The sequence below is a fragment of the Anomaloglossus baeobatrachus genome, chromosome 7, assembly GCF_048569485.1.
Source record: "Anomaloglossus baeobatrachus isolate aAnoBae1 chromosome 7, aAnoBae1.hap1, whole genome shotgun sequence".
Lineage (NCBI taxonomy): Eukaryota > Metazoa > Chordata > Amphibia > Anura > Aromobatidae > Anomaloglossus > Anomaloglossus baeobatrachus.
The window spans coordinates 164114647-164186735 of NC_134359.1; positions in this window are offsets into that span (position 1 = coordinate 164114647).

Here is a 72089-nt window from a genome sequence, read left to right on the forward strand (position 1 = left end):
TCGAGTTCGGTTACGCGAATCGTTCGACGAACCACTCGAACCCCATAGGAAACAATGGCAGGCAATCACAAACACATGAAAACACCCTCAAAGGTGTCCAAAAGGTGACAAACAACTCACAAGACAACACAAACACATGGGAAAGTGACAAGAACAAATTTTCATGCGAATAAAAAACAGCTTGACGAGAAAAAAAGAGGACGAGACACAGATATAGGCATGGCATGCCCTTCTAAAATCATACAAAACCCCGCAAGGGGACTCCAAGCGGAGTCTCCCTTTTTTCCAAAAATTGGGCCACACAGACACCCCTTCAGTGGCAGCACTTGTGCCCCAGTTGTGCACTTCCCAGGTAGATTTGTATCAAGCACATTCAAAAAACAGCCATCCTTAACTGTCCCCAGGATGGCACCGGGGTAGGAAGCAAAGACCTTGCTGATCCATGATTTGTTCATCTTGGATCATTTTTAGTAACACTGCAAGCAAGGGTTACTCCAAGTGGAGTCTCCCTTTTTTCCAAAAATTGTATCACACAGACACCCCTTCAGTGGCAGCACTTGTGCCCCAGTTGTAAACTTGACAGGTACATTTGCATCAAGCACATTCCAAATCCACAAGCCTTTACTCTCCACAGGATGACACAGGGGTAATAAAGTCCTTGCGGATCCATGACTTGTTCATTTTGATGAATGTTAGTCTGTCCACATTGTCACTGGACAGACGCGTGCGCTTATCTGTCAGCACACACCCAGCAGCATTGAAGACACGTTCTGAGAAAACGCTGGCAGCTGGACACGACAAGATCTCCAAGGCGTAAGTGGAGAGCTCAGGCCATTTTTCAAGATTTGAAGTCCAAAATGAGCAAGGCTCCAGTAGCAAAGTCATGGCATCGATGTTCATTTGGAGATACTCCTGTATCATCCTTTCCAGCCGTTGACTATGTGTCAGACTTCTTGTCTCTTGTGGCCTTGCAAAGGCTGGTCTAAAAAAATTATGGAACGATTCAATAAAATTGCTGTTACCAGCACCAGATACGGTGCTGCTGGTACAGTTAGACTGTTGATGATGAGACAGTCCCATGTTTGTCAAGTTACAACTGGGAGATTCACTCCGTGCACCACGGGGGTTTGGTGGAAAAGCCGAGCTAAGATCAAGTAACAGCTTCTGCTGATACTCCTGCATACGTCCGTCCCTTTCTATGGCTGGAATTATTTCACAAAATTTGGACTTGTACCGGGGATCTAATAGTGTGGCAACCCAGTAGTCATCATCGCTTCTAATTTTGACAATCCGAGGGTCATGTTGTAGGTAGTGCAGCAAGAAGACGCTCATGTGTCTTGCGCATCCATGCGGACCAAGTCCACGCTGTGTTTGCGGCATAGAGGTGCTAACCCTGCTTTCTTCCTCTGACATCTCCCCCCAACCTCTTTCAACTGAAATGTGACCAAGGTCTCCCTCATCTGCTGAGTCTTCCATGTCCATGGACAGTTCGTCCTCCATTTCTTCATGTTCTCCTGCACCTTCCTCCACATTTTGCCTGCTACCATGCTCCCTTGTTGATCCCTCTCCCCCACCGTCCCATGCCTGCCGCCTTGGTCATGATGAACGTCTGGACCTGGTAGATGTTGGTATCCCTCGTGCATATGAATCCTCCTGTACTTCCTCCCCTTCCTGTTGGCCCACTCCCTGACTCCGAATAGTGTTTAGCGTGTGCTCCAGCATGTTAATGACTGGAATTGTCATGCTGATAATGGCATTGTCAGCGCTAAACATATTCGTCGCCATGTCGAAACTTTGCAGAAGGGTGCATAGGTCATTGATCTGAGACCACTCTATCAGGGTGATCTGCCCCACCTCTGCATCTCGTTGGCCCAGGCTATACGTCATAACAGGCGATGAACCGGCAGGCCGGAAGACGTCTGCAGCGATGCAAGTCGCTCAGCTGCGGCGCTTGAACGACGGAAGTGAGCAGACAGTTTTCGTGCCCTGGTCAGAAGGATATCTAGGCCGGGATAGTGTGTTAAAAATTGCTGGACAACAAGGTTCAACACGTGAGCCATACAAGGCACGTGTGTCACCTTGCTCAGGCGAAGGGCCGCACCCAGGTTTGCAGCATTGTCGCACACGGCCTTACCTGGCTGCAGGTTGAGTGGAGACAACCATTTACCAAACTCGGTCTCCGGAGCTGCCCACAACTCAGCCGCTGTGTGACTCTTAGTTCCAAGACATTTCAAGCTAAAGACCGCCTGTAACCATTGTGCTCTGCTGCCAGCATAGTAATGAGGTGTGCGTGATTCCTTGTGCGCAGTGGAAGACCCAGATGAGGTTGAGGAGGCAAAAGCGTTGGAGGAACTAAGACAGAAGTCTCGAAAATCCGCTGTGTCCACCAGGCGGAAAGGCAGCATTTTGGTAGCCAAGATCTTACAGAGGCATAAAGTCAACCTCTTAGCTTTGTCGTGGGTCGGAGGAAATGACCTTTTATTTATCCACATCTGATGGAAAGAGATCTGGCTGCTGTGTGGAGACGGTGGTGAGTAGTGTGTCCCTTGAAAAATGCAGGTCTGTGAGGAAAGTGCAGGCGGAGACATGATGTTGCCTTCATCCAAAGTTGGTGCTATCGATGTCTGGGAGAGCTGTATACCCGCACTTGTTTCCCTTTTTAAACCAACTGACGACCTGCCAAGCAAACTGCCTGTTGTTTTTAAAGAGGTGGAAGGTCTGCGTGGAAGAACAGCTGTGCCAGCTGTCCCCACAGTCATAGAAGATGAATAGCGCGCGGATGCACTGGAAGGGGCAGGCGGTGGTTGGCCCGCTACGCTAGGCCGCATTGCAGCACAGTGAGCTTCCCACTGGGACTTATGATAGCTATTCATGTGATGATTCATGGAAGAAGTTGTCAAACTGCTGAGGTTTTTGCCTCTAGTTACAGATTCCCGACAAATTTTACAGATCACATGATTTGGGCGATCCTTTGCAAGGTCAAAAAAGGACCAGGCTAGGCAAGGCTTAGAGGACATGCCACCTGCTGAGCCACCCCGACTGGTGCTCAGAGGCAGAGTGGTGGCTGAGGATGCAGTTGTAGACGTGCTACCAGTACTCCTCCTCTGTCCAGGAAGGCGGAAGGTACCTTCGTCGTCAGTTGCATCCTCCTCCACTGCCTCTGTTGACCTCGAGTGCCTGACTGTGGGTTGACAGTAAGTGGGATCTAGAACTTCATCATCAAGCGTTGTGTTTGCACTTCCCTCGCCCTCAGACCTAGCCTCTTCCTGCCCTGACCGAATATTTAAGTTGTCATCACAATCTGGTATCTGTGTCTCATTGTCATCAGTATGCTCCTCATTGTCTCCACCAACACGTGTAACAGTTTGTGAATGAGGGTCTACATTATTCTCAGAAACTTGGTCATCAGGGCCTGAATCTGAGTCACAAAGCTTCTGGGCATCACTGTAGACCATTTCCTGGTCTGTACTCACGGTAGCTTGGGAGCAGACCTCTGATTCCCAGCCTATAGTGTGAGTGAACAGCTCTGCAGACTCAGCCATCTCTGTTACACCATACTCTGCAGGGCGGGTGGAGACTTTAGAGCTGGTAGATAGCAAGTGCGATTGGGATGACAACTCAGAGGACTGTTGTTTTTTGGATTTTGAAGTTGAGGTGGAGGAGAGGACACTTGTTGTAGCACTTGAGATTCATTCAAGCATGTGCTTTTTTTGTGCATCATTTACCTTTGTTCTAGTTTTTTTGTTCCGTAAAAAAGGGAGCACATCGGATTGTCCCCGGAAGGTAGTAGACATCTTACTTTTGCTGGAAGATGGCCTATCTTCAGCAGATGTTAATGTCGCTTTACCACCTTCCCCACGGACACAAACTTTTTTTCCTTTTACAACATGCCTGTTCCCCTTTCCAACAGCATCTGTCCTTTTGCAACTCATTTTGTTAGCGACAAGATTGTCCCCTTAAAATGTGGTAGCAAAAATTGAGAGGTGGTGTAGATTGCAGAGGTGGTCTAGCTTTATTGACAGCTGAAGAAACAACACTGACTATCCCTGACAATGCATCTATGGCCCTACAACTGGCAGCACTCTTTGCTATTAAAATAGCTTTGCAAAAAAAGGCAGCAGGGTACAATGCAGAGGTGGTGGGACTTGCTTGGCACAAGTGGGACACTAATGGAGTACAGCAGCCACTTTTTGGATGGCACTAACTGGCAGCACTCTTTGCTATTAAAATAGCTTTGCAAAAAAAGGCAGCAGGGTACAATGCAGAGGTGGTGGGACTTGCTTGGCACAAGTGGGACACTAATGGAGTTCAGCAGCCACTTTTTGGATGGCACTAACTGGCAGCACTCTTTGCTATTAAAATAGCTTTGCAAAAATGGGCAGGAGGGTACAGTGGCCGGGTTGTGGGTCAGTGTAGAGGAAAGGAAGCCTTACTTTCTATGCCTCCTAATGGTGAAATGCAGCAAGGAATTCCCTGAGCTTAGGTACACAGACGCTTTTATCTGAAGCTGTATACAGCGTTTCCACGGACCTGACTGTCACCTATGGCTCTGAGCCCGAGAAAATGAGCCCTCAAAAGGGCTGAAATAAACTTCTGTCCCTATTCTGTAAAGCGCTGTGTGTATAGCGTACACAGCCAGAGCGGCGCCAGGAGCTGCGTGAGTGGTGACTGTCACCTACATGCAGAAAGCAGATAATGGCGCCGTGAGAGAAAATGCCCGTATTTATAATGCAAGGACATGTGACATGGACAGCCTATGACACATGCCCTTGCTTGTCTGGCAAAAACACCACTTACCTGTGTCTGGGATTGGCTGACATGCTGGCCCGCCCCACTACACGCACGCTTAGGGAAGAAAAAAAAAATAAAAAATGGAGATCGGCATTCTCTCAGCAACACAGATGTAAACCCCGTCCCCCCCGCACACTATACGCTAAAATTAGATAGTATTGTGAATCACAGAGTGACTCACACTATTACAGTGAAAAGCCAGCTAGTAATTAGCTAGGCTTTTGGCTGATAGAACCGTTCTCAAACATAACTCGAGCTGCTGAACTTTTAGCAAAAAGCTCGAGTTCTAGTTCGATCTAGAACACCCCCCAAAATCACTCGAACATGAAATTGGCGAACCTCGAGCCACGCTCAACTCTAGTCAGGACCAGGTTAGGGTGGCAGGATGGGTTCTGCGGAAGAGACAGAATTAAAGGAGGCAAGGCACAAAGGGACCTGAACACCTAGCTATGGGAACAAATTGATCAGGCACCGCCCACATGGATAGGAAGTCCTAATATACCCTGTACCTGTAATTGACATATCCTGTTTCCCTGCACTATTCTAAGTCCTGTTGTGTATAAATATGTGACGCTTCAGATTTTGTGTTATACCATGCCTGATGAAGAGACCTGAGTAGTCTCGAAAGCTTGCAATTACTACCATCTTTTCAGTTAGCCATTAAAAGGTATCAACCACTGAGGACTCTCTGTTTTTTTAAACAATTTTTTTATCTCTACTGGCTAACACGGTGCAAAGATATATTTTACTTGTATCAGGAAGGATGAGACATCTTGAAAAATGAGATTCTCAAAGCGCAATCGTTAACAATCCCTAAAAGAGGGAAGACTAAGAAACATTTAAGGAAATCAGGATTGCAGGATGGATGAACACAGAACTTAAACACATAATAAAAAGGTAAGAGAGAAATGTTTATTAAATGGAAAGAGGGAGGCATATCTAAAGAAGAATATAACACCGTCTGCAAAACCTGCAGGGAACACATCAAATTAGCCAAAGCTGATAATGAAATAAGGCTTGCAAGAGATGTCAAAAGCAATAAAAAAGGATTTTTGAGTTATGTCAAAAATAAAAGAAAAGTCAAAGATGTTATAGGAATTTTACAGGATGAAAATAGTGAAGTTATAAAAAACGATGTTGAGAAGGCCGAACTTTTAAATTGTTATTTTGCATCTGTTTTCTCTGAAAAAGTAAATGTAAAATCAACTGATCTTCCCCATTCTATTGTAGGATTAGAAGAATCCAGGCCATCAATAAACAAAGTGATAGTGAGGGAATACTTAGCTAACATTAATGAATTCAAGTCCCCAGGTCCAGATGAATTACACCCCAGAGTACTGAAGGAGATAGCAGAGGAAATATTAGAACCACTCTTCATAATTTTTGAAAATTCTCGGAGAACAGGAGAAATTCCAGAAGACTGGAGAAGAGGAAATGTTGTCCCTATCTTCAAAAAGGGGAAGAAGGTTGACCAAGGGAACTACAGGCCTGTGAGCCTGACTTCTATACCAGGAAAGATCTTTGAACAAATTATTAAACATTTATGCAAGTACCTGGGTGAGAATGAAGTGATTAACTAGATCCAGCATGGGTTTGTAACTAATAAGTCATGTCAGACTAACTTCTATGACAAAATCACTGTCTGGGTGGATCAGGGAAATGCAGTTGATATAGAATATCTTAACTTCAGCAAAGCATTTGACAAAGTATCTCATACAATCCTTATTGAAAAAATGAGCAAGTGTGGAATGGACAAGGCAACTGTTAGATGGATTCGTAACTGGCTTAGTGATCGAAGTCAAAGAGTGGTCATAAATGGCTGCACATCCAGTTGGAAGACTGTCTCAAGCGGGGTACCACAGGGCTCTGTCTTGGGCCCCGTGTTGTTCAACATCTTTATCAATGATTTAGATGAAGAAATTAAGGGTAAACTGATTAAATTTGCTAATGACACAAAGCTAGGAGGAATAGCTAATACTAGAGAAGAGAGAGAGAGTATTCAACAACATTTAAACAAGCTGGAACAGTGGGCAGCAACTAATAGAATGGTTTTAACAGGGAGAAATGCAAAGTCATACATCTTGGCAAGAATAATGAAAAGAGCTTATACAGCATGGGAGAAATAGAGCTATCCAACAGCATGTGGGAAAAAGACTTAGGTATACTAATAGGTCACAGACTGAACATGAGTCAACAGTTTGAGGCAGCAGCAAAAAAAGCAAACATTATTCTAGGATGTATTAACAGAAGCATACAGTCTAGATCACGTGAAGTAATTATCCCCCCTTTACTCTTCTTTGGTCAGACCTCATCTGGAATATCGTGCCCCGTTCTGGGCACCACATTTAAAAAAGACATCAACAAACTGGAGCAAGTTCAGAGAAGAGTGACCAGAATGGTAACTGGTCTGCAAACCTTGTCCTATGAGGAACGGATACGGGATTTAGGATTGTTTAGCTTCCAAAAGAGAAGACTGAGAGGAGACCTAATAGCTGTCTACAAATATCTTAAAGGCTGTCACACTGTAGAGGGATCAAGGAAAGACTAGAAGCAATGGGATGAAATTGATGAGGAGGAGACACAGATTAGATATTTGAAAAAACATTTTGATACTGAGGGTGATAAACGAGTGGAACAGGCTGCCACAAGAGGTTGTGAGTTCTTCTTCAATGGAAGTCTTTAAAAAGAGGTTGGATGGACATCTGTCTGGGATAATTTAGTGAATCCTGCTTTGAGCAGGGGGTTGGACTAGATGACCCAGGTCCATTTCAACTCTAATATTCTATGATTCTATGTGTGACAAGAAAAAATTAAAGAATATCTAATAACTATACAAAAAATGCATATGTTTACTCATTAATGAATGAAAGTGCTCTTGCTTCCTCAAAAGCAAGGAATTAAGGGTAAACTGATTAAATTTGCTAATGACACAAAGCTAGGAGGAATAGCTAATACTAGAGAAGAGAGAGAGAGTATTCAACAACATTTAAACAAGCTGGAACAGTGGGCAGCAACTAATAGAATGGTTTTAACAGGGAGAAATGCAAAGTCATACATCTTGGCAAGAATAATGAAAAGAGCTTATACAGCATGGGAGAAATAGAGCTATCCAACAGCATGTGGGAAAAAGACTTAGGTATACTAATAGGTCACAGACTGAACATGAGTCAACAGTTTGAGGCAGCAGCAAAAAAGGCAAACACCATTCTAGGATGTATTAACAGAAGCATACAGTCTAGATCACGTGAAGTAATTATCCCCCCTTTACTCTTCTTTGGTCAGACCTCATCTGGAATATTGTGCCCAGTTCTGGGCACCAAATTTAAAAAAGACATCAACAAACTGGAGCAAGTTCAGAGAAGAGTGACCAGAATGGTAACTGGTCTGCAAACCTTGTCCTATGAGGAACGGATACGGGATTTAGGATTGTTTAGCTTCCAAAAGAGAAGACTGAGAGGAGACCTAATAGCTGTCTACAAATATCTTAAAGGCTGTCACACTGTAGAGGGATCAAGGAAAGACTAGAAGCAATGGGATGAAATTGATGAGGAGGAGACACAGATTAGATATTTGAAAAAACTTTTTGATACTGAGGGTGATAAACGAGTGCAACAGGCTGCCACAAGAGGTTGTGAGTTCTTCTTCAATGGAAGTCTTTAAAAAGAGGTTGGATGGACATCTGTCTGGGATAATTTAGTGAATCCTGCTTTGAGCAGGGGGTTGGACTAGATGACCCAGGTCCAATTCAACTCTAATATTCTATGATTCTATGTGTGACAATAAAAAATTAAAGAATATCTAATAACTATACAAAAAATGCATATGTTTACTCATTAATGAATGAAAGTGCTCTTGCTTTCTCAAAAGCAAATCTTTTCCTGAGGCTGTGGGAGAGAGAAATTTTCTTACCGATTCAGTAATAGAGATTGAAAAGTTGCTCCGTTGGATAAGGTTTATAGATGACCTTTTTATCATATAGCAGGGCATCGATGACAAGCTCAAAGTGTTTGTCAGATCTGAATCAGAATTTTTTTAACATTTAAATGAAATGTCTCTATGATCAGGTAAGCATGGATTTCCTGGAACTCAAAATTTACAAGGATACAAATGATGCACTTCAGACTAAGATTTTAAGAAAAGCAACTGCAGTGAATTCTCTTTTTTATGTACAGTCCTCACACCCTCAGCCTCTTATTTAGAATATCCCGGTAGGGCAATTCTTAAGACAAAAAATAAATTGCTCCGAGGATGCAAGAACAAAGGTTCTTTAAGAACAAGCAACAGATCTCTCTAACACATTCCAGGAATGGGGTTACAATACAACAATCATTAACAGTACAAGACAGACTGGTATAGGAGGAGAGAGGACCCTGCCCGTGAGGGCTCACAGTCTACAGGGAATGGGTGATGGTACAATAGGTGAGGACAGAGATGGTTGCACAGTGGTCTACTGGACTGAGGGCTATTGTAGGTTGTAGGCTTATTGGAAGAGGTGGGTCTTGAGGTTCCTCTTGAAGCTTTCCACGGTAGTGGAGAGTCTGATGTGCTGAGGTAGAGCGTTCCAGAGTATGGGGGATGCACGGGAGAAATCTTGTACGCGATTGTGAGAAGAGGAGATAAGAGAGGAGCAGAGAAGGAGATCTTGTGAGGATCTGAGGTTGCGTGCAGGTAGGTACCGGGAGACTAGGTCACAGATGTAGGGAGGAGACAGGTTGTGCATGGCTTTGTATGTCATGGTTAATGTTTTGAACTGGAGTCGTTGGGCGATGGGGAGCCAGTGAAGGGATTGGCAGAGTGGTGAGGCTGGGGAGTAGCGAGGGGAGAGGTGGATTTAGCGGGCCGCAGAGTTTAGGATAGATTGTAGGGGTGCAAGAGTGTTGGAAGGGAGGCCAGAGAGCAGGAGGTTGCAGTAGTCGAGGCGGGAGATGATGAGGGCATGCACTAATGTTTTTGCTGATTCTTGGTTAAGGAAAGCACGGATCCGGGAGATATATATATATATTGTGATAACACGCTCGGGCTTTTCCCTTCCAGCTAAACCATACAGACATCAAGCACTGCTCCAACTCACAAGTGTCTCCTACACAGACAGGCTTACTGTGTTGCCCAGATGGAGACCCTCCCCCAACTTCTCAGACTCATTTTACATCAGTGCTTCACCTCCCATTAATCCATTAGCAGCCAGGTGATCCTGACCAGGCTAAGTCACATAGGACCGATACTGGGGTAAGATATACCTGCCCTCATTCACTAATCCCACATGAGTCTCACATAATATATATATATATATATATATATATATTCATCAAAGAGATACTGCCTAATAAATCTTCAATAACTTACAGATATGCAGAGAATATTAGGGACTAGTATGGAGTTATCCTTGTGGAAATGATTCCCACAACTTTTTTGGCTCAAAGGTTCCCAAATGGGGCTTCTTTCCTTGTGGCAAATGTACTGCCTATCCAAATATTCTGAGGCCAGCTAAATTGTATGTAGTACAAACATACCTCTATCTATTTTGCATATAATGTCTGCATAAATTAGTCCTGTTGATAAAATGTATGCAGTACCAACATACCATAATTAACCTTGGCTGCTACTGATATGAGGGTTCCAACCGAGCGCTCATGTGTGCCTCATTCTGTGCCTCTCATGACAATGTATCCTTCAGTGTCCAGGAGACACTTCCCCTCCTCTGTGGTAGTGTGTCCGGGTGCATCACTCGTGAGGGGCTTTCTGTCATGTCCACCCTGGAGTCAGCCTCTGCGACTTCTGTTCCGATCACCAGGCGACGCCGTGTTCCCACCATAGATAGTGATGGGAGAGGAGTTGGTGCCAGTGGTTCTGCTGGGAGCAGGCTCCGCTCGACCACTAGGCTGGGTTTCCCTGGGACCTGCAGTACCACTGGCTGACTATAGGTGGCGTGTGTCTTCCAGCTGAAGATTACCATCATTCAGCTGCAGCCAATGGGAAGACACCACACCCTTCTTATTCCCCCTCCTGTCATGTGACCACTGCCAGAGATAGTTCTGTACTCCTGGCTCATGTGCTGTTTGTATTTTGAGTCCTGTGCGCTGACCTTTGCTTGTATTTTGACTACCCTCCTACCTGTCATTTTTGTACCTTGCTGCCAGTTCCGGAATTGACCTTTGCTTTGTCTCCTCACTATGCCCTTGCCTGCCGATTCTGTTCCTGTATTGCATTTCCTGTTTTTTGACCCTGCCTGACCACCACGGACTACAGTCTACCACAGGTAGTGATCTCTGAGGCTCTGTGTAATTCCAAATCCCTGTATCGGGGTTAAAGGGTTGCAGCATTCTCGGGGTCCTGCTTTTTGAGCGGCTTTTCTCTAGACTCCCCTTACAGCCAGTCTGAGTCTGTAGCTCTATGCAGGCGTTACAGTTTCCTCCTGTTCACTGGATGTTACACCTTCCAGAGGTATTGTGGTGACATGAGCACCGCATTTGGCCGCTGAATAGCTGTTCTGTATTTTAAAGTTTTGACGGTGTCCACTCAAACCACACCCCTTATGAGGAAGCTGAATGGTGAAACGCACGTCAGGGGATCCCCCTGGTAATTATCATTGTTTATTGAATTTGTTTGCTGCTATTTACTTGATTTTGTATCCTTGAAACTGGCTATGTAGTCCTAACTCATGGCTTAAATCAGGCTAAGGATTGTATTAATATAACTGTGGTATCTATTCCACATGGAATGGCATGCAACACTGCTGCCACCTATTGATTGCATTTGGGAAGTGACTTACTTTTGGTATACAATTATATCCATACATAGTTTTCTCTTCATACAGTAGCTTCAAGTTTGGTGTTTCTTATTGATTATATACAGGATCTTTGCAGCTATTTATAAATTATTTACTATTTTCAGCTTATATTTCATGTATTACATCTCATTACTAATGGGTTCTTTCTGTGGTATCTCCCATCTATTGTCTGTTTTTACCACTGTGTACAATAAACATTATTTTTAGTGATCATTTTCTTAGGAGTCTTCTGTATGTAGGCTATGGTTTAATAAACTAGTCTATAAAAATGTGAGCATATATTTCCATTGATAAAAAAAGTAGACATGTCTTTCTATTTGCAATTACTGGTAAGACATTTTTTAATGCTCTTCTTTATAGCTATTTTGACTTATACAATAGTAGTCTAATGCAATGGATAGCATATTGCTATATAGCGGTCATATGCCATTACAGCTAAAAGAATACATTCATTTTCTCCCAGAACCAGTGAAATGTACATTTGAGTAACACATTCTGCCATAGAGATGTTTTTCTTGGAAGATAAAAAGTCTCTCAGCATTCGCGGTATAGATGATGATGAATAGAAGATGTCTAGAAAAGATAGGTTGGCAAGAAAAAAGTACATAGGGTTGTGAAGGCTGCTATCTGTAATAGTTACAAGAATAATAAGAATGTTCCCTACAAGTATGTTAGAAAAGTAATGAGAAAAATAATAAAAAGGATAATTTGCAACATTGCATTGTCAGTGAGTCCAAGAAAAATTAATTATGTGACCACAGAACCATTATTCCAAGCCATCCTATGAAATGAAATCATTATAATTGTTATGAAGGAAAAAAGTCCAGCGCAGTCCTCAGAGTGTAGGTTAAAAATTGTCACATTTATTTAGTAAATCCATTAAAAATGAGTGGTATACAGAGCGGTCAGCTGGAAAGGTATAAGGGACATTAGATGGACCCCACAGAACTACGCATTTCGACACATAGTCTTAATCATGTTCTGAAGAGGAAAGAATGTCGGTTTCCTATAAGGTGTAACTCCCCCACCTTAATTGCATGCACATGTCAACATTTGGAAATCTATCCCAATAGATGGTCACATTAGTAAGTGCATGCAATGTGGTTTTCAGAAAAGATGAGATTTAGATAAAGAACAGAAGTAGTGAAGAGTGGGTGGAGGTGGGGAGAGGGGGGGGAGGGAAGAAAGACAGCGAAAAGAAGATAAAGGGGGTGATAGATTAAAACAACGAATGCTGTTAAAATATATCTGTGAGGAAAGAGTTAACCTTTTTCACTGACTTAGAAAATAATAGAAATTCATTCTCCCTGGCAAGACCGAACCAGACTTATTTGCGTAATAAACTGTGAGACCAATGTCAAGGACGCAGAATGTTTTGACTTAGAGACGACTGAAAAACATCTTGTTATTGGAGTATAAGTCATTATATTAATTTCTCTTGCTGGGAATATGTAATTCACGCCTTTAATGAATATGTATGTTGCATAGATACGCCCTAATCAACTTTGTATAACTTTGTAATGTAAACAATATCAATACACTTTCTATTCGGAGCCGCATATCTCCAGTCTTATGTGTATAACAGCGTCCGCTTGTTTTCATTGAGACGGAGTAGCAGAGGGGGGTCACCGGTACCCTCTCTGCATTCGGACATCGCTGGCAACAGCTGTGACTGTTAGGTCAACCTAACATTATCTGGCGTCCGAAAAGCAGGGACCCGTGTTTCTAATCCCAGGACGCAGTGGACTGTCTTGCCATTCAGAGGAGGAGTGGACCAGACGTGGGGACCAGAAACACCTGGCCAGGTAAGAGTTGAACCTTATTCTTCTCTTTATGCTCCCCACATCTGATCTCCCCTCTCCTCAACACGCAAGAGTTACACTGTGAGTAGATACTGGGTTATTGGCGGGTTTCTACTGAACTCTGAGAGAGCCTTGCCAGCTGATGTTTTCTGTGCCTTGTTTGGTTGTTTGCTTGTTTGTTTCTCTGTGTTTCTCTGCCTCTCCGTGTGTCGCGTGTCTGCTCTCCTGCACTTTACTTCTGTGCTTTTGTCCTTGTTGGTTGACATAGATCCCATACATCAGTGAGTGTTGAAAGGGAATAGTGTACCTGCTCTGTCCAATGGATGTGATATTCACTGCCCTAGTGTTAGTGGGAATAGCCCTGTTTGCCATTGCTATCAGATATAGAGTGTACCTCTGGTACAAGAAGGGTAACCCAGCACCATTCAACATTCTCAGCCCCCTCTGAAGTTAGGACACCACCTTTCAGTAGGAATACAGATCAAGAATCAGTCTTTGGGTACTTCCAGGAAAGGTGGTTCTAGACCTCACCTTAGCTGGGAATACAAAAGGAGTTAGTCTCTGAGTATCTCCAGGATAGGTAGGTTTAGTCCAAAGGACGTTCAAGGGTCTAAAAGCTGAAGAAGATAGAAGAAGAAGAATGGGGCAAGGAATATCAAAATACAGAAGAGCTGGATGCACCCTGCAACATCTCATTACGTGTTATCATGGCAAAAGAACAGCCAGTCAGTCCAAGGAAGTTTTTAAGACATTTGGATTGAAGGGGAAGGATCAATTGGACCCCAACAAATGGGACACAATAACAGCTACTAGAGCAGGAGTGATAGCAGATAAATCATTGACTGAACTAGTCAGAACTCTTTCTGACATGGCAAAAACAGCCCACGATCAAGGTTGGATATATCATGAAGAATCAGACACATGGGAAGAAGCTGGGAAGAAGGCTAATAAGGATCAACAGCAGCCTCCTCTGTACCTGTCAGCTACTCCTGGAACAACTCCAAAAATAGCAGGATCTCCGGAATGGACCTGCACAAACTGTAGCCAACAAAATCCGGACTGGAGTGAAACATGCCTAGCCTGTGGAGCCCCACAGCACAAGCTACAAGCCACAGCACCAGTGCCTCTTTATCCCGTAGTGGAAAGAAGAGTCCTGATAAGACCACCTGTTAATTCACAAAACCCAGATGCTCCCAGAGATGCAGTTCCTCGTACGTATGAAGACTACGTACCCTGGACTCCAGCCGAGCAGATTGCTTTCCTGCAAAATGCTCCAGACCCGACTAGAAACCCAGTCAGTTTTTCACGTTACCTGAACCAAATACAGGTCTCCTACAGAAGCACTTGGTTGGACATGGAAGGTTTGTGTAGAGTTAAAATGTCTCCCGAACTGTATGCCAAACTCACTGCCCACCTGACAGGACATGTTCCGGACAATACCCGTAATGTGGAATCGGGCCAAGATTTCATGATAAGACTCAATCTCTTCTGCGCCCAGGAGCAAAGAACTAAGGACACAATGGGACCAGTGCATCAAGGTCCTGTGGAGAATGTCAGCTCATTTTACTACAGATTGATGCAGTCATTCGCAGATGAAGGGCTGGACTTACAAGCGGGTGCAATACGACACCTGATGGTAAGGTCCTTCATGGATGGAATACATGCACCTCTGGCAGAAAGATTGAAAGCGTGCTGCCCAGAATGGAGAAACATGGAAGACATAGATCTTCTAGTCAACAAAGCAAGTGGCTTAGAAACCAACGCAAAGGATAAAAGGAGCAACAAGAAAGTTGTCATAGCAGCAGTGGATGGTCAGCCAGAAGGTACAAGAAGGAAGGCACCGACCTGATACTATTGTGGGAGTCAGAGGACATGTGGTCAGAGACTGTAGAAAGAAGAAGAGGGACACTCAAAACCAACCCGAGAGTCAGGAGGAGAAGACTGCCTGACTTGCGGTAGCACGGGATAGGGATGCCAGAGGTCCATTTATACACGTCCCCCTTCACATTGGCAACAAGGAAATAAGAGCTTTGGTGGACTCAGGAGCCTCACGCTCCTGAACCCCAGGAACCTAGTGCCTGAAGGATCCATCTCATCTGAAGCTACTGTAGTATCCGGATTTGATGGACAAGCCCAGATAATCCCAATAACACATCCACTGAAGGTGAAACTGGGACCACACATGTTCGTGTCTAAATTCTTAGTGTCCCCCCCTGGGTGGAGATGCCCTAGTGGGAGAAGATCTACTATCAAGACTACAAGCTCAGATTGTCTACAATGAAGATGGATCTGCTATCCTGCAAATTCCAGAAGATATCCCAGAAGAAATCCTGTGCACTCTCCAGATGATAGAAGATCAACCAGAATCTGATGTTACACGTAAAGTAAACACGGATCCAATACTTCTACAAGTTCCTGCAAAACTCTGGTCCACATCAAAAACTGACCTCGGCACACTACCCGTGCCCACAGTAAAAGTTTCAGTCAAGCCTGGAATTACGCCACCGCAGCTGAGACAATCCCCCCTCCCGCTACCTCTCGCAGTACATCTACCAGTACGTGGATGATTTACTACTGTGCTGCCCTAGTGAAGAGGAATGCTTACCTTTCTGGCAGAAGTAGGAAGCAAAGCAAGCAGAGATAAATGCAGACGGTGGATTCCCAATGCGTCACTACTCATGCAACCGCTGTATGATTGCACAAAGAATGTTCCTTTCTCCCTTACAGAAGAAGCTCGACAAAACTTTCAAAAGCTCAAGGAACTAGTGATTGATGCACCTGCTCTGGCACTACCAAACTATGATCTCACCTTTCATCTGTTCGTAGCAGAGCTTCAAGGATTTGCCGTAGGAGTACTCACCCAGAAGATGGACAAACATCACATAATCGGGTACTACTCCTCTCAACTTGACAACGTCACAAAAGCAGCACCAACCTGTGTCCGTGCTGTTACAGCAGTTTCAAACATACTGCAGAAAGCATCTGAAATCTCACTCGATTTCCCGACTACCATCCTTACCAGCCATGACATTTATGCTGTTCTCAATCAAGTGCAGTTGAAACACCTCTCCATGGCAAGACAAGTCAGACTCCCGTGCACGCTGTTGCTACCCCCAAACATCTCATTTGCTCGAGTTACAAGTCTAAACCTTGATGATCTGCTGATCTTTACAAGTTTAGAAGGGGGGACAGAAGAGAGGACAGAAGAGAGTGACAAACGTACCAGCGCACCATTTGATCATGATTGTCAGGAACTCATTGAACACGAGGCAAAGCCCCTGCACAATATTCAGGCAACACCGCTTACAAATCCAGACTTTGAACTTTTTGTGGATGGTAGCAGATACGCTGATGAAGCAGGCAAGTTCCACACCGGATTTGCAGTAGTGACTCTATATGCAGTCTTAGCCAAACAACCGCTACCTCCACGCATATCTTCTCAAGAAGCAGAACGTCTTGCCCTCATCTGGGCAATTGAGTTTCTGGAAGAACGAACAGCAAACATCTACACGGACTCAGCCTATGCACACGGCATTGTGCACGATTTTGGCACTATCTGGCAGACTAGAGGATTCCTCACAGCAACAGGAAATCCCATCAGGCATGGAGCCTCAGTGAAGAAACTAATGGAAGTAGCCTTGATACCAAAACAGCTAGCAATCATAAAGGTTGCTGCCCACACCAAGGCTCAAACATCCGAGGCAAGGGGAAATCGCTTGGCCGATCAAACAGCAAGACAAGCCGCCTTACTCCCTTTGAAGGAGATGGAAACAGTGTCAACGACGGAGGAAGAAATGCAGAACCTCTTTGAGACACAAGAAAACGCCTCTGAGGAAGAAAAGGCCGGATGGCGGGCCAAGGGGGCAGAAAAGGTGGAGGGGATTTGGCGCCTAAACGGACTTCCCGTCCTGCCACGCAGTTGGTTCCCTGCTATTTTCCAAGTACTCCACTATCCCACACACGGTAGCACAAACTTAATCATGAACCAGATGCAACCATATTGGGTAGCCCCCAGCTTCAGACAATACGCCTCCCAGAGAATAAAAGCTTGTCACATCTGTCAACAACATAATCCAGGCCAGCTAACTAAAACCCCGCAAAGACACATGCCAAAGACGTTTGCCCCATTTCAAAGAGTTCAAATAGACTATATACAGTTGCCAAAACATGGCATCTACGAGTTTGTACTTGTCTGTGTAGACCTCTTCTCAGGATGGCCAGAGGCCTATCATGTAAGCTCAGCCACGGCCCGAATTACAGCAAAAAAATTGGCCTGTGAGCTGGTGCCTCGGTTTGGACTCCCTGAAGTCATAGAGTCAGACTGAGGTACTCATTTCGCTGGACAACTTTTCCAGAACACCTGTGCCCTGTTAGGCATTCAGTCAGCCTTACACACGCCTTACCACCCACAGTCATCAGGGAAAGTGGAAAGGTTAAATGGAACTCTAAAGCTCAAACTAGCCAAGGCAGTGGAGCAGACTGGTAGACCATGGACAGAATGTCTTCCCATAGCTCTTTACTCTATGAGGACTACCCCGCAGGGAAAGCACAGGCTCTCACCCTTTGAAATACTTTTTGGTAGTGCACCCAGATTAGGATGCTACTTCCCACAGGAGTTACACCTGCAATGTGATAGCCTAACGTCTTATGTTGTTTCCCTGCAGAAGAGACTAACTGAAACCCACCAAAGGGTCTACTCTTCTCTACCTGATCCTGATGCCGTTCCAGGAACCCACTCCCTAAAGCCTGGTGACCGGGTTTACCTAAAGAAGCACGCGAGAAAGACCCTTGAGCCATGATTCGAAGGGCCTTTGACTGTCCAGCTGACCACTCCAACCTCCGTCAAACTTGAGGGGAGATCGACATGGGTCCATGCCAGCCACTGCAAGAAGGCCTAATACTGCTGATAAGTATTTCTATGTGTACTTCCTTTTTGGGGCCTTCTACACCACGGCAGAATTCATTTGAGACCCATCATGAAGTGTTAGCTGAAAAACTTGAGATCACAGACTGCTGGATATGTACACACGCACCTGTGACAACCTCTTCCATGCCATACTTAGCCATACCAGTCCCAATAAACAAAGTGTTTCAATGGGGAGGCTGTTACAACAGACTATCAGTGTTCCAAGTGTTACTCTGTTTACTAGTTACTTATGTAGTGTTCAAGTTGCTAATGGCTTTGTTTTCCCGCTGCTTGAAACAATGTAGATACAATGATTATTCAGCACCTGTATGAAATCACTAATATGCCTTTTTTCTCTTCTCTACTCTTTCCTCTAGAAATCACCTTGGCGTATCATGATGAGACTCCTATTGAGAGGCATGCAGGCAGTCCTGGGTGACGGATGTGAGACGACACTCCCTGAGCAAACCCGCGGCTCAGAAAGTATCTGGAGGCTAGCCTGCTTTCTCTATAGTCCACAGCTTCTCGATGGCCCCCTGTTCATCAATCACGCCAATAGGGGGGATTGTGAGGAAAGAGTTAACCTTTTTCACTGACTTAGAAAATAATAGAAATTCATTCTCCCTGGCAAGACCGAACCAGACTTATTTGCGTAATAAACTGTGAGACCAACGTCAAGGACGCAGAATGTTTTGACTTAGAGACGACTGAAAAACATCTTGTTATTGGAGTATAAGTCATTATATTAATTTCTCTTGCTGGGAATATGAAATTCACGCCTTTAATGAATATGTATGTTGCATAGTTACGCCCTAATCAACTTTGTATAACTTTGTAATGTAAACAATATCAATACACTTTCTATTTGGAGCCTCATATCTCCAGTCTTATGTGTATAACAGCGTCCGCTTGTTTTCATTGAGACGGAGTAGCAGAGGGGGGGTCACCAGTATCCTCTCTGCATTCGGACATCGCTGGCAACAGCTGTGACTGTTAGGTCAACCTAACATATCATATGTAGATATATACTTGTGGAACTGGCAGATGCATGTAATAAAATTTGAAATTCACTACTCTAAAGATCTCTTCCATATGAGTATTCTGTATAGATAATATATTTATCATAAATCCATATTAAATGCAACTGCAAGTCTGATCCTCATCCGCATGTTAAATATTAGTCAGAAAAAAGTTATGTCTAATAAATGATTACCTTTTGTCATACACATTATAAATTGTACCATATATAGTAGGTATTATCTGTAATGGACGTATAGAACAGGGCAAAGAACACGGTATAGCCATAAATATTAATTTATTATCTTTTTGCTATTTTTATTTTCTATTTTATAGTGGAATTTAATAAGCTTGATATATCAATTTTGTATATTCCATAAGTTATGTGAATCTAGAGCAATATATTGATATAGCATTTTTATTTATTTCATAGGTAGTAAGATCTATTTTTAGTACATTTATTTTATCAAATCCAAAAAAGATATAAGGTATACAGAACGGTCAGATGGAAATATATAAAGGAAGTTGCAAGCACCCCACAAAAGTTGTTTTATAGGTACTTATATTTAAATAGGACCATATTAAACTGTATACGCAGTTATAATATAAATTATAATAAGAATTTTTTATTCCATTGAAACTTTGTCTATGTATTTATACTTTTGTATTAATCAAATGTAAATGGAATGGTGTAATGTTTTTTGTAAATAATTTTCCGTTCCCAATTGAAATAATGTATTGTATTGTATGTATAATAATGTATTATATATTAAATATTCTATATTAGCAAAGATTTCAATGTATTCAAATTATTTCAGTCATTTTTTATTTTTTATTTTTTATTAGAAGGGATTTTTATTGTGGTATATGTATTATGTTGTTTTTTGAAAAGTCGCACATTAGTCATCATTTTTTGTTTTTTAGTATGTCAATCAATATTTATATTCTCACCATTATTATCTTTCATCATACAAATCTATCATGTTACTTAATATTGAGACAAAGTGAGTGGAGGAGAGTCGTTAATTTTTTTTTTCTAAAGGAGATTAATAATGTAGAATGAGATCTTGTCGAATTCATCCCATATGGTATTCTGGTCTCTAGGGTGAGGATCCAGTACGTTTCCCTGTTGAGGAGTTTCCTCCTATGTTCCCCACCCCGGATAGGTCTGAAAACTTTCTTAATAGCTGTAAATTTAAAGTTGCGGAGATCTCCTCCATGCACTGTCTGGAAGTGTCGGGAAGCCGCTGACACAGAGACGGCTTGTGGGTTAGTCGCATCTAGTAAGTGACGTCTTATTCTAGTTTTTAATGGTCCTACTGTTCATCCTGTGTATTGGAGGTTGCAGGTATCACATAGGATAAGATATACGACATGATTCGCATTACAGTTAATAAATTGGTTAATAGTATGTTCTTTAGAGTTTTTGATTGATTTAAATGTGCGACTTTTCTGTACATAATTGCAGGCTTTACATTTTGTTTCTCCACATTTGTAAAACCCCTTAAGATTCAGCCAATTATTATTTTGTGATATTTTATTTTCTATACTAGTAAAAAGGCTGGGGGACAAAAGATTGCCTAATGTAGGAGCTTTCTTTGCTATATATCCTACTCCATTTTTTATTATATTTTTCAATTTATGATCTTCATTGAGAATGGGTAGATATTTTCTTATGATATTAGTAATCAAGGGGAACTGGTTACTATAATTTGTTACAAAAGTAATATTATTGAAGTGTTTATTATTAACATTATTTTTATTTTTGTCTTTAAATAACAAATCATTTCTATTCATTTTTGCCACAATGTTCCTTGCCCTGTTCAATATCCAATTCTGATATCCTCTACTTGCCAACCTGTCACAAACTTTTTTCTCCTCCAATCATTATGGTCTGTACAGTTTCTCTTTACACGAATCAGTTCTCCAACGGGTATGTTTAATTTTGTATGAAATGTATGGCAGGAGTTAGCCGTCAGTATAGAGTTACACGCTGTAGGCTTCCTGTATGGGGTCACAGTCAGGTGGTTAGTATTGCTCACAGACATAGTTATGTCCAGAAAGTTGATCTTAGATATATGTGTTTCTGTAGTGAATTTCAAGTTAAACTCATTTGAGTTGACATAACTTGAAAAGTCTGTGATTTCTTCTGGTGTACCAACCCAAATCAGCAGCATATCATCCATGTATCTACCATACCAAAGGATGCTGCTGCTGAATGGGTTGGCATCACCATACAGAAACTGTTCCTCCTACCTCGCCATGACTATATTAGCCAGGGAGGGGGAGAAAAGAGCCCCCATACTGACGCCCCTACATTGTAAATAATATTGGCCATCAAATGTAAAATAATTGTGCTGTAAGAGAAACTGCACAGCCATCAAAATGAAATACTTGAGTTCAGTCTCATAGCTGCTAAATCTATCAAGGTGCTGTGATAAAGATCTTAATGCTATATTATGTGGTATTGAGGGATACAGAGAAATTACGTCACATGAGAGCCATCGATAGTTTTTTTGCCAATGGAATTTGTCTAGTGCCTTGACAATCTCCTTCATGTCTTTAATGAAACCTGGAATATTGTTAACTAGTGGTTGTAGAAATTGGTCCACCCAACCTCCTAGTTTTTCCCCCAAAACCCTATGCCCGAGACAATGGGTCTAAGGGGGGGAGGAATAATGTTTTTATGTATTTTGGGTAGTGAATGGTAAATTGGTATCACAGGAAATGAGACAATTAGATTGTCTTTTGTTTTACTGTCGATGGCTCCCATACAAACGCCCGCTTCTAAAATTTTTAGCATTAGATTATTGTAATGGTCAGTAGGATCATTTTGTAATTCCATGTAAGTGTCTGCATCTTGTAGATCTAAAAGAGTTCATTTCCTATACAGGCCAGAGTCGAGCAGGACAATTGCCCTTCCTTTATCTGCTTGTCTGATCACTATATTTGTATTATGAATTAATTCAGACAATGCAATTCTTTCACATTTTGTGAGATTATCTCTATGGGGGGAGAGTGTCCTGCTCAGCTTCGTTAATTCATGGACTATCAATTCTTGAAAAGTGTCCATTATCATTGGTCGTGATTGCACTGGATAGTATGTATGGTTAGGCAGCTGAATTCTTGATCTAATGTCCTCAGAGTTAAAGTCCTGATTCTGGTCCGACTGGAGTAAGCGGAGATCCATGATGGCTCTTTGTTCATGGAAGAGTGGAAAGTCATTTCCAGTATGTGGAATATCCGATGGTACAATATTCTGTGGGACATTTTCTGTATCTTGATAAAAATGTCGTTTTAGCGTTATATTTCTGGCAAATTTATTGAGTTCTAAGATGGTATGAAAGACATCAAAATTAGTATTAGGTGAGAATCCCAGACCTTTGCTTAGTAGTGAGATCTGGTTCTCTGAAAGGACATAAGCAGATAAATTCCAAACCGGTACATTTTCTGGCTCTAATTGTAATTTCGGGCTCCTTTTATGTTTTCTGCCTGCCTGTCTTTGTCGTTTTTTGAAGATCCATGTTTGTTATAGGTAAAATTGGAATTTTTGTTCTTATTTTTATTCTTATAAGATTTTGATCTTGTTATAACAAAAGGGGCATCATTTGAAGAGGCAGAAGTGTCCATAGTACCTTCAGAAGTTGAAGCATATGAAGTAGTTTGATCATTATCCATATGATGAAAACTCACCCTGTTGAAACTGGGATAACGTTTTCTTCACATAATGGAACGGGGTCTATTATTATAACTGTAAATCTCATTTTTAGAGTAGTCCTCAGTATCTCGTGCAAATTTTTTCTTTTTAATGTCCATGATGTTGGATTCCAGTTTATTTAATTTGGCTTGTATTTTTATATGTGCCAATTTAAATTCATCTGGGTGTTTCATTTTAATCAGAGAATCTTTGATATTGGTGATATTGCTTTTAATTTGCACCAATTCTATCTCTTCCTGTTTCACTATTAATTCCATTAATTTTAGCGAGCAGTCACTCAGTATGTTGTTCCATGTAGTATTAAATTCATCGTTATATTTAGACGTAGGGAATTTTTTAATTCGGAGTCCTCTATGAATCATCCTTTTTTTTATATAGGACTTTAGAGATGTAGAGTGCCACCAGATTTTTAATTCTTTTATCATATTCTGTTCCATATCAATTAAATATTCCTCGAAGGTATCTTTTCATAGGTGGCATTTGTGCAGAGCCATTAAATATTTGAGCTACTTTATTCATTCTAGATGAGTAATCATCTGTATTAAACATGTGGTTGGGATCAGAGACCGACATGTTGGGGTGAATTCAATGTCCAGTAATTGTATAAAATTATGGAGCGTTGTCCCCTTGGGAGCAAGAAGCCTGTATAGCCCAAAGAAAGAAAAGGAAGTTCAACTCACCAAGTTGCTGTGATCTGCTGTCTGTCTGGACCCGCGCACGGAAGGTTAGGCTGCCAGATTCACGATCAGAAGGAAAAAAGTCCAGCGCAGTCCTCAGAGTGTAGGTTAAAAATTGTCACATTTATTTAGTAAATCCATTAAAACTGAGTGGTATACAGAGCGGTCAGCTGGACAGGTATAAGGAACATTAGATGGACCCCACAGAACTACGCGTTTCGACACATAGTCTTAATCATGTTCTGAAGAGGCACACACCCACTTTAATTACATGCACATGTCAACATTTGGAAATCTATCCCAATAGATGGTCACATTAGTAAGTGCATGCAATGCGGTTTTCAGAAAAGATGAGATTTAGATAAAAAACAGAAGTAGTGAAGAGTGGGGAGAGGAGGGGAGGGAAGAAAGACAGCGAAAAGAAGATAAAGGGGGTGATAAATTAAAATAACGAATGCTGTTAAAATATATCATATATAGATATATACTTGTGGAACTGGCAGATGCATATAATAAAATTTGAAATTCACTACTCTAAAGATCTCTTCCATATGAGTATTCTGTATAGATAATATATTTATCATAAATCCATATTAAATGCAACTGCAAGTCTGATCCTCATCCGCTTGTTAAATTTTAGTCAGAAAAAAGTTATGTCTAATAAATGATTACCTTTTGTCATACACATTATAAATTGTACCATATATAGTAGGTATTATCTGTAATGGACGTATAGAACAGGGCAAAGAACACGGTATAGCCATAAATATTAATTTATTATCTTTTTGCTATTTTTATTTTCATTTATAGTGGAATTTAATAAGCTTGATATATCAATTTTGTATATTCCATAAGTTATGTGAATCTAGAGCAATATATTGATATAGCATTTTTATTTATCTCATAGGTAGTAAGATCTAATTTTAGTACATTTATTTTATCAAATTCAAAAAATATATAAGGTATACAGAACGGTCAGATGGAAATATATAAAGGAAGTTGCAAGCACCCCACAAAAGTTGTTTCATAGGTACTTATATTTAAATAGGACCATATTAAACTGTATACGCAGTTATAATATAAATTATAATAAGAATTTTTTATTCCATTGAAACTTTGTCTATGTATTTATACTTTAGTATTAATCAAATGTAAATGGAATGGTGTAATGTTTTTTGTGAATAATTTTCAGTTCCCAATTGAAAGCATATGTATAATAATGTATTATATATTAAATATTCTATATTGGCAAAGATTTCAATGTATTCAAATTATTTCAGTCATTTTTTATTTTTTATTTTTTATTAGAAGGGATTTTTATTGTGGTATATGTATTATGTTGTTTTTTGAAAAGTCGCACATTAGTCATCATTTTTTGTTTTTTAGTATGTCAATATTTATATTCTCACCATTATTATCTTTCATCATACGAATCTATCATGTTACTTAATATTGAGACAAAGTGAGTGGAGGAGAGTCGTTAAAATTTTTTTTCAAAAGGAGATTAATAATGTAGAATGAGATCTTGTCGATAATTCATCCCATATGGTATTCTGGTCTCTAGGGTGAGGATCCAGTACGTTTCCCTGTTGAGGAGATTCCTCCTATGATCCCCACCCCACATAGGTCTGAAAACCTTCTCAATAGCTGTAAATTTAAAGTTGCGGAGATCTCCTCCATGCACTGTCTGGAAGTGTCGGGAAGCCGCTGACACAGAGACGGCTTGTGGGTTAGTCTGTTATTGTTTTTCTACTTTGACATCACTCTAGATCAGAGGTTCCCAACTCCAGTCCTCAAGGCACACCAACAGTGCATGTTTTCAGGATTTCTTTAGCATTGCATGGGTGTTGGATTCAGCACCTTTGCAGGTGATTAAATTATCACCTGTGCAATACTAAGGAAATCCTAAAAACGTGCACTGTTGGTGTGCCTTGAGCACTGGATTTGGGAACTTCTGCTCTAGATTACAGATACATAACACAGCAGACATGAGCAAAATAGAATAATATAGGCACCGTACAATTGTAAAACCATCAATTATTAAAATGAGTATATCCCCAATTGCGGCAACTTGTCACGTCATCTCCCTTAGATTAGTGACAGGCTCGGGTTCGAAGTCTCTGTTATACCATCTGAGACTATACATATTAAATGTGTTTTTTTACTTTTGGCATGCACGGGTTAATGTCAGTTCTCTTGCTAGCAGCAAGCTCATTACCTCGACTCAGGTATATATACTCCCAACCTGGATAAATACCCTCTGCTCCCAACAGAAGATGCCAGTTATTCAGAATTCATTCTGGAGCTTGGTCTTGAGCTTGAAGGAAGTGTTTGCTGCTGCTGTCATCTGGTATGGACGTTATTCCATTGTAACCTTATCCTTACCTTATTTACCTTATTTACCTCCTGTGCACCTTCTTGTAGTCCCCCTGGTGTTTATTGTTGTCCCCTTTGTCTGTGTTGTTTGTCGGTGAGGTTTTGTGACTACTGTCCCTGCCTGTCCCTTGGGTGGTGGGTGTGAAGGGTGTTACATCAGGAGAGAAGATAGGGACATACTTATGGCTCAGACCTCACTACCATTGAGTGTACCTCTGGGTGAGAGTCAGCTCAGGTTGCTACATAGTCTGAGGGCCAGCTAGGGGTCCCTATTCAGTTTCATCCCAGTCACCAATGTGACACAACTAAAATATATTAAAATAATGAGAATTTACATAGAAACACATTAAATCAATTACAAACTATGGAATATCTACAAAATGAGCAATCATAATGGCCTTTCATCATTTGAGTATAATGTACCAATAAAAGAAAATAAAACTCATGTCACTTAGGATTTGTCAAAGAACCTTAAAGGGAATCTTCACCTTTTAACACTAGAAGTCCCAGAGAGGGGTCATTTAACATTTCTTCCTTTGGAACCCAGAGACGGGTTGAATGACTTGAAGGATTTTAGCTAACATCCTATAATCACCGTCTTTTGTGCTGTAATTAAAGCCATTACTGTCGCACCACAGGAGGTTGTTGTTTTCCATTGAGTTTAGCCATTTAGTTTCTAGTTGGTTCTATTCAGTTTATCATCAGTCATTTGACCCTCTTTCGGGACTTCAGGGGGGAGCTCGAAATTTCTGGGACTTCTATTGTTAAAGCCATACCATTTTTAGATCCAAAATTCTGATCTGATTAATTTCCTAATGTATATTTTTAGAGGTTGGGCCTCTTTTTTCTTGCTGATGAGCTGCAAATCTCCTGAATACACCTAGACTTTAAGTGACTGCTCAGATGGTAGCTCAAAAATGACATGTAACTCTATCAACAGGGGATGATCACTAGAGATGAGCGAGCCTCTAAAGGCTCGAGTTCGGTTCGGTTCGTCGAACGGAGGCTGCGTTCGAGTTCGGCTCGATGAACCGTTCGACGAACCTCTCGAACCCCATTGAAAAGAATGGGAGGCAAACACAAACACATAAAAACACATTATAAATGTACACATACAGTTAATAAACATTGCCATAACACAGGTCCCCGCAATGCGTCCTGCAGTCTGTCTCCCGCCGCTTTTCTTTCCGATAATCGCTGTGTCCTTCCGGTAACCAGCACTGATGATAGGACCTATCGTGATGTCAAAATAGTATGTGACCAGTCACGTGTCTATTATCTCATTGACTACAAACTGGTCATATGGCTAGACGTCATGCTAGGTCCTGTCAGTGCATCTCTCCGGTATGCGGTGATCGTTTGTGTATCTCCGTGTACCGGCGAGATGCTCTGGCACACGGTCTGCTTCCCCTTTCTGCTTCTCCGTTCCGTTATTCACCGGCTGCCACAGCCGGTCAATTCGGAGATCACCGTTGCTATAGAAACGCGAATGTCAACGGTGACATCACTGCTTACAGCCTGCAGCTTCTACTACTCACTGGGTGATATATAACCTACATATAGCCTCTGCCTAAATGGAAATAGTGCACGGCAAAGCTGTGGAGAGATAAGGCGCAATAGGGTCTTACACGGTATGACAAGGATGGTGAATGTCAAAAGGAACACTCACCTGGTGAGGTTGTGTCAGTCACAACCCCTTTGAAAGCATGTAGATAATGTGGAAGGCAGCAGTCCCGCAGCAGGGAGTAGTTTAAATCAGCAGGAGAAAAGCAGGATTAGAATACCGCGCCAAACCACAAGAGTCCAGGTGAAGATAGTAAAACTCTTTTCTTTATTTTCACAGGTCAAATAATTTATTCCAAATAAAGGATTTTTTGCTGTGTGTTTCTTTACTTTCACTTTCAGTTTAATCATGGAAGGTATCTCGGGGAGACGCCTGCCATGATTAACTCATTATTACCTCGATTGCCACCGCACCAGGGCAATTCGGGATGAGCTGGGTGGCGTCCGGGGACTGTCGCATCTAATGGATGTGGCAATTCCGGGCGGCTGCTGGGTGATATTGTTAGGGTGGTGGGCTCCCCATAATGTGGCGCTCCCCTTCCTGACAATACCAGCCGTGTGGCTTTATCCTGGCTGGTATCAAATATGGGGGAACCGCATATTTTTTTTTTTATTATTAATTATTTATTTTACTGCACGATATCATTTAAAATTAAAAATAAAAAAGTAAATTAATTAAATTTTTTACCACAACCGGGACTAGAACTCATGAAGTTATGCTTCTTAGGCGAGCACTCTATCCACTGAACTACTGCCTCTAATGATAAACATAGGCAGATTTGGTAATCTTGACGTCTGCATTGCAGAGTGAAGTCTCTGGTGACAGCGCAATTCACTTAATTGCTACGTGGAGGGGACACAGCACGATCGTGTTCTACGGTGCTGCTGCATCTTCATCTAGCAGAGCTGACAGTGTCGTGTGGATTATGTCGGACCTGGATGTGTATTTGGGGATTAATAAACTGGTAAAAGAGGGTGTTTTTTTTGTCTTTTATTCCAAATAAAGGATTTTTCGCTGTGTGTGTTTCTTTACTTTCACTTTCAGGTTGATCATGGAAGGTATCTCGGGGAGACGCCTGGCATGATTAACCTCTTATTACCCCGATTGCCACCGTACCAGGGCAATTTGGGATGAGCTGGGTGGAGTCCCGGGACTGTCACATCTAATGGATGTGGCAATTCCGGGCAGCTGCTGGGTGATATTGTTAGGGTGGTGGGTTCCCCATAATGTGGCGCTCCCCATCCTCACAATACCAACCTCCAGCCGTGTGGTTTTATCCTGGCTGGTATCAAATATGGGGGGAACCGCAGCCGGCGGCTGTGATTGGTTGCAGTGAGACAGCTGTAACTCATCGTGGGGGCGTGTCTGACTGCAACCAATTATGGGCACCGGTGGGCTGGGAAAGCACGGAATAACTGATTGAATAATGAAGCAGCAGCCATTTTCGAAAGAGGAAAAGACATAACAGATTTCTGACAGCCGTGCAGCGAGACGCCTGTGATTGGTGAGTAGGAAAGAGAGAGGGATTGTGCTGGGGACGCAGGACGCATGCAGATAGCAACGTGTGCACATAGCCTTACTGTGAAAAGCCACGTTTTTGTTGATCAAACCGTTCTCGAACCTAACTCGAACTGTCGAGCTTTTAGCAAAAAGCTCGAGTTCGAGTTTGAGCTCGAACACCCCCCAAAATCACTCGAGCATGAAATTGGCGAACCTCGAACATCGCTCATCTCTAATGATCACCCACTATTTGTTGTCCTCACTTCATGCTACTTTTTAGCTCAACTCTATTTTGGCAGAGATATCATCTGTGACTACAACATAGCCAAACTGGAGAAAAGTAAGTTGGCAGATGATGAGTCACATACGTGTACAGTTGAAACCAGAGGTTTACATACACTATTATTTAATTTGACAAATGCCGGCATAATGAGAGAGAAAGAATGTTTTAAGGCATTTGTATTACTTTCTGCAAAATCAAATGTTTACATACATTTCATTAGTATTTGGTACCATCACCCTTAAACTGTATGATTTGGGTCAAACATTTTGAATATCCTTCCACAAGATCCTCACAATAGTTGGTTGGAATTTGGGCCCATTCCTCTTTACAGAACTGGTGTAACTGAGCCATGTTTGTAGGTCGACTTGCTCGCACCTGCCCTTTCAGCTTTGCCCATAAATTTTCAATAGGATTGAGATCAGGGTTTTATGATGGCCACTCCTAAACATTGACTTTGTTATCCTTGAGCCACTTTGTAGCCAGTTTGGCAGTATGCATTGGGTTATTGTCCATTTGGAAGACCCACTTCCGCCTAAGCATTTTGTTCCTGGCTGATGTCTTGAGATGTTGCTTCAGTATTGCCACATAATCTTCTTTCATCATGATGCAAGCTATTTTGTGAAGTGCACCAGTCCCTCCTTCAGCAATACAACCCCACAATATGATGCACCCACCCCCATGTTTCACAGTTGGGATGGTGTTCTTAGGCTTCCTCCTTTTTCCTCCAAGCACAACGATCGTCATTATGACCAAACAGTTCAGTTTTAGATTTTTCAGGCCACAGGATATGTCTCCAAAATTAAGGTCTTTGTTCTTATGTGCATTTGCAAACATTAATCTTCCTTTTTTATGTCTCTTTTGGAGTAATAGCATCTTCCTGGGAGTGGTCTTTCAGCCCATGTTAATGAAGTATTCATTTCACTGTGGATAATAAAACAATCTTTCCAGCTTCAGCAAGCATCTTCATAAGGGCTTTCACTTTTATTCTTGGGTTGATATGTCGGGGCCTGCAAGGATGGCACGGTCACCGGGCCGGTGGTATTCGGGGTCAGGCTGTGAGTGGCCCGACCCGGCTTCCGTGACCTCAGCGGGTTTCAATAAAAGGAAAGTCCCAAAGTCAGTCTGGTGTTACAAGGTGGGGTAGGAAGGGGGGTGACGGGGTTCCTGGGGAGCACGCTATTGGTCACAGCAGCCACTGCGGTCTCGGCCTCCTCTGCCGCCGCTCTCTCCCAGGCAATGGTATGGGACGGGAACGGGGGATGCTAGCAGCGCCACCCGTGGTATGCGGCCAGGTGTTCAGCCGCCACTGCACAGTCTCTCTCCGGGGCAGATGTTACAGGCAGCCATATGGAATCGCTCCCCACGGGTGGAGCAGTGGAGCCTCGGGAGGTTTATGAGACCGAGGGCAACAGTCCTCAGAGACACCAGGGGCACAGGGCAGCGGCATTACTCACACCAGTCACAGAGTGCGGGTTCCAGTTTCTCTTTATTTAAAGTCCATTCCACATTGCACCCGGGTGCTGGTCCTCGCCACATGTAGCTGTGAAGCCCCACAAGTGCAGTGTCGGTGCATTACCTTCAGGGACTCCACTCAGCTGGATCTTGTCACAGGTAGGAGATCTTCTTTTAGAATTGTCGTGACGCCACTCTCAGAATTGCGGTCAGTGGGGACCGCCACTGCAGATTAAGGGATGCCTGGGGCTGATGGTGGGTGCAGTCAGTTGTGATAGCCTCCTGAGAGTGAGGCAAGCCCCAGGGCCCTGTGTAGGTGTGTAGAACCACAAGGCGCAGAATAACTCCACACAAGCAGAATGTCTTTCAGGGGTTTTACTCACTGATGATGGCAGGGTGAGTAACCCGGGCGTAGCTGGGATGAACCAGGCTGGAACCAGGTATCCTTCAGGCTGACTGATGAGGGTGACTACCGACTCGCCTTCCTTAGCCCTTCTGTGGTTTGTGGTAACCCCGACTTTTAGTCCCTATGGGGGTCACCCAGGGAAGTAGCTGCTCCCCTCGTTTGTTTGCCGTTTGCTTGTCGCCTGGACCAGATCACTCCAGCTGCTTGCCTCCTGTGAACTATGGGCCCTAACTGTGGCTACGTGGCTGCGGCTTTTGGGGTGTTGTGGCGTGGGCTTTGAGGGCCCCACACCGGCAGGTTTAGCAAGGAAAGGTGGATCTATCCCCGCACCGGGATCTGCCGCCCGTTTGGGCCTGGTACTCCCTGACAGTCTCCGTACTTTCCACTACGCGGCTCTCTCTCCAGCTGTGTGTGGTGTTCGGGCAGCATTACCAGGTGACCGTTCTCCCCCGTCGGTAGTCACTGCGCGGACGCTGTTAGACTGCAACAGCTCCAGGGGTCTGCTCCTGACGTCTGCTCTCCCTGGACTCTGCACTAAACCGGCTCACTTGAGGGACCTGCACTGCTGCTCCTCTCTGAGCTCCACTTCATGCTCCTCACTCCTCCCCACTCTGCTTCAGACTCTACTTCTCCTCCTCCTTCCTCTTTTCCCTTTTGTGCCTGCCTACGCCACCTAGCAACCAGGCTCTCCACCACACCCCTTGAGTGGAGATGGAGGCTTCGCCCCCTCCACTCCTCAAGTGGAGGTGAAGGCTTTGCCCCCTCCTGGGATCCCCAGGGGTCCTCTCAAAGGTACATGTGTGAGACCTGATCACTATGCGCCTGTGTAGTCACACCTCGGTCAGCCTTCTGGATTACCTGTATTGTACTGTCCCCAGCATGGGTGCAGTACTCAGTGGTGCCTGACCAGGTCAGGGGCGCCACATTCCCCCTTAGTTATCACCAGCACGTCCTCGGGCTGCAAGACAACATTTTAAAATGCATAAAACATTAAAACATGGTAAAACTTTTAAAACCACCAGGTACCATACATCACCACCCTCCACCCACAAGTCCGTTAACCCACCCAAACCCTCTCACGTTGGCCGCGCCTTCAGCCACTTCTGGCAGGATGTAGAGGCGGCTTTCATGGTCTGGTGGTTTCAGGGTATACCTGGCCTGGTGGAGCCGCGCCTTCAGCCTCTTCTGGCAGGATGTAGAGGCGGCCTCCACAGTTGGTGCTGACCAGGTACCCTCTTTGTGGTGGAGAGCCAGGCCCCATAAACAGACGTGCTCCCTGGTTGCAGGCGAGCCAAGGCCCCATAAACGGACGTGCTCCCTGGTTGCAGGCGAGCCAAGCCCCTAAACAGGCTGGCTCTGGTGGTGGTACCTCTGGGGTAACTATTTACACTGCGAGAGTTTGTGGCTATAGCCAGTTCATAGCCTTAAGGTTTATGGGTTTCTCACATTAGTTCATGTGGGCACATGCTTAAACTTATAAACGTTGCAAACTGGTCAAAACTGTAACTTGCTGTACTTTACTTTACTTTATGCAGATTCCTCCTCACCAGGGCTTGGGCCTGTAGGGCTGCGGCACCTGTTGCTTTCTTCATTTCTCTCATCATCGGAGGTAGTCTCATCAGTGGGTTCTTTGTCTTTTCTTTCCTCTTCTGTATCTGTTTCTTTTTCTTGTGGTATGGAGACAGCTGGGTTTCTATAGGAATCTCTGGTACATGGCGTAACATCCAACGCATACCATCCTCTTTCTCCTTGATGCATTGTGAATTCCACTGTATCTCCCATCTGTAAGTTCCTTCCCGGATGTCCTCTGGGCAAATGGGCTCTAACATCCCTTCTATTCACGAATATGCCTTCTTTCATACCAGGAGCTACTATGAAGCCATATCCACTCTTCAAGCTGAAATCTTCTACTACACCACGACAAAGTGGACCTCTGACCTGGGATTTGGCCCTTCTCAGGAACCGTTTCTCTTCCAAGTCTCTGGCCATGACTTCGTCTTTCTGCTCTGGAGACTGCGGTGCAGGGGAAAACTTTGTTCTGCTACGGCGCCGTGTCCTACGGGCTGGATTCTGCTGGGCTGTTATTTCACTGCCTGCAGGCCCCCAGGTGAGGTTTCTGGACAAATCTTCCTCTTCATCCCAGCGGGAATACGGCAGCATCTCTGGCTCTGGGCCTGGATCCACTGCTGATGGCTCCGGGGTCAGCTTCTCAGCTTCCTGGCCTCCTCTCCCCCTTAGTTCTTCTGGGCACTCCTGTTGTGGCAGCGCCGGGGATGGGTGGTTATCAGCAGGCCCGGGCGGGGGACTCTTTGGCGTGGTTGCTGCAGTAGTCGCCTTGGGGGTGTGCGGAGGGAGCAGATACCGATCCACCATCTCCTGTGGGAACTGGGCCTCCAGATCAGCCTTCAGCTTCCAGTATGCGGGGTCCTCTCCTATCAGGGACTTCCTAGCAGGGACTTCCTTAGACTGGGGAGCGGTGTCTGCTCTGGCCTTGCGGGCCGGGGTAAACAGTGGTACATTCTTGTCTTGGCGGGCCGTGCCTGACATGGCGGCGGCCTGGTCTTGACGGGCCGCGCCCGACATGGCGGCGGCCTGGTCTTGGCGGGCCGCGCCCGACATGGCGGCGGCCTGGTCTTGGCGGGCCGCGCCCGACATGGCGGCGGCCTGGTCTTGGCGGGCCGCGCCCTGCATGGCGGCGGCCTGGATCAGCGTCGCTGTGTCAATCGGGGTCGCAGCTGGAGTCTTAGCGGGCATCGCTACTGTGGCCGGTTCTTGGCGGGCCGGGCAGGGCATCGCTGCGGCGGCCTGAATTGGCGTCGCAGCTGCGATGGGATCTGTGCAGGCTGGGCTGGGCGTCGCTGCAGCGATCTGGGCTTGGTGGGCCGCACCTGGCGTGGCTGCGGCCTGATTCAGCACCTCACTTGCGGAGTGGACGAGGGTCGCGGTGGCAGCCGGATCTTTGCGGGCCAGGCAGGACATCGCTGCGGCGGCCTGGGCTTGGCGGGCCGCACCTGGCGTGGCTGCGGCCTGGCTCAGCGTCGCCGCGCCGGGCGCCTCTTCAGGGACCGCGGGCGTGGCAGCAGGGGTCGGGGCACTCGCGCTGGCGGGGGCAACACTGGACTCACCCATCGGTGGCACCATCGGGGTCTGAGTCGTCGCCGCTCGGTCTGGCACTCGTCGCGTGGCTCTCCCCTCGTAGGCCTGAACCGCTGCAGCCATCTCCAGCAGCTCCATGCGTTCCTCTCTGATCTGCTCTACGACCCGGGTCTCCAGTCGGTCGCAGAACTGGGCAAGTTCCCGATACCACCAGGCAGCGGAGCCTGGCTCTGGGTTTCTGCGTTCAGACGCCATGTCCTCTGCGCCTTCTTCTGCACGATTTCCCAGCAGCGGACTCGTCGCTGCCTCCAGTAGCAGGCTCTTCAGTTTCTGCTCTGCCTCTTCCAGCAGCAGGCTTCTGGCTCCCTTTCTGTCCCGACGTCTCTGAACGCCTCCGCTCTCTTCACTTGCGAGGTCAGGACTCTGCAGGGGATCTCTGGGTAGCCACACCTCTTCGTGGGCGGTAACTTCTCCCAGCGGGGGCTGCTGTTGTTTTTCAGCGCGCTTTTCATGGTGGCAATATGGCGGCGCTTCCAATTTTCCAAGCGGACCGCCCAGGCACATGGTCACCTGTCTGAACAGGTCTAGTCCTTATCCTGTTCGTGACGCCAGATGTGAAGCCCCACAAGTGCAGTGTCGGTGCATTACCTTCAGGGACTCCACTCAGCTGGATCTTGTCACAGGTAGGAGATCTTCTTTTAGAATTGTCGTGACGCCACTCTCAGAATTGCGGTCAGTGGGGACCGCCACTGCAGATTAAGGGATGCCTGGGGCTGATGGTGGGTGCAGTCAGTTGTGATAGCCTCCTGAGAGTGAGGCAAGCCCCAGGGCCCTGTGTAGGTGTGTAGAACCACAAGGCGCAGAATAACTCCACACAAGCAGAATGTCTTTCAGGGGTTTTACTCACTGATGATGGCAGGGTGAGTAACCCGGGCGTAGCTGGGATGAACCAGGCTGGAACCAGGTATCCTTCAGGCTGACTGATGAGGGTGACTACCGACTCGCCTTCCTTAGCCCTTCTGTGGTTTGTGGTAACCCCGACTTTTAGTCCCTATGGGGGTCACCCAGGGAAGTAGCTGCTCCCCTCGTTTGTTTGCCGTTTGCTTGTCGCCTGGACCAGATCACTCCAGCTGCTTGCCTCCTGTGAACTATGGGCCCTAACTGTGGCTACGTGGCTGCGGCTTTTGGGGTGTTGTGGCGTGGGCTTTGAGGGCCCCACACCGGCAGGTTTAGCAAGGAAAGGTGGATCTATCCCCGCACCGGGATCTGCCGCCCGTTTGGGCCTGGTACTCCCTGACAGTCTCCGTACTTTCCACTACGCGGCTCTCTCTCCAGCTGTGTGTGGTGTTCGGGCAGCACTACCAGGTGACCGTTCTCCCCCGTCGGTAGTCACTGCGCGGACGCTGTTAGACTGCAACAGCTCCAGGGGTCTGCTCCTGACGTCTGCTCTCCCTGGACTCTGCACTAAACCGGCTCACTTGAGGGACCTGCACTGCTGCTCCTCTCTGAGCTCCACTTCATGCTCCTCACTCCTCCCCACTCTGCTTCAGACTCTACTTCTCCTCCTCCTTCCTCTTTTCCCTTTTGTGCCTGCCTACGCCACCTAGCAACCAGGCTCTCCACCACACCCCTTGAGTGGAGATGGAGGCTTCGCCCCCTCCACTCCTCAAGTGGAGGTGAAGGCTTTGCCCCCTCCTGGGATCCCCAGGGGTCCTCTCAAAGGTACATGTGTGAGACCTGATCACTATGCGCCTGTGTAGTCACACCTCGGTCAGCCTTCTGGATTACCTGTATTGTACTGTCCCCAGCATGGGTGCAGTACTCAGTGGTGCCTGACCAGGTCAGGGGCGCCACATAGCCTCTGGTCGATCCCGGGCAGGTAGGAGGAAGGGGTCCGGTGAGGTGATCTGGGGCTCCCTCTCTTTCGGTGCATTAATGCTATCCCCGTGGCATGGAGCATCTTGGGAACCCACTGCCATTCTGTCTCTCTCATCCCGGTAGCGCATTACACCACCCGCCACCGGGTACAACATTCTCCAAAGTCCTCAGCTCCATTCCCTTCCTCAGATGTTATCAGCTCTGGTCTCGAGGCATCTCCACTGCAGGAGCTCTCAGCCCCAGGTCTGTGCTCTCCCATAGCCTGTCTCGTTCTGCCTAAACTTTCTGTCTGCTCTGCACTTCACTCCTCATTTCAGGCCCCCCTCCCATCAGGTTGTTATGGGGACCTGCACACCTGCTCGTTAAGGAGACAGGATGAGTCTTGCAGACACAAACTACTGCTGCAAAATCTTCTAACTCCTTCCTGCCAGTGTGTGTGTGTGGGGACTGTTCTCCTCCTGCCCTTGAAACATGGGGTAACATTTAATACCCTGTAACGACCCGGTTGCAGGGGCGTTACACCCATGTCTAACCAAAGCATATTCATCTCTGGTACACAGAACCCGTCTCTTTCCTGAGCGGTATGATGGCTGGACATTCCCATCTTGTTTGTACTTGCATATTATTGTTTATACAGATGAATAAGGCACCTTCAGGCACCTTTAGGTATCTGGAAATTACACCCAAGGATAAACCAGACTTACATAGCTACATAGTTACATAGTTACTAAAGTTGAAAAAAGACCTAGGTCCATCTAGTTCAACCTTCCTCCACCAGTTCTACATTTGGTCACAAAGTCATTTAAAACCAACAATGTTTTGTGTACTGAGGAAATCATCCAGCCCTTTTTTGAAAGCTGTTATAGTATCTGCCATTACTACCTCTTGTGATAGGGCATTCCACAGTCTGACTGCTCTAACTGTAAAGAACCCTTTCCTATTTAGCTGTCGGAATCGCTTTTCTTCCACTCGCAGTGAATGCCATCTGGTCCTTAGTATTGTCTTCGGAAGAAATAAGTCATGTGCCAGTCCTTTATATTGACCACACATGTATTTATACATATAAATGAGATCTCCTCTGAGACATCTTTTTTCTAAGCTAAACATATCTAACTTTTTCAACCTGTCATCATATGGGAGGCCTTCCATTCCTTGTAGTAGTCTAGTTGCCTGCCTTTGAACTGACTCTAACTTCTGAATGTCATTTTTAAACTTGAGACTTGAGATCTTATATGATTTCTTTTGACTTTTCCATGATGCTACACATGAAGCAGGGTGTTTCATGTGTGTATTAAAATTCATCCACAGGAAAAAGCTTCCAAAGACATGACATCAACATATGGGCTGTCCCATACTGTTTAACCCCTGCGGGCAGTAAAGTTACGTCCTATTTTTATGTGACTTAATGACCAGGGACGTAACTTTACTGCCTAAAATTCATTTGATTGTTGTGGCCATAGCAACGACTTTCAAATGATGTCCCCTGCTATTTCTTACAGCAGGAGACCTTTGCTTGACTCCAGGGGGGGTGGAATCGCCACCCTCCATCGACGATCATTGTGATTGGCTGTTCAAATCTGAACCGCCAACCACATTGTTCACACTGGTTTCGGCTATAACAATGCCTGAACCAGTGTGATACTGTGAAATCCTGCTATGAGGTGCCGCAGCAGCTGCAGCACATCATAGCTGTAGTTCAAACATGGCGCCCCCCAGCCCCTGCAGAACCGATTGGAGCGATCGTGCTATGACGCGCAATCACTCCAATCAGCGTGCAGTGGGGCGGTCTGATCTGGAGGTGACCGCCCTCCCCAGGCCTGTGTTGGTCTGGGAAGCCCACTGTCACGCTCCCCGGTGCCCGTGCCACGCTCCCCGGTGCCCGTGCCACACTCCCCGGTTCTCCTGCCACGCTCCCCGGCTTCCCTGCCATGCTCCCCGGTTCCTCTGCCACGCTCCCCCGCTCCCGGACCTCGCTTCCCCCGCTCCCGTGCCACGCTCCCCGGTCCCCCGCTCCTCAGCCTCCATGCTCCCTCACCTGCGTCTTCCAGGCAACCCGGTCCCCGGTCCCGGCGCCCGTCTGCTGTCCTGAGCCTGCCCGGCACTCCTGCCTCCTGCACACCGCATCCTGCTCTGGCTTCTGGCACCCGGGCCTCGCGCATGTGTATTAGGGCGCGCGCGCAGTCATTGACCTTTTCTTAAAGGGCCAGTGTCCTCCAACAGGATATTGAAGATGCAGGTACAGGGTATATAGAGGGTTCCTTTCCAAGTGGGCAGGGCCTGTTCTTCGTGTTTGCTAAGCTAGGAGTCAGGTCTCCCTGTGCCTTGTACCATACTTACCTATCTCTCTTGTAGAGTCGCTCCTGTCTCGCCAATGGGTCCTGACGATTCCAGAACCCCGAACGGTGACTGTCCGCCATCTCGTCAGTCCCTACCATCTTCGATCCCTGGATCCGTGTGGTGACCGACCTCCTCGCTCCGCTGGTTCCGGATTCTGCCTGACATCATCTCGGCCTCCGAACCTGAGCTCCGTCACCCGGATTACCTTCAGAGACTCCGTGGTCCCAGGGACTTCTTCACTCCACTCCTCTGAACGGACTGTCCTGCTACCTGTAGTGCTCCGGCTACCGGGCACCTTGCCCTCGGTGAGGTGTTCAGCCAAGTGGATCCATCTCCTAGGTCTACCCGTCCTCCTGGTCCTAACAGTAAGAACAGGCCATGGATCTCGCCGAAGCACTAGCGGCCCAGCTGGGCAACTTGCAGCAGGAACTTGGACGACAGCGCGAGACTCAGTCCCGCATGCTGGCCTTCATGTCCTCGGTGGATACCCGCCTGAACACGCTGCAAGCAACTGCCACGTCCCTGGCATCTCAGGCTTCAACAGCACAGTCCACGGCTGCAGTTCCCATGGCGGCTTCCTCGGAAGCCTCTAAACTCTGCTTGGCCTCTCCACACCGATATGCCGGAGATCCTAAGACCTGCAGAGGTTTCTTGAATCAGTGCTCCCTCCACTTTAAGCTGCTTCCACACCTGTTTGCCTCCGACCAAGCCAAGGTGGCGTTTGTGATGTCCCATCTAGAGGGTGAGGCACTGGCCTGGATGAACTCCTTGTGGGAGAGGGAGGACCCTGTAACTACTAACATCCAGGAATTCCTGCAGGCATTTAGATCCACCTTTGACGAACCCGGACGTGCCGCCGCGGCCGCCTCATCACTCCTCAGGCTACGTCAGGGGACCTTGATGGTGGGCCAATATGCCATCCGCTTTCGCACCTTGGCCTCAGAATTGGGGTGGAACAATGAGGCCCTCACCGCCGTATTCTGGGAAGGACTCTCCAGTCGTATTAAGGACAAGCTGGCAGGCCGCGATGTTCCTTCCACCCTGGATGCCCTGATCGCACTAGCCACCCGCGTTGACCTCCGTTTTCAGGAACGATCCAAAGAGGTGTCCCGCGAGAGACGTCCGATACGGCATTCCTCTCCTCTGCAGAAGCCCGTCGTACCTCAGTCGGCATCGTCTGGTGTCTCTGTCCACGAACCCATGCAGATTGATCGTTTGCGGCAGTCCGAACAACGCCGAGCAGAACGGCTCGCCAAGGGCCTCTGCTTCTACTGCGGAGAGGGCACACACCTGCTACATTCCTGTCCAGAGAGGCCGGGAAACTCCAAAGCCTAGGGTTGGTAGGAGAGGCCACCCTAGGTGCTGGGACTCTCTCAGACCCGGTTACGTGGACTGTTCAAGTGACAGCGGGAGAGACGCGGTTCACGGCTGAGGCGTACCTCGATTCCGGGGCAGCAGGCCATTTCATCCAGCAGGCCACGGTGGACAAGTACCAGGTACCGGTTACTCCACTCGACAAACCCGTCATGATTGCCTCTGTAGATGGGAGACCCCTCTCTGACACCATCTCGTGGATCACCAAACCAGTAGAACTGCGTATCGGTGCCCTGCACACCGAGAACATCACTCTCTACGTCCTCCCACACATGTCTCATCAAATCCTGCTGGGACTCCCCTGGTTACGGACACACGAACCGTCGGTCAGCTGGCGTACTGGTGAAATTACCCGATGGGGCTCCTCTTGCCACGAGAACTGCCTGAAGTCCATACAGCCCATCCGACGGCCTCCGGTCCCGGAGTCCCTACCAGGTCTGCCTTCGGCCTATTGGTCCTTCGCGGACGTCTTTGATAAAAAGGAGTCAGAGGTACTGCCGCCACATCGTCCTTACGACTGTGCCATCGACCTACTCCCGGGAACCACACCACCTCGAGGACGAATATATCCTTTGTCCCCTGCTGAAACAAGGGCCATGTCTGCCTACATCACTGAGAACTTGGCAAGGGGATTCATCCGGAGATCCTCCTCTCCTGCTGGAGCAGGCTTCTTCTTCGTTAAGAAGAAAGAGGGCGACCTGCGCCCCTGCATTGACTACCGGGGATTGAATCAAATCACCGTAAAGAATAAATACCCCCTGCCGCTCATCCCCGAATTGTTTGATCGGCTTAGAGGAGCTCGTTTGTTTACCAAGTTTGATCTTCGTGGTGCCTACAACCTGGTCCGCATCCGCTCTGGGGACGAATGGAAGACCGCATTTAACACTCGCGATGGGCACTACGAGTATTGTGTGATGCCCTTCGGCCTGTGTAACGCACCGGCTGTTTTTCAAGAACTAGTGAACGACGTGTTCCGGGACCTTCTCTACGTCTGTGTGGTGGTATATTTGGATGACATCCTGGTCTTCTCTCCGGACCTCCAAACCCACAGAGAGAACGTGCAGCTGGTACTACAAAGGCTCAGAGAGAATCGCCTGTACGCCAAGTACGAGAAGTGTGTCTTCGAGCAGTCTTCTCTTCCCTTCCTGGGTTACGTGATCTCCGATACCGGCCTGCAGATGGATCCGGAGAAGGTCTCTTCCATTCTCAACTGGTCCCCGCCTTCCGGACTGAAGGCAATTCAACGTTTTCTTGGCTTTGCAAACTATTACCGTCAGTTCATCCCTCACTTCTCTGCCCTGACTGCGCCTCTCTCTGCCTTGAACAAGAAGGGGGCTAATCCGAAGGACTGGTCACCTGCTACCAACGCCGTGTTTGGCTCCCTGAAGCGGGCATTTGCTTCCTCTCCTGTGCTCCACCGTCCTGAGTTAAACCGACAGTTCACCTTGGAGGTGGATGCCTCCTTCTCTGGGGCCGGGGCAGTGCTCATGCAGAAATCCGCCACCGGGAAGATGGTCACTTGCGGTTTCTTCTCCAAGAGCTTCTCAGCGCCTGAACGCAACTACACCATCGGTGACCGTGAGCTATTATCAGTCAAACTGGCTCTGGAGGAATGGTGCTACCTTCTGGAGGGAGCAGTGTACCCCGTGATCATTTACACGGACAACAAGAATCTGGAATACCTGCGGTCTGCTCAGCGACTGAACCCACGACAAGCCAGGTGGTCCTTGTTCTTTGCCAGGTTCGATTTTCAGCTCCATTTTCGGCCTGCGGATAAGAATGTGCGAGCAGATGCCTTGTCCAGGTCATTCGTGCCCATGGAACAGGAGGAGGAGACATCCCAGCCCATCATCTGCCCAAGTAAAATCATTCCGGTGGCTCCTGTCACTCTGGCCCAGATACCGCCCGGGAAGACCTATGTCTCTGAACCTGACAGACAAAAAGTGTTGCACTGGGGCCATGCCTCGAAAATAGCCGGCCATGCTGGTCAGAAGAGAACATGGAGTACAATTGTACGTCACTATTGGTGGCCATCCCTTCGCACGGACGTCGCGTCCTTTGTCTCAGCCTGCTCCTCTTGTGCCCGGAACAAGACGCCCAAACACCTGCCATATGGTCGCCTTCTGCCGCTGCCAATCCCCTCCGTTCCGTGGCAACACATTGCAATGGACTTTATTACAGACTTGCCCTTGTCCTCCGGACACACAGTCATATGGGTCGTGGTGGACCGTTTCTCCAAAATGGCTCACTTCGTCCCTATGGCTGGACTGCCCTCTGCCCAGGAACTCGCTGATGCCTACATACAGCACATCTTCCGGTTGCATGGCTTTCCCTCGCACATTGTGTCCGACAGAGGAACTCAGTTTACCTCCCGCTTCTGGAGGGCTCTCTGCAAACATCTGGGAGTGGCTCTGGACTTTTCTTCAGCCTACCATCCTCAGTCGAATGGCCAAGTGGAACGAGTCAATCAGATCCTGACCTCCTTCTTACGTCACTACATTAACGCCCATCACGACGACTGGTCCACGCTCCTTCCTTGGGCTGAATTCTCCCATAACCATCACGTCAGTGAGTCCTCCTCCAGCTCTCCCTTCCATGTAGTTTACGGACTTCAGCCTTCCGTCCCGTTACCTGTATCTTCTTCCTCGGATGTCCCTGCTGCTGATACCGTAGTCCGTGACTTTTCAACAATTTGGGACTCTGTCAAGACGTCCCTTGGACGTGCTTCCCTGCGGATGAAGAGACACGCTGACAAGAGGCGTCTGGATCCCCCGTGTTTCTCTCCAGGAGATCTGGTCTGGCTTACTTCCAAATATGTCCGATTGAAGCTACCATCATACAAGCTGGGTCCTTGCTACATCGGGCCGTTTAAAGTCATCGGCAAAATAAATGAGGTCTCCTACAAGCTGCAGCTCCCGGCCACGATGAGGATACCCAACTCCTTCCACGTCTCCCTGCTCAAGCCGGTTGTCCTTGGCCCCTTCTCCGCTGCTGCTAGTTCTGCTCCTCCTCCTATTGCTGATGATGACGTCTATTTGGTAAGGGATATCGTGGCCATGAAGACCGTGCGGGGCCGACAGTTCTTCCTGGTGGACTGGGCTGGGTATGGTCCTGAGGATAGGTCCTGGGAACCCCGGGAGAATGTGGGTACTCCTCTGATACGTGCCTTCCTGTCCCGGTTGCGTGGAGGGGGACGTGGGGGAGGGGGTACTGTCACGCTCCCCGGTGCCCGTGCCACGCTCCCCGGTGCCCGTGCCACGCTCCCCGGTTCTCCTGCCACGCTCCCCGGCTCCCCTGCCACGCTCCCCGGTTCCTCGCTTCCCCGCTCCCGTGCCATGCTCCCCGGTTTCCCGCTCCTCAGCCTCCATGCTCCCTCACCTGCGTCCTCCAGGCAACCCGGTCCCCGGTCCCGGCGCCTGTCTGCTGTCCTTAGCAGGCCCGGCACTCCTGCCTCCTGCACACCGCATCCTGCTCTGGCTTCTGGCACCCGGGCCTCACGCATGCGCATTAGGGCGCGCGCGCGGTCATTGACCTTTTCTTAAAGGGCCAGCGTCCTCCAACAGGATATTGAAGATGCAGGTACAGGGTATATAGAGGGTTCCTTTCCAAGTGGGCGGGGCGGGGTGTTTGCTAAGCTAGGAGTCAGGTCTCCCTGTGCCTTGTACCATACTTACCTATCTCTGTTGTAGAGTCGCTCCTGTCTCGCCAACCGGTCCTGACGATTCCAGAACCCCGAACGGTGACTGTCCGCCATCTCGTCAGTCCCTACCATCTCCGATCCCTGGAACCGTGTGGTGACCAACCTCCTCGCTCCGCTGGTTCCGGATTCTGCCTGACATCATCTCGGCCTCCGAACCTGAGCTCCGTCACCCGGACTACCTTCAGAGACTCCGTGGTCCCAGGGACTTCTTCACTCCACTCCTCTGAACGGACTGTCCTGCTACATGTAGTGCTCCGGCTACCGGGCACCTTGCCCTCGGTGAGGTGTTCAGCCCAGTGGATCAACCTCCTGGGTCTACCCGTCCTCCTGGTCCTAACACCCTCCCTCAGCATGTCTGTGGCGTGCACTGGCTGGTCCTTGCAGTACCACAACAATGTTGCTGCTGCTGCCGCACGATCGCCGCTGAGTTTTGCGCGCTTCACCTGATGGTCCCTTCGCACTCCCGTGATGACCCCCTGTGCGCTCCCTTGATGGATCCCTGCGTACTCCCATGATGGCCCCCTGCGTGTTCCCGTGATGGCCCCTACGCACTCCCGTGACGGCCCCTGCGTGCTCCCATGATGGCCATGCCCCCTGCTGATGTGCCCCCCACTGCGATCTGCCCCATGCCGAGATCTGCCCCCTGCTGCGATCTGCCCCCTGCCATGATCTGCCCTCTGCCGATGTGCCCCCCTGCTGCGATTTGTCTCCTGCTGCTATCTGCCCCCTGCCACGATCTTCCCCCTGCCACAATCTGCCCCCTGCCACGATCTGCCCCCTGCCAATGTGCCCCCCTGCCATGATCTGCCCCCTGCCGTGATCTAACCCCTGCCGCGATCTGCCCCCCTGCCGCAATGTGCCCCCCTGCCAATTTGCCCCCTGCCGCGATCTGCCCCCTGCCGCGATCTGCCCCCTGCCACGATCTGCCCCCCACTGTGATCTCTATTCTGCTCCCCTTCTGCCTCTGCTTCTCCGGTCTCCCCCTCCCCCTCTCCATCTGCTCTCCCTCCGACGTCTCCTACCTGCCTCCACCAGGTCTTCACTGGCCCGATCACATCTGCCTCCATCGCTGTGTCCTTCCTGTGTCCTTCCTGGGTCTTCTGATGAGCGTTCCATCTTCATACCTGCTGCTCTCCTGTAAGAAGCTGTCCACTTTCTGCCTTGTATTCCTCCTGCAGTTCCTCTTGGCAGTAATCCTCCTGCAAATCTTCTGGGTACTGTAAGTATATATATTTTTTTTTTTAATCCCCTGTCCATTTTTACACCGCATCCGTCCGTGCGTCCCGCCGAGCGCTGATCAGTGATGCAGATAACGTATCTGCATCCGTGGTCAATTATCGGCGGGATTTTTTTTTTTTCTTGTCGGTAGATTGCGTCGTCTTTTTGCACTTTTGCAGTTTTTTAACTTATCCCCGGTCACTTTTTGTATCTCATCCGACCGTGCGTCCTGCAGCAGCCGATCAGTGCACGGTGTCTGTGCGTTTGAAAAGTAAAATGGCGCTCCTTTTCTTCCAAGCCCTGCCATGCACCCAAACAATTACTTTTCATCACATATGGGGTATCTGCATGCTCAGGAAAAATTGCACAATAAATTTTATGGTGCATTTTTTCCTGATACCGTTGTTTAAAAAAAAGATACCTGGTTGAAGCAAAAATTTTGTGGTAAAACAAATAAATAAATAATTTTTACGGTTCAACGCTATCAACATCTGTGGAGCCCTTGGGGGTACAAGGGGCTCACCAAACATCTAGATAAATTCCTTGAGGGGTCTAGTTCCAAAATGGGGTCATTTGTGGGGGAGCTCCACTGTTAAAGCACCATAGAGGGTCTCCAACCAATTTTGCTATCAAATGGTGCTCCTTCGCTTCTGAGCCCCGCCATGCGCCCAAACAATTACTTTCCACCACATGTGAGGTATCTGCATACTCAGCAAAAATTGCACAAAACGTTTTATGGTGCATTTTTTCCTGATACCCTTGTGAAATAAAAGCTACCTAGTTGAAGCAACAGTTTTGTGGTAATTTTTTTTTTTTCTTTTCACGGCTCAACGTTATAAACTTTTGTGAAGCCCCCAGAGGTTCAAAGTGTTCACCAAACAACTAGAAAAATTATTTGAGGGCTCTGGTTTCCAAAATGGGGTCACATGTGGGGGGAGCTCTATTGTTTAGGCACCTCAAGGGGTCTCCAAACCTGACATGGCGTCCGCTAATGAGTCCAGCTAATTTTGCACTCAAAAATTCAAATGGCGCTTCTTGCCTTCCGAGCCCTGCCGTGTGCCCAAACATTTGATTTCCACCACATATGAGGTATCTGTGTACTCAGGAGAAAATGCACAATAAATTCTATGGTGCATTTTTTTCTGATACCCTTTGTGAAAAAAAAGCTACCTAGTTGAAGCAACAGTTTTGTGGTAAAAACATTTTTTTTTCTTTTCATGGCTTAATGTTATAAACTTCTGTGAAACCCCCAGGTGTCCAAAGTGCTTACCAGACAACTAGAAAAATTATTTGAGGGCTCTAGTTTCCAAAATGGGGTCACCTGTGGGGGAGCTCCATTGTTTAGGCACCTCAGGGGGTCTTCAAACCCGACATGGCATCCGCTAATGAGTGCAGCTAATTTTTGCGTTCAAAAATTCAAATGGCGCTCCTTCCCTTCCGAGCTCTGTCGTGCGTCCAAACAATTGATTTTTACCACATATGAGATATCATCATACTCAGGAGAAATTGCGCAATATATTGTATGGTGCATTTTCTCTTTTCTCCCTTGTGAAAATGCAAAATTTTATGGCTAAAGTAACATTTTTGTGTTAAAAAGTAGAATTTTCATATTTTCCTTCCACATTGCTTTGGTTCCTGTGAAACACCTGATGGGTTAATAAACTTCTTGGATGTGGTTTTGAGCAGTGCGAGGGGTGCAGTTTTTAGAATGGGGTCACTTTTGGGTATTTTCTGTCACCTAGGCTTTTCAAAGTCACCTCAAATGTGATGTGGTCCCTAAAAAAATGATTTTGTAAATTTTGTTGGAAAAATGAGTAATTGCTGATGAAATTTGGCCCCCTTCTAACTTCCTTGGTAATATAGCAATCCCAAATTGACAATATATGTAACAGCATTAAAATTAATCCTTTATTGAATATATTCTAAAAAGAAGAACCCAGTTCCTCTAGTTATATTTCATCAACTCACAAAGCCCTCACCATGTATACATCATATGCGTGCCCAGATACCCTAAGGCAATTCATACCGCATTTAGAAAATCATGATGGAGGCCACTAGTTCAAAACAAATAAACAAACCAACATAATAAACAAAACCAAGGGTGATTATGCCAAATCAACGGACGTTAGTCCAATTTGATAGAAAAACTAAGCATAAAAAATAAATATACCTAACAAAAAATATCATCAATTAACATCTGATACTGACAGTGGTCAGATACCATAATTATGAACATATATTAGGCATATAACAGGAATGGTCTCAGCGTTATGTAGATACTAATGTAATCCCGTGCTGAGAACTAATGGGATTACATTAGTATCTACATAACGCTAATGGAATTAAACATCAGGTGAGTTGTCCCTCCTGATTGGAGGAGTCTGGAACGGTTCCAATACCATCTGAAAGAACGTAAGCATAAACAATATAGCAGGGACGTTCTGTACTTCAAGGATAACCGAGCTTACCAGGTTATTAATAACCAACCACCAGTAGATATTCCACCCATAGTACCTTCCTCCACTGATACTGAAACCTCGGATACCGAGGGATTCAAGAAGTCTAAGAAGAATAAAAATAGGGGTCGAGGAAGGGGAAGAGGAGGTTTTAGACCAGGAGACAGATTGGACTACTCCCCTCCCCCTCATTCCTTTGAACCCCATTTTCTCAGGAACCGCCAATTTCACAGAGGCAAATGACATTAAATATAGAGGTTATCAACCTGTCCAAAAAGGCACTTAGTCCAGTTGAAATAGACCTTCTCAAAAGAGGACTATCATTCGTACCGACATCGAACTTTGACCTGTTTGAGTCCATTAAGGACCTTAATCTCTTCCTTAGGAAGTTGAGGTGGAGAAAACATTTTCTCAAACAGGACGGCAGGGTTTGCCAGGACCTTGACATTCCGGCTGATCTTCTTCAAGACATTAGACTTCTAAGTAGTCTTGAAATGGAGAACCCTAATCTGGGGGGCCGGGGTCCTTTTACGAACCTTAAGAACAAAAGCTCTAAAAATCCACCAGTAATGTCGGATGTATCGGCAATAGATATTTTTGAAGAACTGGTCACAAAAGAATTGAAGGATCTAGCTGTGACTGGTGCCTTGGCTAAATTTAATTTGGACAGGTTGGAGATATAGGCTTTGAAAGATCTGGAGAATGACGACCACATTGTCATAAAGCCCTCTGATAAGGGTGGCAACGTGGTCGTCATGGACACAGATAAATATGTTGATCTCTGTGCTGGCTTGCTGAATGACCGTGATACCTATGAGGTGCTCTCAGGGAATCCAACCAGGATGTACATGGAGGAATTAAGGACAATTCTTGACGAGGGATTGACCTTGGAAGTCATTGACAAGTCTTAGTATGATTTTTTATACCAGAAAAATCCTGTCATGGCAACCTTTTATTGCCTCCCAAAAGTGCACAAAGGGTTGGATCCCCTGAGAGGGAGACCGATTGTCTCTGGAATCAATAGCCTTACCCAGAATTGCGGCATTTACTTGGATCGCGTCCTGAGACCTTTTGTCTTGGCCCTACAGTCCCACGTACAAGATACACCAGATCTCCTGCGCAAACTAGAGGGTATAACTATACAGACTAACACCACCTTGGGCAGTATAGATGTGGAGGCCCTCTATTCCTCCATCCCACATGACAAAGGGATGGAGGCAGTGAGATACTTCCTCTCGACTAGGGGGACCCAGTATCGACAGCATAATGAATTTGTCTTAAAACTTCTTCATTTTTGCTTGACCATGCATGTATTTCTTTTTGACGGCCGTTTCTACCACCAGCTCAGGGGCACAGCGATGGGGAGCCCTTGTGCCCCCTCGTATGCCAACTTGCTCCTGGGTTGATGGGAGGAGACTATGATCTTTGTACAAGAAACGGAAGAGATAACACGTCATTTTGAAATATGGACCCGCTACATAGACGACATTCTGGTTGTCTGGAATGGACCCAGGGACGATTTGTCTAAATATGTAGCGGGTCTGGACATGAATAACATCGGTCTGAAGTTTACCTCTGTTTTAGAGGAGGGGGGCACATTGCCCTTTCTTGACATTTTGATTCATAGGGATGCTGAAGGGGGTCTCCACACCCGTACTTATTATAAACCTACAGCATCAAACTCCTTGCTCCGGTGGGACAGTTGTCACCCTGAACATTTGAAACGGGGGATCCCAAAGGGGCAATTCCTTCGAATTAGAAGGAATTGCTCCAAGGAGGGGGATTTCCGAGCCCAAGCCAAAGATCTGGGAGATAAATTTCAAGAAAGGGGATACCCCAAAACGGTTATTAATAAGGCGTTAAAGGAGGCAAGGGAGAGACCAAGATCGGAATTATTGATCACCAAAAAGAAAACAGATATCCGGGATGGATCTAATAGGTTCATTACCACCTTTGACAATGGCGCTGATGGCGTACGTCGTATCTTTAACAAACACTGGTCAATTCTAAGGATGGATAGGGACTTGTGTCCAATTTTGTCTAAGCAACCCCAGATTACTTACAGGAAAGGTAAATCCCTGGCAGATCGCCTGGTCCATAGCCACTTTGTGCGAACAATTGAGGATAATTGGCTAGTCAAGGGTACCAAGGATATAAAGGGTTGCTTTAAATGCTCAGGGTGCATTGCATGCCCAGTTATACAGGTCACCAAGACATTCAGGAGCAATTTGACCTCTAGAAATATGCTATAAGACACTTTATCAACTGCCGCACACAGGGAGTCATATATAAGATCGACTGTGTGTGCGGCCTTGAGTATGTTGGAAAAACCATCCGTGAATTTAGAAGGAGGATAGGTGAACATCTAGGCGACGTGGAACATCGGAGGGACACTGCTGTGTCCAGACACGTTATTGAAAAACATGGGGGTAACTCCCGGGTACTGAGATTCACGGGGATTGACAAGGTCCTGAGACCTAAAAGAGGTGGAGACTGGGACAGATTGGTCCTCCAGAGAGAAACGAGGTGGATGTTCAAACTTGAAACCCTTTCACCGAGGGGTCTAAATGAGCCATTGCTATTCAACAGCTTTATTTAGTATCCGTGGCACTTCCTGCTAAATAACTATTCCATATAATCCTCCAGCTTACTCCAATGGAGAGATCGGTGGCATCCATTGTAAACAATTGATTTACTGTCACCGATGGTGTGATCCATTACACTTGCTAGTGTCATTTACTAATTGGACCTTTTATACCGGCTGGCAATGGGTTCAATTAGAGTTATGAAGAAATCAACAATGTGTAGATATATCATGTCCCTTAGTCTATATAATATTTTCAATATCCTCCCTGGATACACCTTATTCCCCCCATGTACCCATTTATTTACCATGTTCTTTCACTAGCCGGCCACATCGCCTCTCACGTTTTTTCTGATGGAAGGCGACTCCTATTGATATTAGGAATTCCAACATATATGAGGCCTCCAATGGAAAATGATGCTGCCCTGATGGAATGACCAGTCGTCCAATTACATGCTTTGTTTATGGAGCTGGTTCATCCCCTTGAAGTGCAGCATCGGGACGGCTTGACTCCGCCCCTCCTTTCTAGTGACTATCTATACTTGGAGTGACCCGTCAGTTGGTATTGTTGATATAATATCTAGGATGGTGATATGCGGCTTTACGGCTTGAACGCACGCCCCACAGTTTGCCAGGGGGACTTTGTTATGGGTGAAGGGAGGTTTTTCCTCCGTTCGCTTTGTCTGTCCCTGGATTGGGGGCGTGTCTTCCTGTTGGTGGAAGAGTGATGGGGTTTTGGGCCAATGGAGCCATAGCGGGGTGTGTATCACCGATGATTAGGGGAGGTGCTTTCTTCCTGTTATGCGTCTCCGGGGGCATTCCCTGGGTGGAACACTCGTAGAACGCAAGCCTGGGGGGCGCAATAAGGAGAAGCGCTCTGGATGGGGAGGAGAAGGAGGTCCTCCCCGTTAGTCACGTGCGCCCGCCCTTTGGAGATTTTCTCTAGGTGGGACGCTATTGTAGCGTATGCCAGATGACGTATTGAGGAGGCGCACTATGGGATGGGGGGGGCGTTCCTCTCCTCCTATCATCACTGTCTTTTGACAGCCATGGGCGGTCCCAGGGTGAAACGCACGCTGAGCAGCTTTGGACGCTGCTCTACACGTGCTGAGAACTAATGGGATTACATTAGTATCTACATAACGCTAATGGAATTAAACATCAGGTGAGTTGTCCCTCCTGATTGGAGGAGCCACATTAACGCCATGTTTAAAAGACCCCACTTTGTACGAGCCAGACTCTTTTGACATCTGAAGCATGTGAGGGCTGGCAGTGAGGACCTGGTATATTTCTAATAATATGTCCCCTGAGGAGTCGATGTGGACGAAACGCGTCGGGACACCAACAGGGTCAGCTTAGGGGTCCAACCTTGCAATAGATGTGGACCGTCCTTGTTAGGACGGGAGTTTGGGGTGGCAGGTAATTTTGTTATTTTGTGGTCTCCTGATTGGATAGGGAGAGTGAATGCTGGACTAGCATGCTGAACCCAGGAATCCAAAGGAGAGACTGCCTGCCCCCCATCTTTGGAAGGAGTTGGTGAGACCATTCCTGTTATATGCCTAATATATGTTCATAATTATGGTATCTGACCACTGTCAGTATCAGATGTTAATTGATGATATTTTTTGTTAGGTATATTTATTTTTTATGCTTAGTTTTTCGATCAAATTGGACTAACGTCCGTTGATTTGGCATAATCACCCTTGGTTTTGTTTATTATGTTGGTTTGTTTATTTGTTTTGAACTAGTGGCCTCCACCATGATTTTCTAAATGCGGTATGAATTGCCTTAGGGTATCTGGGCACGCATATGATGTATACATGGTGAGGGCTTTGTGAGTTGATGAAATATAACTAGAGGAACTGGGTTCTTCTTTTTAGAATATATTCAATAAAGGATTAATTTTAATGCTGTTACATACCCCTTCTAACTTCCTAATGAAAAAATTTTTGTTTCAAAAATTGCGCTGATGTAAAGTAGACTAGTGGGAAATGTTATTTAGTAACTATTTTGTGTGACATATCTCTCAGATTTATAGGCATACATTTTCAAAATTTGAAAATTGCAAAACTTTCAAAATATTCGCAAAATTTCCAAAATTTTCACAAATAAACGCAAAAAATATTGGCCTAAATTTACCACCAACAGGAAGTACAATATGTCACGAAAAAACAGTGTCAGAATCACCAGGATCCGTTGAAGCATTCAAGAGTTATAACCTGTCAAAGTGACACTGGTCAGAATTGCAAAAAATGGCCCGGTCATTAGGGTGTTTTAGTGGTCGGGGGTGAAGGGGTTAAAGGCATAGTATGTAAACTTTTGACTCTGCAGAAAGTAATAAAAATGCCTTAAAATATTATCTCTCGTTATTCTGGCATTTGGCAAATATAAATAATTTTGGTATTCCTAATTGATCTCAAATGGGAAAGCCGTTTTCTGATTTGATATCAGATAGTGAGAAAAACATGCATATGTGTCTTTTTGGATAGTGTATGTAAATGTCTGGTTTCAGCTGTACATATACATGTAAATATACTGTATATAAAATCTACATACAGAAAAATAGTGAGTAATAGTTTAAGAGTACTAAGTAAAGGTATGTATATGCACTGGACTATATATAAAGACCCCAGGCTAATGAATTCAAAGAAAGGAGGGAAATAAAAGAAAACCAAAATAGGTCAACAATAAAGGCCACTTCACATGAAACGACATCACTAATGAGATATCACTGGAGTCACGGAATTCGTGAAGCACATCCGGCCTTGATAGCGACGTCGTTGCGTGTGACACCTACGAGCGACCGCTAAAGATCAAAAATACTCACCTAATCGTTGATCATTGACACGTCGTTCCTTTCCCAAATATCTTTGCTGGTGCTAGACGCAGATTGTTCGTCGTTCCTGAGGCAGCACACATCGCTACATGTGACATCCCAGGAACGGCGAACAACACCGTACCTGCGTCCTTCGGCAATAAGGTGGGCATGTCGTTAATGCGGCTAGTCTCCGCCCCTCTGCTTCTATTGCTGGGCCACTGTGTGACGTCGCTATGACGGCGCACGAACCTCCCCCTTAAAAAAGAGGTTGTTCGCCGCCTACAACGACGTCGCTAGGAAGGTAAGTATGTGTGACGCGTACAAGCGATATTGTTCGCCACGGGCAGCGATTTGCCCGTGACGCACGCACGACGGGGGCGGGTGCGATCGCTAGCGACTAGAGATGAGCCACCCCCCAAGCGTTCAAGTTCGGTTTGTCGAACAGAGGTTCCGTTCAACGAACGTTCGACGAACCGTTAGACGAACCACTCGAACCCCATTGAAAACAATGGCAGGCAAACACAAACACATAAAAACACATAGAAAACACCTTCAAATGTGTCCAAAAGGTGACAAACAACTCCCAAGACACCATACACACATGGGAAAGTGACAAGGACATATACTCATGAGAAAACAAAACAGCTGGAAAAAGAGGAGGAGACACAGTTATAGGCATGTCATGCCCTTCTAAAATCATATAAAACACAGCAAGTGGACTCCAAGCAGAGTCTCCCTTTTTCCCAAAAATCGGGCCACAGACACCACTTAAGTGGCATCACTTGTCCCCCAGATGCAAACTTGACAGGTAGATTTTCATGAAGCACAATCCAAATCCACAAACCTTTACTCTCCCCAGGATGACACCGGGGTAGGTAGCAAAGTCCTTGCTGATCCATGACTTGTTCATCTTGGTTCATTTATAAAAACACAGCAAGGGGACTCCAAGCAGAGTCTCCCTTTTTTCCAAAAATTGGGCCACACACACCCCTTCAGTGGCAGCACTTGTGCCCCAGTTGTACACTTCACAGGTAGATTTGCATCAAGCACATTCAAAAATATGCCATCCTTAACTGTCCCCAGGATGACACCGGGGTAGGTAGCAAAGTCTTTGCTGAACCATGACTTGTTCATCTTGGCTCTTTTTAAAAACACAGCAAGCAAGGGTTACTCCAAGCGGAGTCTCCCTTTTTTCCAAAAATTGGGCCACACAGACACCCCTTCAGAGGCATCACTTGTACCCCAGTTGCAAACTTGACAGGTAGATTTGCATCAAGCACATTCCAAAATACGGCAGCCTTTACTCTCCCCAGGATGACACAGGGGTAGTAAAGTCCTTGCGGATCCATGACTTGTTCATCTTGATGAACGTTAGTCTGTCCACATTGTCAGTGGACAGACGCATGCGCTTATCTGTCAGCACACACCCAGCAGCACTGAAGACACGTTCCGAGACAATGCTGGCTGCGGGACATGACAAGATCTCCAAGGCGTAAGTGGCAGGCTCAGGCCATTTTTCAAGATTTGAAGCCTAAAATGAGCAAGGCTCCAGTTGCAAAGTCATGGCATCGATGTTCATTTGGAGATACTCCTGTATCATCCTCTCTAGCCGTTGACTATGTGTCAGACTTCTTGTCTCTTGTGGCCTTGCATTAGATGGTCTAAACAAATTATGAAACGATTCAATAAAATTGCTGTTACCAGCACCAGATACGGTATTGCTGGTACGGTTTGACTGCTAATGACGAGACAGTCCCATGCTTGGCAAATTACAACTGGGAGATTCACTCCGTGCACCACTGGTGTTTGGTGGAAAAGCCGAGCTAAGCTTGAGTAACAGCTTCTGCTGATACTCCTGCATACGTGCGTCCCTTTCTATGGCTGGAATTATTTCACCAAATTTGGACTTGTACTGGGGATCTAATAGTGTGGCAACCCAGTAGTCATCATTACTTCTAATTCGGACAATCCGAGGGTCATGTTTTAGGTAGTGCAGCAAGAAGGCGCTCATGTGTCTTGCGCATCCATGCGGACCAAGTCCTTACTGTGTTTGTGGCGGCGAGGTGATAACCGTGCTTCCTTCCTCTGACATCTCCCCCCAACCTTGTTCAACTGAAACTTGACCAAGGTCTCCCTCATCTACTGAGTCTTTCATGCCCATCACCAGTTCATCCTCCATTTCTTCCTGGTCTCCTGCACCTTCCTCAACAGTTTGGCTGCTACAATGTGCCCTTGTTAATCCCTCTCCCCCACTGTCCCATGCCTGCCGCCTTGGTGATGCTGAACGTCTGGACCTTGTAGATGTTGGTATCCTTTCCGCATATGAATCCTCCTGTACTTCCTCCTCTTTCTCTTGTCCCACCCCCTGACTCCGAATAGTGTTTAGCGTGTGCTCCTGCATGTAAATGACTGGAATTGTCATGCTGATAATGGCATTGTCAGCGCTAAACAAATTCGTCGCCATGTCGAAACTGTGCAGAAGGGTGCATAGGTCCTTGATCTGAGACCACTCCATCAGCGTGATCTGCCCCACCTCTACATCTTGTTGGCCCAGGCTATACGTCATAACGTATTGCCCCAGGGTTCAGCGGTGCTGCCACAGTCACTGGAGCATGTGGAGAGTCGAATTCCAGCGTGTCGGCACATCGCATTTCAGACGATGAACCGGCAGGCCGAAAGACTTCTGGAGCCATGCAAGTCGGTCAGCTGCGCCGGTTGAATGGCGGAAGTGAGCAGAGAGTGACCGTGCCCTGTGCAAAAGCCCATCTAGGCCGGGAGAGTGGGTTAAAAATTGCTGGACAACAAGGTTCAACACGTGAGCCATACAAGGCACATGTGTCACCTTGCCCCGGCGTAGGGCCGCACCCAGGTTTGCAGTGACTCGCCCACCCCAGGGCTATGGGACACCCGGTGCCAGGCCGGACTAGTCCGGGAGACGTCAGTGGTGGCTGGGCCCGACTCCGTACCCTGGTGGGGTCAATTAATATGGCTGCAGTGTTGGGGGTGATTAAAGTTTGTATTATTCATGACGCCACCTGTGGTTTGCGGCTATTAAGCCGCCGCTGCTGTAGGAGGCCTCCGGGGTGATGGAATGGCAGCAATGGTGGTACTGCTCCCCACAGGTGGAGCGGTGCCCCGGGGACACTGTTGGTGCTCGTGAAAGTCTATGGTGTAAGGTGTAGTGCAGGGCCGACAGGCGGTGAAAGGACCAGACACAAACAACAGTCTCTTTACCTTCTCCTCTTTTACTTTGCAAACGGTTAGTCCTGGGAGACCGTTACAGGTGGTAGAGGGCTCTGGCCGGCCTGGAAGTAACTGAGGTATCATTTTGGCCAGATGAGTATGAGGCCTACTCCTGTTCTTTCCTTACTGTTATAGGACCCTGCTCTCTGGATTTGCAATGGCCCTCTTGCTGCTGGGACCAGTGGTTCATCCCTTTTTCTGTGTGGTAGGCTGCGCAGGCCCTCTCTGGTGCTTCTCTGCTGGAGTCCACACCAGGCCCTTGGGATGCAGCTGTACCTTCAGATTGCTTCTGGGCCAGGGGGCTTGCAGCTCTCCTGCCTTCCGGATTCAGCTACTAGGGACAGATTTTACACCTTGGGAACCACAGACTCCGATGTCTGAGTCTCTTCTATGCATCTCTGCTCCTCCTGCTTCACTGGGCCAAGCTACTCCAGCTCCAGGCCCCAGTCTGCAGGACAGCACTACTCTGCATCTGCTCTCTCAGCTTTCTCTCTACAGACTCACCACTAACTCCTCCCTCAGGTCAGACTTAAGGAATGCTCCCTGGAACTCCAGGTTCAGAGCTCCCCCTGCTGGCCTGAGGGAGAAACTGCGTTGGATGTTGAACTTACTGGCCAATAGACATCCCAATTACCTCCAGGCTCAGCATTAACCCTTTGGAGGGGTAATGCTGTTGTGGAGACCAGGTCCTGGGGCGCCACACTCCCCCTTAGTTAAACTCAGTTCTCCCGGACTGAAGAAAACAAAACAAGACATAACATGTTACAACCTTAAACAACTATGAGAGTCCAGTGTGGCTCCCTGCCGGGTCTCCATTACACTGCTCCATGGGGGACCCGCCGCGATAAAACCCCCAACGTAGGCTCTGGACGTGCGTCAGAGCATTGATGACCCCACTCTATGCACGCCGGATGGGTTTTTCTTCAGGGGTGTTGAGCACACTGGTGCTAACTATGTACAATTAGAGTGTTGGCCACCCATAGTCCAGTGGCCCAATTGTCCATTTACTCAATCATTTAAATAATAAAAACAAAACATTTTATACACAACATTACAGACATTTTTAAATAACTATTTACATTCTAATAGGTACTCTTTCTTTTTACTCTCTATACCTTGGAGGGGGCCGTCCCCGAGAGCTAGGTTGGGACCTGCGTAGCTCTGGTGTTTGTCCCTGACTATTTGGAGCGTCTGCTACCTCAGCACTACGGGTAGGCCTAACCCTGATACGTATGCGTGATGATTGCCTACGTGGTCTGAGAGTCGCCAAGGGTACGACAGGTTCACCACTGACAGGGGGTTGATTCTCCTGTTCCACTGCTGGCGTGTCATCTTGTGTTGGGGCGGACAGTTCCTTAGGTGGATCTGGAACCTCTTCTGTCTCTGGCTCGACCAACTGTGGGAACATCAAGACTGGTACCACTATGGCATTATTTATTCGGGTCCAAGTTTTGGGGAATTTTCCAAGGATTGTTTGTATCATCTCTTCCTCTTTTTCTTGAATTTGGGGACTTTCTTGTACTTCTTCCACTTCTTTTTGGATTTTGCACCGCTCAGGGCACGCTTTCAGGCAGTCTCTAGAAACTGTTTGATAGGTCTTGCCTTCATCTTTGCTTATGAGGCATACCTTACTGTTGTCAAAGTTGGAGGGAATAATGGTGTAGGGTTTATTCTCCCACTGATCATCTAATTTATGCGCCCTCCGCTTTTTCTTGAGAACCTGTTCTCCAGGTGCTAAGGGAGTTGCTGGGGCTGTTTGATTGTAGTTCTGTTCTTGTCTCGTTCTTTCTTGGGACATGCTCTTTTCTACGCATTCCTGGACTTTGCGGTACTGCTGTTGTCGCTCTATATCCCAGTCTTCTATCTCTCGAACCGCTTCAGGTGACACAGTTCCCATCTCAAAGTCTACAGGTAACTTGCCAGGTCTTGCTCGCATCAGGTAAGCAGGGCTGCAGTTGGTCGAATTTACTGGGATATGGTTATACAGGTCTACCAGATCTGGTAACTTCTCTGGCCATTGGTTCCTCTCTTCCAGAGGTAGAGTCTTGAGCATATCAATAACCACATGGTTCATCTTCTCGCACAATCCATTGGTTTGGGGGTGGTACGGTGTTGTTCTGATTTTCTTACAGCCGTACATGTTACAGAACTCTTGAAACACTTCTGCCTCGAATGCAGGACCTTGATCAGTTAGTACCCTTTCTGGATAACCGTGAGGTCGACAAAAGTATGCCTGAAATGCTCTAGCTGCTGTTCTAGTTGTCTGGTCTTTCACAGGCACTACTACCAGGAAACGAGAGTAATGGTCCACAATGGTGAGGGCGTACACATAGCCTGACCGGCTTCGTGTTAACTTCACGTGGTCCAGGGCCACCAACTCCAGGGGCTGCTTCGTGACAATTGGCTGTAGGGGAGACCTCTGGCTGGCATCATCCTTCCGCCTCAGGTTACACGGACCACAGTCTCGGCACCACTTCTCGACTGTCTTTCTCATGTGCACCCAGTTGAACCGATCGCGGAGTAGGGTCTCCAACTTCTTCCATCCAAAGTGTCCTGCTTTATCATGGTAAGCTGCTAGGACCATTGGAGCATCCCTCTGTGGGACCACTATCTGCCAGACGAGTTCATTCGTTCGCCAGTTGACATATCTCTTGCATAGCTTGCCTTGGTAGGTGAACAGTCGTCCCCTCTCCTTCCACAGCTGCTGGGCTTCTTGTGGAGCGTCTGGACCGAGATGGGTCTCAGCTTGTGCTAGCTTTTCTTTGACCAATCGCACGGCCGGGTCACCGTTCTGGGTCTCTTCCCAATTATGGTGAAATAATGGGTTGACTGAGACCTCGTGCTGGCTCAAGCGCTTCTCTCCTACAGCATGCTCACACTGGGAAACACCTTGGTGATGGAAAGCCGGTAACTGTATCTCTTCGAGTTCATCCAGGTCTTCTCCAGACTCGGGTAAGTGAGGCATTCTGGACAGCGCGTCAGCATTGTTATTCTTCTTGTCAGCCCGGTACTTGATGGTAAAGTCAAAGTTAGACAGCCGGGCCATCCATCGCTGCTCCAACGCACCTAGCTTGGCTGTTGCCAGATGTGTCAACGGATTGTTGTCCGTGAAGATGGTGAACTTGGCCGATGCCAGATAGTGCTTGAAGCCTTCAGTCACTGCCCAAACAATAGCGAGGAACTCCAGCTTGAAGGAACTGTAGTTTTCTGGATTCCTTTCTGTGGGACGAAGCTTCCTACTGGCGTAAGCTATCACCTTCTCTCTGCCTCCCTGCACCTGGGACAGAACTGCTCCCAGTCCCACGTTGCTGGCGTCTGTGCACAGTACAAACGGCTGGCTGTAGTCAGGGTAGGCCAGAATTTCTTCTCCCGTGAGAGCCCCTTTCAGCCGGACAAAAGATGTTTCTATTTGGCTGTTCCATTCAAATCGAGGGCTTTGCTTCTTAGCCTTCTTTGGCTGGCCCACCAGGAGATCTTGAAGAGGCGCTGCTATCTTGGTGAAACCATCAATGAACCTTCGGTAGTAGCCCACCAGCCCAAGGAACTGCCGCACCTCCTTCACCGTGGTGGGTCTTGGCCAGTCCTTGATTACGGTGACTTTCTCCGGATCAGGTGCCACACCTTCTGTGCTGACCACATGACCCAGGTACTGTACCTTTGGCTTCAAGAGGTGACATTTGGACGGCTTTATCTTCAGGCCATACTCCGACAAGGATTCAAACACTTCTGCTAAGTGCCTCAAGTGGTCTTCGTAAGTCTTGGAGTAGACTATGACGTCATCCAGGTACAATAGCACGGTTTCAAAGTTGTGATGGCCCAAGCAGCACTCCATCAATCTCTGAAATGTCCCTGGGGCGTTGCAGAGCCCGAACGGCATACAATTGAACTCGCAGAGACCCATTGGTGTCGTGAACGCAGTCTTCTCCTTGTCCGCCTCTGCCACGGGAACCTGCCAATACCCACTGGTGAGATCCAGGGTGGAGAAATAATTAGCTGATTTTAAGGCTGTTAGTGACTCTTCTATTCTGGGTAGTGGATAAGCATCTTTATGTGTAATGCGGTTAATTTGTCTGTAATCTACGCACATTCTCATTGTACCATCTTTTTTCTTTACGAGCACTAGTGGAGCTGCCCAGGGGCTACAACTATCTCTGATAACCCCAGCCTCCTTCATTTCCCGTAACATTTCTTTGGCACGCTGATACTGTGCTGGGGGTACAGGGCGGTATCTCTCTTTAATGGGATGATGACCACCCATGGGGATTTGATGTTTAACCCCTTTTACCTGCCCAAAATCTAGGGGGTGTTTGCTGAAGACCCGCTTGTACTCCTGTACCACCCGGTAAACCCCATGCTTTTGGTGTGAGGGGGTGGAGTCGGTGCCCATATGTAATTTTTGGCACCAGTCTTCCAGCTGTCCCTTGGAGCCATTGTCTTCCGCCTGGTCAGACGGGATCAAGGGTTCCACTGATTTGATGGTATTGTTACTGACAGTGTACAGTTTTGCTACAGTGGCGTACCGGGGCAATTTGGCTTCCTCCTCCCCACAATTCAGGACACGGACAGGCACTCTTCCCTTGCGGACGTCTGCTACCCCTCTGGCTATCAGGACTCCAGGCCTGCTGTCTGAATACACTGGTTCTACCAAGGCCTGGAAATCTTGGCCCTTGAGGCCTATTGCTGCCCGACACCATATCAACATTTCACTTCTTGGGGGTATTGCAATGGGGAGGGGGTCACTTACCCTCACACTGCCAATTTCTCCTCCGGCTAGCTCTACCTGCTGCCTCCTCATCAGGGCTCGGATTTCCCTCTGTAGGGCACGCTGCTGCCCGGAGCTGGCAGTTTCAGACGCCTGCTGCAATAAAATTATCACTTCGGCAATACAATTTTCTATCACATTTGTACCAATGGTTAGCAGTGGGTTAGATTCTTTGCGATCAATATCTACAATTATCATCCCCTGACACGGCAATTCTACCCGCCCCACTTTAATGGTTACTTCCTTATAACCAATTTGAGGCAAGGGCTGACCATTACTGGCCACAATTGTTAAATCATCATCTGGGCCATGGTCAATGTCTGAATCAGCCCAATATCTTTTGTACAGTTTATAAGGGATGGTTGTTACCTGGGACCCCGTATCCAGGGGGCATTCAAAGGGATCCCATCCAGCACAATAGGAAGGACCGGTCGTCCTCCCACATACTTGCTGCGACTGGGGGTTGAGCCGGGCTTCCTTACACCTGAGGGTTGGCTTCTGGCCCCAGGTTCGGCCCATTTAAAGGACAGTGTCTTGCAATATGTCCCGCCTGGCTGCAGCGGTGGCAGATCAGTTGTCCCGTTGAATCATACCGGTCTGTGTCTTTTCCTTGGGTCGGCGGAATCCTCCTCTGTCGCATCCATGGGACGTCATCTGGGCTGGAGGCCAGCTCGATTCTTGCAGGCGATGGGGTCACTTGTAGAGACTGCACGGTCTTGGCAAGGGCAGCTACAGTCTTGGTCACCTCCTGGACCTGCTGTCTGAGCTCTGCAGCGGGATCCTTATCCAGGGACTGCGCCTCAGCCCCCACAGCGGCTCGTGTTGCAGGCACCACCCCTGGGTACGTGATAGCAAGAGGCCGGAGGGGTACTGGGTCATTCGGTGTAGATTCTCTCAGTACCCAGATGGCCTGGTCCTTAAACTTTGCAAAGTCCAGAGAAGGGTTCTGCAGGACCATGATACGCAGCTGTGTCCTGTGGGCATCTGACAGGAGCCCTTCTATGAACTTCTCAATTAGGAGTTTGTCTTCTTCACGTACACTCTCTGGGTCCACCTGTTTAATTGCTCTCAGGGCCTCTTGCAGGTTTAAGGCATAGTCCCGTATGCTGTCTGTGGCCCGTTGTTTGCACCCGAAGAATCTCATTTTTATTTCTGCTGCGGTGCGGGTGTCAAAAGTACTCTTTAACTTGGCCAGTATCTGGGTTGCTGTCCCTTTATCTGTATCAGGCCAGGACTTCACTTCACGCTGGGCCGTGCCAGCTAGCTGCCCCATTAGTATGCCCACCTTCTGGCTCTCAGTCAGAGGATACACTCTAAACAAGCTGTGCAGCCTTTCTCTGAAGTCGCTCAGGGTATGTGACTCCTCGGAGTACTGCGGCAGCCATTCTGCTCCCGGGATGTACGGCATTATGATCGGCATTACCGGCGCTACAGCGGGGGCTGGGGCGACGGCGACTGGGATTACATCGGCCGGTGCTGCTGCGTCTTGAACTATCACAGCCACCTGTTCTCCCTCTGAATCGGACATCTTCCTCCCCCTTACCAGGCTCCGCTTTCTTTTCAAATTCCCTTCTGGGTCGCGCGGGGTTAACGGCGCTCTGCTCTGATGGCACGCTCCCTTCGCGCTCTTTTTTGGGCACGCCCCCCTTCTTCCTGCGCTCAGCGAGGCTAATGGCGGCGGCAGTTTTCAAACAGTAACACAGTCTTTTAAGCACAGTTTCTGCAAGCGCACAGTACCCGGTGGGACCGGGCACGAAATCCTGTTCGTGACGCCAAAGTTGAGTCACCCACCCCAGGGCTATGGGACACCCGGTGCCAGGCCGGACTAGTCCGGGAGACGTCAGTGGTGGCTGGGCCCGACACCGTACCCTGGTGGGGTCAATTAATATGGCTGCAGTGTTGGGGGTGATTAAAGTTTGTATTATTCGTGACGCCACCTGTGGTTTGCGGCTATTAAGCCGCCGCTGCTGTAGGAGGCCTCCGGGGTGATGGAATGGCAGCAATGGTGGTACTGCTCCCCACAGGTGGAGTGGTGCCCCGGGGACACTGTTGGTGCTCGTGAAAGTCTATGGTGTAAGGTGTAGTGCAGGGCCGACAGGCGGTGAAAGGACCGGACACAAACAACAGTCTCTTTACCTTCTCCTCTTTTACTTTGCAAACGGTTAGTCCTGGGAGACCATTACAGGTGGTAGAGGGCTCCGGCCGGCCTGGAAGTAACTGAGGTATCTTTTTGGCCAGATGAGTATGAGGCCTACTCCTGTTCTTTCCTTACTCTTATAGGACCCTGTTCTCTGGATTGGCAATGGCCCTCTTGCTGCTGGGACCGGTGGTTCGTCCCTTTTTCTGTGTGGTAGGCTGTGCAGGCCCTCTCTGGTGCTTCTCTGCTGGAGTCCACACCATGCCCTTGGGATGCAGCTGCACCTTCAGATTGCTTCTGGGCCAGGGGACTTGCAGCTCTCCTGCCCTCCGGATTCAGCTACCAGGGAAGGATTTTACACCCTGGCAACCACAGACTCCGATGTCTGAGTCTCTTCTGTGCCTCTCTGCTCCTCCTGCTTCACTGGGCCAAGCTACTCCAGCTTCAGGCCCCAGTCCGCAGGACAGCACTACTCTGCGCCTGCTCTCTCAGCTTTCTCTCTACAGACTCACCACTAACTCCTCCCTCAGGTCAGACTTAAGGAATGCTCCCTGGAACTCCAGGTTCAGAGCTCCCCCTGCTGGCCTGAGGGAGAAACTGCGTTGGATGTTAAACTTACTGGCCAATAGACCTCCCAATTACCTCCAGGCTCAGCATTAACCCTTTGGAGGGGCAATGCTGTTGTGGCGACCAGGTCCTGGGGCGCCACAGCAGCATTGTCGCACACGGCCTTCCCTGGCTGCAGGTTGAGTGGAGACAACCATTTACTAAACTTGCTCTCCAGAGCTGACCACAACTCCTCAGCTGTGTGACTCTTATTTCCCAGACATTTATACGTAAAGACCGCCTGATGCCATTGAGCTCCGCTGCCAGCATAGTAAGGAGGTGTGCGGGATTCCTTGTGCGCAGTTAAAACGTGGGTGGCCTGACCAGGCAGGCTTGGGGCAGAGGTGGAGGACCCAGACGAGGTTGAGGAGGCAGAAACAGTGGAGGAACTTCCACATACAGGGGATTGACGCACAAGTCGTGGGGACGGCAAGACTTGTACAGCAGACCCTTCTCCATCTCGCACCATAGTTACCCAGTGCCCAGTCAGCGACATGTAACGCCATGCTTACTGGTCCAAGTATCGGTGGTGAAATGGACCCTGTCGCACACAGAGTTTCTCACTTTTAGTATGCCACTAAGTGTCAGCACTGTTTGCTATAAAAATTGCGTAGCAAAAATGGACAGGTGTGTAGAATGCAGAGGTGGTGTACCTTGCTTGGCACCAGAGGAATACTAAGTTAGTATCTCAGACACTTTTAGTTTGCCACTAAGTGTCAGCACTGTTTGCTATAAAAATTGTGTAGCAAAAATGCGCAGGTGTGTAGAATGCAGAGGTGCTGTAAGTAGCAGGACAGCAAAGGAAGCCTCAGTTTCTATCCCTGCCAATGAAAAAATGCAGCAAGGAATTGCCTGAGCTGATGTAGCCAGATGCTGTTATAACCCTGCACAGAGTTGGCCTAGCAACAACGCCTATGAACGGCTGTAAAGCAGCCCTGAAAAGGTCTGGAATTACAAGTAATCCCTAATCCCTAAAGCGCTGTGTAGATTGCACTGTTTGTCTATAGCGCACACAGCAGCAGCGGGAGCAGGAGCGGTGACTGTCACCCACACGCAGGAGAGAGATAATGTTGGCGATGGGGAAAATGGCCGGATCTTACAGAGCAAAGACATGTGACATGCACAGCCTATGACACATGCCCTTGCTTGTCTGGCAAAAATCCACTTTGCTGTGTGTGTGTCTGTGATTTGCTGACAGCCTGGCCCGCCCCACTGTACGTGCGGTTAGGAAAAAAAACAATGGCGATCGGCAGTCTTTCAGCACTCAGCAGCAGCACTGATCTAAACCTCGTCCCCCCCGCACACTATACGCTGCATTTTGATAATATCATGATTCACAGTGACTCACACTATTACAGTGAGAAGCCAGCTAGTAACTAGATGGATATGGACATTAAAAACTGTCAAACCAAAAGGTCACAATGAAAATAGCAGCTTTGTTTCATTCTTCTAACCACATTAGTCATCTTAGTATATCTTAATTTATTTTTAGATGTTTTTATTCTGTTTTATATCTGCATCTTATCAGTTATTTTTGCTTTCATTGATATCAGTGTTTTTTAAGATTTTCTGGCCAAATCCTGGTACCCCACATGCATCTGCGTATGAGTCCATCCTCATCTATTATACTGTGCAAGATTTTTAGAAGACAAGTCCAGGAATAAACAGTAAAAAGAAAAGAAAAGTTATAGATGGAGAGTTATATGACATTGTTGCAATATGCATTATATGTTCAATAGTTGTTTTCTACACTTTATACACAAAAAAACCCAGACTTTTTTTCACAACCAGTCACTTGGTTTATGTGTGCATGTATAGGTGCATACAATCACATGCAGATTTGTGGGCATGTTTTCACAAAGCTCTATTTTTTCCATGTCACTAACACTTTCCTACATTTAATTGAACACCCTCTCTTTTTTACCGCTTTTTCACATACATATGCACATGTATTATATATATATAAAATACATGTGCATATGTATGTGAAAAAGCAGATGTGCTCCCATCCTGCTATATACCCCTTCCTGGCATATGGCCGCATCCTGCTATATACCCCCATCCTGTTGTATGGCCGCATCCTGCTATTTACCCCATCATGGCATATGGCCGCATCCTGCTATATACCCCATCCTGCTATATACCCCCATCCTGCTATATACCCCCATCCTGCTATATAACCGCATCCTGCTATATACCCCATCCTGCTATATAACCCCATCCTGATAAATACCACCATCCTGCTATATACCCCATCCTGCTGTATACCCCCATCCTGCTATATACTCCCATGCTGCTATATACCCCATTCTGCTGGAGGGTCACAAGGCTGGCAAGGGGTACAAAACCCTTTCCAAGGAGTTGGGCCTACCTGTCTCCACTGTTGGGAGCATCATCCGGAAGTGGAAGGCTTATGGAACTACTGTTAGCCTTCCACGGCCTGGACAGCCTTTGAAAGTTTCCACCCGTGCCGAGGCCAGGCTTGTCCGAAGAGTCAAGGCTAACCCAAGGACAACAAGGAAGGAGCTCCGGGAAGATCTCATGGCAGTGGGGACATTGGTTTCAGTCAATACCATAAGTAACGTACTCCACCGCAATGGTCTACGTTCCAGACGAGCCCGTAAGGTATCTTTACATTCAAAGCATCATGTCAAGGCTCGTCTACAGTTTGCTCATGATCACTTGGAGGACTCTGAGACAGACTGGTTCAAGGTTCTCTGGTCTGATGAGACCAAGATCGAGATCTTTGGTGCCAACCACACACGTGACGTTTGGAGACTGGATGGCACTGCATATGACCCCAAGAATACCATCCCTACAGTCAAGCATGGTGGTGGCAGCATCATGCTGTGGGGCTGTTTCTCAGCAAGGGGCCTGGCCATCTGGTCCGCATCCATGGGAAGATGGATAGCACGGCCTACCTGGAGATTTTGGCCAAGAACCTCCGCTCCTCCATCAAGGATCTTAAGATGGGTCGTCATTTCATCTTCCAACAAGACAACGACCCAAAGCACACAGCCAAGAAAACCAAGGCCTGGTTCAAGAGGGAAAAAATCAAGGTGTTGCAGTGGCCTAGTCAGTCTCCTGACCTTAACCCAATTGAAAACTTGTGGAAGGAGCTCAAGATTAAAGTCCACATGAGACACCCAAAGAACCTAGATAACTTGGAGAAGATTTGCATGGAGGAGTGGGCCAAGATAACTCCAGAGACCTGTGCCGGCCTGATCATGTCTTATAAAAGACGATTATTAGCTGTAATTGCAAACAAGGGTTATTCCACAAAATATTACACCTAGGGGTTGAATAATAATTGACCCACACTTTTATGTTGAAAATTTATTAAAATTTAACTGAGCAACATAACTTGTTGGTTTGTAAGATTTATGCATCTGTTCATAAATCCTGCTCTTGTTTGAGGTTTGCAGGCTCTAACTTATTTGCATCTTATCAAACCTGCTAAATCTGTAGGGGGTTGAATACTACTTGTAGGCACTGTATATATATATATATATATATATATACAGTTAGGTCCAGAAATATTTGGACAGTGACACAATTTTCGCGAGTTGGGCTCTGCATGCCACCACATTGGATTTGAAATGAAATCTCGACAACAGAATTCAAGTGCAGATTGTAACGTTTAATTTGAAGGTTTGAACAAAAATATCTGATAGAAATTGTAGGAATTGTACACATTTCTTTACAAACACTCCACATTTTAGGAGGTCAAAAGTAATTGGACAAATAAACCAAACCCAAACAAAATATTTTTATTTTCAATATTTTGTTGCGAATCCTTTGGAGGCAATCACTGCCTTAAGTCTGGAACCCATGGACATCACCAAACGCTGGGTTTCCTCCTTTTTAATGCTTTGCCAGGCCTTTACAGCCGCAGCCTTCAGGTCTTGCTTGTTTGTGGGTCTTTCCGTCTTAAGTCTGGATTTGAGCAAGTGAAATGCATGCTCAATTGGGTTAAGATCTGGTGATTGACTTGGCCATTGCAGAATGTTCCACTTTTTTGCACTCATGAACTCCTGGGTAGCTTTGGCTGTATGCTTGGGGTCATTGTCCATCTGTACTATGAAGCGCCGTCCGATCAACTTTGCGGCATTTGGCTGAATCTGGGCTGAAAGTATATCCCGGTACACTTCAGAATTCATCCGGCTACTCTTGTCTGCTGTTATGTCATCAATAAACACAAGTGACCCAGTGCCATTGAAAGCCATGCATGCCCATGCCATCACGTTGCCTCCACCATGTTTTACAGAGGATGTGGTGTGCCTTGGATCATGTGCCGTTCCCTTTCTTCTCCAAACTTTTTTCTTCCCATCATTCTGGTACAGGTTGATCTTTGTCTCATGTGTCCATAGAATACTTTTCCAGAACTGAGCTGGCTTCATGAGGTGTTTTTCAGCAAATTTAACTCTGGCCTGTCTATTTTTGGAATTGATGAATGGTTTGCATCTAGATGTGAACCCTTTGTATTTACTTTCATGGAGTCTTCTCTTTACTGTTGACTTAGAGACAGATACACCTACTTCACTGAGAGTGTTCTGGACTTCAGTTGATGTTGTGAACGGGTTCTTCTTCACCAAAGAAAGTATGCGGCGATCATCCACCACTGTTGTCATCCGTGGACGCCCAGGCCTTTTTGAGTTCCCAAGCTCACCAGTCAATTCCTTTTTTCTCAGAATGTACCCGACTGTTGATTTTGCTACTCCAAGCATGTCTGCTATCTCTCTGATGGATTTTTTCTTTTTTTTCAGCCTCAGGATGTTCTGCTTCACCTCAATTGAGAGTACCTTAGACCGCATGTTGTCTGGTCACAGCAACAGCTTCCAAATGCAAAACCACACACCTGTAATCAACCCCAGACCTTGTAACTACTTTATTGATTACAGGTTAACGAGGGAGACGCCTTCAGAGTTAATTGCAGCCCTTAGAGTCCCTTGTCCAATTACTTTTGGTCCCTTGAAAAAGAGGAGGCTATGCATTACAGAGCTATGATTCCTAAACCCTTTCTCCGATTTGGATGTGAAAACTCTCATATTGCAGCTGGGAGTGTGCACTTTCAGCCCATATTATATATATAATTGTATTTCTGAACATGTTTTTGTAAACAGCTAAAATAACAAAACTTGTGTCACTGTCCAAATATTTCTGGACCTAACTGTATATATCTACATATATATATATATATATATATATATATATATATACACATATACACACAGTGCATATATATATATATATATATATATATATATATATATATAGATAGATAGATAGTACGGACCAAAGGTTTAGACACATCTTCTCATCTCTAGAACAACTGTTAAGAGGAGACTTTGTGCAGCAGGCCTTCATGGTAAAATAGCTGCTAGGACACTACTGCAAAGGATAGGCAACAAGCAGAAGAGACTTATTTGGGCTAAAGAACACAAGGGATGGACATTAGACCAGTGGAAATCTGTGCTTTGGTCTGATGAGTCCAAATTTGAGATATTTGGATCCAACCACCGTATCTTTGTAGAAAAGGTGAACGGATGGACTCTACATGGCTGGTTCCCACCGTGAAGCATGGAGGAGAAGGTGTGATGGTGTGGGGGTGCTTTGCTGGTTACATTGTTGGGGATTTATTCAAAATTGAAGGCATACAGAACCAGCATGCCTACCACAGCATCTTGCAGTGGCGTGCTATTCCATCCGGTTTGCGTTTAGTTGGACCATCATTTATTTTTCAACAGGACAATGACCCCAAACACACCTCCAGGCTGTGTAAAGGCTATTTGACTAAGAAGGAGAGTGATGGGGTGCTACGCCAGATGACCTGACCTGGTCTCCTCAGTCACCAGACCTGAACCCAATCGAGATGGTTTGGGGTGAGCTGGACCACAGAGTGAAGGCAAAAGGGCCAACAAGTGCTAAGCATCTCTGGGAACTCCTTCAAGACTGTTGGAAAACCAATTCCGGTGACTACCTCTTGAAGCTCATCAAGAGAATGCCAAAAGTATGCAAAGTAGTAATGAAAACAAAAGGTGGCTACTTTGAAGAACCTAGAATATAAGACATATTTTCAGTTGTTTCACACGTTGTTAAGTATTTCATTCCACATGTGTTCATTCATAGTTTTTGATTCCTTCAATGTGAATCTACAATTTTTAGAGTCCTTAAAATAAAGAAATCTCTTTGAATGAGAAGGTGTGTCCAAACTTTTGGTCTGTACTATATATATATATATATATATATATATATATATATATATATATATATACAGCTCTGCAAAAATTAAGCAACGACTGCAAAATTTTCAGTTTTTCTGATTTTTCTCTTTATAGGTATATTTTTGTGTGAATGTTCCTTTAGTCTATAAACTACTGACTACTGACTTTTCTGAAGATACTGGTTTATATAAGAAAACAACAATTTACATTATACCTAGAAAGAGAAAAATCAGAAAAACTGAAAATTTTGCAGTGCATATATATATATATATATACAGTCATATGAAAAAGTTTGGGCACCCCTATTAATGTTAACCTTTTTTTATAACAATTTGGGTTTTTGCAACAGCTATTTCAGTTTCATATATCTAATAACTGATGGACTCAGTAATATTTCTGGATTGAAATGAGGTTTATTGTACTAACAGAAAATGTGCAATCCGCATTTAAATAAAATTTGACTGGTGCAAAAGTATGAGCACCTCAACATAAAAGTGACATTAATATTTTGTAGATCCTCCTTTTGCAAAAATAACAGCCTTTAGTCGCTTCCTGTAGCTTTTAATGAGTTCCTGGATCCTGGATGAAGGTATATTTGACCATTCCTGTTTACAAAACAATTCCAGTTCAGTTAAGTTTGATGGTCGCCGAGCATGGACAGCATGCTTCAAATCATACCACAGATTTTCAATAATATTCAGGTCTGGGGACTGGGATGGCCATTCCAGAACATTGTAATTGTTCCTCTGCATGAATTCCTGAGTAGATTTGGAGCGGCATTTTGGATCATTGTCTTGCTGAAATATCCATCCCCTGCGTAACTTCAACATCGTCACTGGTTATTGCACATTATTGTCAAGAATCTGCTGATACTGAGTTGAATCCATGCGACCCTCAACTTTAACAAGATTCCCGGTGCCGGCATTGGCCACACAGCCCCAAAGCATGATGGAACCTCCACCAAATTTTACTGTGGGTAGCAAGTGCTTTTCTTGGAATGCCGTGTTTTTTTGCCTCCATGCATAACGCCTTTTTATATGACCAAACAACTCAATCTTTGTTTCATCAGTCCATAGGACCTTTTTTTAAAATGTAACTGGCTTGTCCGAATGTGCTTTTGCATACCTCAGGCGACTATGTTTGTGGCGTGCTGCAGAAAAAGCTTTTTTTGCATCACTCTCCCATACAGCTTCTCCTTGTGTAAAGTGCACTGTATTGTTGACCGATGCACATTGACACCATCTGCAGCAAGATGAAGCTGCAGGTCTTTGGATGTGGTCTGTGGATTGTCCTTGACTGTTCTCCCCATTCTTTTTCTCTGCTTTTCTGATATTTTTCTTGGCCTGCCACTTTTGGGCTTAACAAGAAGTGTACCTGTGTTCTTCCATTTCCTTACTATGTTCCTCACAGTGGAAACTGACAGTTTAAATCTCTGAGACAACTTTTTGTATCCTTCCCCTGAACAACTATGTTGAATAATCTTTGTTTTCAGATCATTTGAGAGTTGTTTTGAGGAACTCATGATGCCACTCTTCATAGAAGATTCAAATAGGAGAACAACTTGCAAGTGGCCACCTTAAATACCTTTTCTCATGATTGGATGCACCTGCCTATGAAGTTCAAAGCTCAATGAGGTTACAAAACCAATTTAGTGCTTTAGTAAGTCAGTAAAAAGTAGTTAGGAGTGTTCAAATCAAGAAATTGATAAGGGTGCCCATACTTTTGAAAATTTTGTTTAAATGTGGATTGCATATTTTCTGTTAGTACAATAAACCTCATTTCAATCCAGAAATATTACTGAGTCCATCAGTTATTAGATATACGAAACTGAAATAGCTGTTGCAAAAACCCAAATTGTTATAAAGAAAAAAGGTTAACATTAATAGGGGTGCCCAAATTTTTTCATATGACTGTATATATATATATATATATATATATATATATATTGTGTATATATATATATATATATATATATATATATATTTATATATACAGTATTTATCTATATATATATATATATATATATATATATACATATATATATATATATATACGGTGCCTTGCAAAAGTATTCAGCCCCCTTGAAGTTTTCAACCTCTTCCCACATTTCAGGCTTCAAACAAAGATAAAATATTTACATTTTATGGTGAAAAATCAACAAGTGGAACACAATTGTGAAGTTGAATGAAATTTGTTGCTTGCTTTAAACTATTTAAAAAAATAAATAACTGAAAATTGGGGCGTGCAATATTATTCGGCCCCTTTAAGTTAATACTTTGTAGCGTCACCTTTTGCTGCGATTACAGCTGCAAGTCTCTTGGGGTATGTTGCTATCGGTTTTGCACATCGAGATACTGAAATTCCTGCCCATTCTTCC